General features: G+C 40.0%; 1 protein-coding gene and 1 long non-coding RNA gene across 3 annotated transcripts; one reads left to right on the forward strand and one right to left on the reverse strand.

Moving 5' to 3' along the window:
- Nucleotides 1-1,820: 1,820 nt before the first annotated feature.
- Nucleotides 1,821-25,929, forward strand: LOC132540766 (uncharacterized). Of its 2 annotated transcripts, none has more exons than XR_009551911.1 (3): nt 1,821-2,973; nt 11,509-11,647; nt 25,391-25,929. It is a non-coding gene; the product is annotated as an uncharacterized LOC132540766 (long non-coding RNA). The 2 variants fall into 2 exon arrangements; XR_009551910.1 differs by lacking the exon at nt 25,391-25,929 and adding an exon at nt 13,893-14,359.
- Nucleotides 25,930-67,256: 41,327 nt separating this feature from the next.
- On the reverse strand, nt 67,257-68,189 carry LOC103129051 (olfactory receptor 1L8-like). The gene has a single exon (XM_007540010.1). The coding sequence runs from the start codon at nt 68,187-68,189 to the stop codon at nt 67,257-67,259; it is 933 nt and encodes a 310-aa protein (XP_007540072.1).
- Between the last annotated feature and the right edge of the window lie 3,900 nt (nt 68,190-72,089).

Here is a 72,089-nt window from a genome sequence, read left to right on the forward strand (position 1 = left end):
TGGGGTGGGGACAAGCGGGCCCGCGAAACTAGCAGGACTGAACTAATTTTCTTGGCAGGGGGAGAGCTAGAACAACCCAATGTAAAGCATACAACAAATAGGGAATGTCCCACTTTACCCAGAAACTCCAAAATCTGTCACAGACCTGGTATCTGGACACAATACCACAGGTCCTAGTCCCCATCTAGGATCTATCTGAACTTGTCTCAGAACCAGGACAATTGGACCAATTACTTCTCTGGAGGACATGAAAGCTGAGTTTGAGTTGGGTAACCCCTTGTCTCAGCAAAGATAAGGTAAAGGAAGGTGAAGGGTTGGTGTCTCAGGGGGCAGGCAATGTAGATGACAGCAGAAAAGGCAGTGATAGCATAGTTTCACATGGTAGCATAGGCAATGTCAATCCAGTTTTGATCAACAGAGGCAGCACAGCCATGTAAGGAATATGGGAGAGAGACATTGAAAATTACAAAAAGCAAGTCCCCAGGGATTCTAGGAGGAGTGGGTGGGGGTGGGGTGGGGCAGAAGCTCCAGAGAGAAGAGGAAGGACTCTGCACAAAGTAGTCCTATAGGAATTTAAAATGACTATAATTGAAGTGATTATTATAACCAAGTTAGCCGAGAGTTTACTTATGTCTTATAATGCAGTAGTGTTTCCTGTAATGGTGAGAGTGCTTGATAGACACATATCATGGGGAGATGAGAAACTGTATCTACATATCAACCATTAGCTCCTGATAAAATGATAAAAATGAAAATGATGCATAAATAAATAAAATAATTAACTATGGCATATTTGACTTTAGAAAATTTTGCACTATTTTAGAATATCCTTATTAATAAACAAGGAATAACATTTTTATTCAGATGACAATGCTCCATCTAGTACAACAGTGACAGGGTTAGATGTTTCCTGGTCTATAAGTTCATTCACCTCTCAAAACCAGTGGCATGCCAGTAGATACTGGGGTCAGAGACTAGGAGAACTTGACTGCATACTATTTATATCTGTTCTTATATTTTTCTCTGTTATGGAAGATATTACTATGCAGTCCTTCAAGTCAAATATTATCCTTTACAATTTAGTCATCAAGTATTAAGGAAACATCTTCTAAATCTCTTTAGAATTGGTAGCTTTCCATTAGAATTTGGAAGAGTCCTTTGACATCATGCTGGAAATAGTGTTGACTGTCTTGTTTTTTTTCTCACCTAGTATCCATTCTTCTTCTTCTGCTACTATTCCTACTTTGCCTGAGAATACTGTCCTCATTCATTTTAGTCTTGCTGGCTTCTATCCTATCCAAGGGTGACCTGTCCAGCAATAATTACCAACCAGACACCCTTTCCTTAGATATAGGTAGTCAAGGAGAAATGAAGTTCAAGCAGATTGAAATGATTGACTCTGATTCATCTCCAGTGGGGCTCTAAAAAGGCTATTAATTCCTGCTTCTCAGATTACTAGGGTATTCTCAATTCCTAACTTTCTCATGATCTTAGGTTTTCCTCTTATAATGGCATAATGGCAGTTGTTCTTTTGCTTAAACTGATGAGAGTTAGTATCTGTTGGTTGCAACCAATTCTTTTTTTTTTTTAGACTAAATATTTATTTATTTATTTATTTTATTTAAGAAAGGATAAATTAACAAAACCATAGGGTAGGAGGGTTACAACTCCATACAATTCCCACCACCCAGTCTCCATATCCCACCCCCTCCCCTGATAGTTTTCCCACTCTCTATCCCTCTGGGAGCATGGACCCAGGGTCATTGTGGGTTGTAGAAGGTGGAAGGTCTGGCTTCTGTAATTGCTTCCCCGCTGAACATGGGCGTTGACTGGTCGGTCCATACTCCCAGTCTGCCTCTCTCTTTCCCTAGTAGGGTGGGTCTCTGGGGAAGCGGAGCTCCAGGACATATTGGTGGGGTCTTCAGTCCAGGGAAGCCTGGCCAGCATCCTGATGGCATCTGGAACCTGGTGGCTGAAAAGAGAGTTAACATACAGAGCCAAACAAATTGTTGAGCAATCATGGACCCAAAGCTTGGAATAGTGGAGAGGAAGTGTTAGGGAGGTACTCACTGCAAACTCTAGTGTACTTCTGCTTTCAGGTATATATTTTGCAGTAGTTTATGGATACGTGTGAACATAAGCTCTCTCTCACAGAAACTGGTGTATATCTACGTTTTGGGACTTTGTTAGAAAGTGAACCACCTGAGATGGAATTAGAATATGCAACCAATTCTTGAAGGCTGTTGCCTTTTAGATGGCTCTGGAGGGAATTTTAATTAGGGGGTACATAATCATACTAGTATTTTATTTACTAACCTTAGGAAATATTGGGTTTCAAGATTGCTGTCACAGGGGTAATTTCACATCTCCCCCCAAATAGATGCTATCACACCTTTTCTACAACAGAGCACTGGGCCCTCAATCTCTTTGTGCCCTCTCTTCCACCTCCCCCATTTGAATCCCCAGATCTGCTGACATAGGTCACAATTTATTAATGTTTCTGTATTTTTCTTTGCTTTGTTTCTTTTTCTTTCTTTTTTTATTTTTTAATTTTATTTATAAAATGAGAACACTGACAAGACCATAGGATAAGAGGGGTACAATTCCCACCACCAGAACTCCATATCCCCTCCCCTCCCCTGACAGCTTTCCTATTTTTTTTTCATATTTTTATATTACAGAATTACATGTAGACAGGGGTTTGAATCCATACCACCCCAATTTCACCTATGACTGAGACCATCTGGCGTTTGGATTTCTTCTGATTTGCTTTACTTACTTTACTGTTTATTCCATATCTATGTCACAGCAAAACAAACAGAGACAAAAGTAAAAGACAAGAAAACAAAACAAAAAGCCCCTCTCATCTTCTCAGACTAGAGCTAAAAGGACCAAGGTTGGTGGAAAAGTGAAGAGGCTGTGACCATGGTCTAGCTGGGACCAGGTGAATGGCTGCAGGGTGGGGAGGATCAGGTTGAGTCATAAAGACCATCTCCTTTTGAATCCCAGTGCCTAAATTAGGCATATTTTTAGTGTGGTTATGCAAAGGGAAACATATCAACTTTATTAGAAAGTTTCCTCAGAGTAAAAGATCTTTTTTTTTTTTTTTTTTTTTTTTGCCTCCAGGGTTATTGCTGGGGGGGGCTCTGTGCCTAAACTGTGAATCCACTGCTCCTGGAGGCCATTTTTTCCATTTTATTGCCCTTGTTGTCATTCTTATTATTGTTGTCATTGCTATTGGATAAGACAGCGAGAAATCGATAGAGGAGAGGAGACAGAGTGGGAGAGAAAGACACTTGCAGACCTGCTTCATTGTCCATGAAGCGACCCCCCCACCCCCCCGCAAGTGGGGAGCCAGGAGCTCAAATTGGGATCTTTAAACCAGTCCTTGTGCTTTGCGCCATGTGCTCTTAACCTGTGGCACTACTGTCTGACCTCCAGAAAGATCTTAATGCTCATGATGGAGTGTTCACTTTGGGAATTTTGATTTAGTAAATGTGATGGTTAGTTTTCAGTGTTAACTTGGCTGGGCTACAGTATCCAGTTATTTAATCAAGTGTTAATCTAGGTGTGACTGTGAAGTTATTTTTTTGCAGTCATAACATCTACAATCAGTTGACTTTAAGTAGAGTATCTTGGATCATACGGGGGGGGGGGGCTCATCTCTACAAATTAAGGGTTTAAGAACAAAAGTTGAAGTTTCTACAAAGAAGTAATTCTCTATACTTGGTAAGGGTGTTCAGAGACTGGGAAACATGGAAAGTCAATCTCTGTGGGTCTCAGATTTGATACTGTGTTGCCTCTGTGGCCCCATAAGCTTAAAGCATCACTAAGAATACCACAAGAGTAGAGAGAGACTAACGGGATAGACGCACTCCTCAGGTCGAGCCCTGCCAGGCTCAACCACATCCTCACAATTTCCCAACAGGGGAAGACAGAGAGGGGGAGAGAGAGACAGACGCCTGCAGACCTGCTTCACCGCTTGTGAAGGGACCCCGTGCAGGTGGGGAGCCGGGAGCTCAAACTGGGATCCTTACGCTTGGTCCTTGTGCTTTGCGTCACGTGTGCTTAACCCACTGTGCTACTGCCCAGCTCCCAGTATTTATCTTTTAAAAAGATTTATTTAGGGACTTCCGGAGGCGGAGCTACGAGCAGCAGATCGCTTTCTCTCCTCTCCTCTCCTCTCCTCTCCCGGATCAACTAGGAATACCAGAGGAGACCACCCGGACCAAAACAGGACAGGACTAGAATGACCACAGGAACCCAGTAAATCACCCGTGAGTACAAACACGCGTGGCTGGTGACAGAGAGGAGAGAGGGGCCTAAGGAGAGATTAAGTGGCTGCTTAGTTCGACAGTTTGTCAGTGGAGACACCACCTCCAGTCTGCTCCACAACAAGGGGACAGCTGAAGGGAGGAGGAGGCTCCCCAGAGACTCACCAAGTACAACTCTGAGTCTCCATTGCTACTGCCCTCAGAGTCTGGAGCAGAAACAGGGAGGGACACCAGGGTACAGAGATCTGACCGGGAAACTCAGGAGAAGACCTATGCCTCTCGGTGGCATAGCTGAGGGGCTGTGAAAGTCTCTTTGCATAACCACTGGAGTATCTCTGCCACACCCTGCTTTATCTCTTGGTCAGGAGTCAGTGATTAAGCCAAGAAGCCTATTGATAGTTTAAAAGCCCTCAGGCTCCCATAGCATACAGGGGGAAAAAAAAAAGGCTTTTACACCACTGAACTCCAACTCAGGGATTGAAAAAACTGTTAACTTATATAAAATGGTTAAAACAACAAGAAAAAATATTGGAGACTCGAACCAGGACAAGAGTCCAGCTAAAAGTCCTCCAGAGGGTGAAGCACAAAACAACGAGTTCAACATCCAAACATTAGCTAAGGAAATAATAACAGGAGTGAGTAAAGAATTTGAAAAAATTGTAATCAGAAATGCAGGAACAACAAATGAGAATATGGAAGAAAATTCTAATAATCTCATGGTTATTAGAGAGCTGAAAGCTGAAATCGCTGAGCTAAGAAGGCAACTAACTGAACAAGCTAAAACAGTATCAGAGCAGGGCAACAAAATAGATGAACTCCAGAAAGCAGTAGAGGGCAGAGAGAATAGAATCAATGAGGCTGAAGACAGAATTAGCAAGATTGAGGATGAATTAGAGACAACTAAAAAAGAAGTAAGAGATCTCAAAAAGAGATTAAGAGATGCTGAAAACAACAACAGAGTCCTATGGGATGACTTCAAAAGAAACAATATACGCATTATTGGCTTACCAGAGGAAGAAAGAGAAGGGGAGGAAGAAAGCATTCTCCAGGCCATAATAGCTGAAAATTTCTCTAGTCTAGACAACACCAAAGACATAAAGATTCAAGAAGCCCAGAGGGTCCCAAACAGAATTAACCCAGACCTAAAGACACCAAGACATGTCATACTTAGATTGGAAAGGAATAAGGATAAAGAAAGGATCCTCAAGGCTGCAAGAGAAAAACAAAGAGTCACCTACAAAGGAAAACCCATAAGATTAGCAGCAGACTTCTCCATACAAACACTACAGGCCAGAAGAGAATGGCAAGATATCTATCGAGTGCTCAATGAGAAAGGCTTTCAGCCAAGAATACTATATCCTGCTAGATTGTCATTCAGACTAGATGGAAGCATCAAAACCTTCTCAGACAAGCAACAGTTGAAGGAAGCAACCATCACCAAGCCTGCCTTGAAAGAATTTCTGAAAGGTCTCCTATAAACAACCAGACCACCACAAATAGAACATATATCAAAACACTCTAAAACTCTACAAGAATGGCGTTAAAATATCTTCAATCTTTGATATCAATAAATGTCAATGGACTGAATTCACCTATTAAAAGACACAGAGTAGGAAGATGGATCAGAAAACACAACCCAACAATATGTTGTCTACAGGAAACTCACCTAACGCAACAAGACAAACACAGACTTAAAGTGAAAGGATGGAAAACTATCATTCAAGCCAATGGCCCACAAAAAAGGGCAGGAACAGCTATTCTCATATCTGACATTATAGACTTTAAAATAGATAAGATTAAAAAAGATAGGAATGGACACTACTTACTGCTCAGAGGATCAGTCAATCAAGAGGACTTAACAATTATTAATATCTATGCACCCAATGAGAAGCCATCTAAATACATCAAACTTCTACTGAAAGAGCTACAGCAATATATCAACAGTAACACAATCATAGTAGGGGACTTCAACACCCCTCTATCTCAACTTGACAGATCATCCAGGCAGAAAATCAATAAAGACATAAGGGAGCTAAATGAAGAGATAGATAAACTAGAACTATTGGACATTTTCAGAGTCATTCATCCCAAGAAACTGGAATACACATTTTACTCAAATCCACATGGATCATTCTCAAGGATAGACCATATGTTAGGCCACAAAGACAGCATCAGCCTATTCAAGAGCACTGAAATCATCCCAAGCATCTTCTCAGACCACAGTGGAATTAAACTAACACTTAACAATCAACAAAAGATTAGAAACAGTGCGAAAATGTGGAAGCTCAACAGTACACTTCTTAACAACTTCTGGGTCAAAGAGGAAATCAAGGAAGAAATCAAAATGTTTCGAGAGTTCAATGAAAATGAAGACACAAGCTATCAAAATATTTGGGACACAGCTAAAGCAGTCCTAAGAGGGAAGTTCATAGCTATACAAGCACACATTAGGAAACAAGAAAAGGCACAAATAAACAGCCTGATTGCACATCTTAAAGACCTAGAAGAAGAACAACAAAGGAATCCTAAAGCAACCAGAAGGACAGAAATTACTAAAGTTAGGGCAGAAATAAATAACATTGAGAATAGGAAAACCATACAAAAGATCAATGAAAGTAAATGTTGGTTCTTCGAAAGAGTAAACAAAATCGACAAACCTTTAGCCAGACTCACAAAACAAAAAAAGGAGAAGACCCAAATAAATCGGATAGTAAATAAAAGAGGAGAAATCACAACAGACACTGCAGAAATTCAACATATCATGCGAGGCTTCTATGAACAACTATATGCCACCAAGCTAGAGAACCTGCAAGAAATGAATGATTTCCTAGATACCTACCAACTTCCAAAACTAAGTAAAGAGGAAGTGGATAACATGAACAGGCCCATCACAGCTAATGAAATTGAAACAGTTATCAAAAATCTTCCCAAAAATAAAAGTCCTGGACCAGATGGTTTTACAAATGAATTCTACAAAACCTTCAAAGAAGAACTAATACCTCTACTTTTAAAAGTCTTCCAGAAGATTGAAGACACTGGAATACTCCCTGCCAGCTTCTATGAAGCCAACATCACCCTGATACCAAAAGCAGACAGGGACACAACCAAAAAAGAAAACTACAGACCAATATCTCTAATGAACATAGATGCGAAAATATTGAACAAAATTCTAGCCAACCGGATACAGCAGTATATCAAAAAAATTGTTCATCATGACCAAGTGGGGTTTATCCCAGGCATGCAAGGTTGGTTTAATATACGTAAATCAATCAATGTGATCCACCACATCAACAAAAGCAAGACCAAAAACCACATGGTCATATCAATAGATGCAGAGAAAGCCTTTGACAAAATACAACATCCCTTTATGATCAAAACACTACAAAAAATAGGAATAGATGGAAAATTCCTGAAGATAGTGGAGTCTATATATAGCAAACCTACAGCCAACATCATACTCAATGGTGAAAAACTGGAAGCATTTCCCCTCAGATCAGGTACTAGACAGGGCTGCCCACTATCACCATTACTATTCAACATAGTGTTGGAAGTTCTTGCCATAGCAATCAGGCAGGAGCAAGGAATTAAAGGCATACAGATTGGAAGAGAAGAAGTCAAACTCTCCTTATTTGCAGATGACATGATAGTATACATGGAAAAACCTAAGGAATCTAGCAAGAAGCTTTTGGAAATCATCAGGCAATACAGTAATGTGTCAGGCTATAAAATTAACATTCAAAAGTCAGTGGCATTCCTGTATGCAAACACTAAGTTAGAAGAAATTGAAATCCAGAAATCAGTTCCTTTTTCTATAGCAACAAAAACAATAAAATATCTAGGAATAAACCTAACCAAAGAAGTGAAAGACTTGTATACTGAAAATTATGAGTCACTACTCAAAGAAATTGAAAAAGACACAAAGAAGTGGAAAGATATTCCATGCTCATGGATTGGAAGAATTAACATCATCAAAATGAATATATTACCCAGAGCCATCTACAAATTTAATGCTATCCCCATCAAGATCCCAAGCACATTTTTTAGGAGAATAGAACAAATGCTACAAATGTTTATCTGGAACCAGAAAAGACCTAGAATTGCCAAAACAATCTTGAGAAAAAAGAACAGAACCGGAGGCATCACACTGCCAGATCTCAAACTATACTATAGGGCCATTGTCATCAAAACTGTTTGGTACTGGAACATGAACAGACACACTGACCAGTGGAATAGAATTGAGAGCCCAGAAATGAGGCCCCACACCTATGGACATCTAATCTTTGACAAAGGGGCCCAGACTATTACATGGGGAAAGCAGAGTCTCTTCAACAAATGGTGTTGGAAACAATGGGTTGAAACATGCAGAAGAATGAAGCTGAATCACTGTATTTCACCAAATACAAAAGTAAATTCCAAGTGGATCAAGGACTTGGATGTTAGACCAGAAACTATCAGATACTTAGAGGAAAATATTGGAAGAACTTTTTTCCGCATAAATTTTAAAGACATTTTCAATGAAACGAATCCAATTACAAGGAAGACTAAGGCAAGTATAAACCTATGGGACTACATCAAATTAAAAAGCTTCTTCACAGCAAAAGAAACCACTACCCAAATCAAGAGACCCCTCACAGAATGGGAGAAGATCTTTACATGCCATACATCAGATAAGAGTTTAATAACCAACATATATAAAGAGCTTACCAGACTCAACAACAAGACAACAAATAACCCCATCCAAAAATGGGGGGAGGAATTGGACAGAATATTCACCACAGAAGAGATCCAAAAGGCCAAGAAACACATGAAAAAATGCTCCAAGTCTCTGATTGTCAGAGAAATGCAAATCAAGACAACAATGAGATATCACTTCACTCCTGTGAGAATGTCACACATCAGAAAAGGTAACAGCAGCAAATGCTGGAGAGGGTGTGGGGTCAAAGGAACCCTCCTGCACTGCTGGTGGGAATGTCAATTGGTCCAACCTCTGTGGAGAACAGTCTGGAGAACTCTCAGAAGGCTAGAAATGGACCTACCCTATGACCCTGCAATTCCCCTCCTGGGGATATATCCTAAGGAACCCAACACATCCATCCAAAAAGATCTGTGTACACATATGTTCTTGGCAGCACAATTTGTAATAGCCAAAACCTGGAAGCAACCCAGGTGTCCAACAACAGATGAGTGGCTGAGCAAGTTGTGGTATATATACACAATGGAATACTACTCAGCTGTAAAAAATGGTGACTTCACCGTTTTCAGCCGATCTTGGATGGACCTTGAAAAAATCATGTTGAGTGAAATAAGTCAGAAACAGAAGGATGAATATGGGATGATCTCACTCTCAGGCCGTAGTTGAAAAACAAGATTAGAAAAGAAAACACAAGTCGAACCTGAAATGGAATTGGAGTATTACACCAAAGTAAAAGACTCTGGGGTGGGTGGGTGGGTGGGGAGAATACAGGTCCATGAAAAATGATGAATGAAATAGTGGGGGTTGTATTACTAAATGGGAATCTGGGGAATGTTATGCATGTAAAAAAAAAAAAGAAGTAGAAACGCAAAGCAGAAATTGACTGAGTTTGGAGTATGGCACCAAAGTAAGAAAGCAGAAGTATACTAGAGTTTGCAGTGAGTACCTCCCTAATACTTCCTCTCCACTTTTCCAAGCTTTGGGTCCATGATTGCTCAACAATTTGTTTGGCTTTGTATGTTAACTCTCTTTTCAGTCACCAGGTTCCAGGTGTCATCAGGATGCCATCCAGACTTCCCTGGATTGAAGACACCACCAATGTGTCCTGGAGCTCAGCTTCCCCAGAGACCCATCCTACTAGGGAAAGAGAGAGGCAGACTGGGAGTGTGGACCGACCAGTCAACGCCCATGTTCATCGAGGAAGCAATTACAGAAGCCAGACCTTCTACCTTCTGCAACCCTCAATGACCCTGGGTCCATGCTCCCAGAGGGATAGAGAATGGGAAAGCTATCGGGGGAGGGGGTGGGATATGGAGATTGGGCGGTGGGAATTGTGTGGAGTTGTACCCCTCCTACCCTATGGTTTTGTTAATTAATAAAAAAAAAAAAAAAAGAAAAAAAAAAAAGAATACCACAACACTAAGAACATCACAGTGACACCACTGTTGATAGGGCAGTAGCTCAACATAATTGACAGCAAAGAACAGCAGTGAAATTATAGAATGACAGAATAGCAGAGATATGAAGACTGTGTTATACACTATAGTTCACTCTAGTAATATTAAATAAGAAATAGTGAAATCTTTTCTTTTGTTACAACTTGGATGGATCTTGAAGTAATCATGCTAAGTGAAATAAACTGAAGTAGAAAGACTTTAAAAAGAAAGGGAAAATACAGGAAAAAAACAACTTTACTAACCATGGTCTACTGTAGCAGTTTCAAGGCCTGAAAAAGAGGTAGGTGGGAGATGGTTGGAAAGGGAGTATAAGTAGTGGAGGGTGTAGTGTGTTAGCACATATTATGTGGACATGTGAAATAGCACTCCTGTGACAACGGTCTTATAAATCACCATTCTCCCCAATAAGTTTAAGAAAACACCAGAAATGTGATATATACAAACACACACACACACATATACAAATTTTCTATATAGATATGCTTATCCTATAACAATGTGCTTTAAACTAAACTAGCATTCTATGAAATTTAAAAGATGCATTTATGATTTTGGGTAGAATAGCTAGAATAGCCTGAGGATGATTTCAATGCTCTTTGATCTGTCGACACTATCTTTGTGGCTATGTACTATGTATGATCTATCCTTGAGAATGTCCTATGTAGACTCAAAAAGAGTATGTATCCAGTTTCTTGAGGTGAAGGGCTCTGAAAATATACAATAGGTCTAGTTTATCTTTTCATTTAATTCTCTTATTTATTAATTCTCTGTCTAGATGATCTGTATGTTTGAGAGAGTGTGGTTTTGAAGTCTATTTCTGCTGCTGTGTTACTATCGATGTATTTTTGTAGTATTTTGTATTTTGATGTATTCATTGTGGGATATAATTCCTCTTTTCTAGTCACTCACCTCTCCCAGCTCCCTGCCATGTTGTCTCTTGCATTATGGTCTGATGGAAGGAGCACATGAATTCAGCCAGTCACTGTCACAGGATGGGAATTGTTCAATTAATAATAATAATAGTAATACTAATAACAATTTTGGTCCTCACTGAGGTCTCAACACTCTTGGATGACTTTTTCAGATAGAGACAAAGACCAAAAGTCAGAGAGAGAGAGAGAGAGAGAGACTGAAAGAGACCACAGCGCTGAAACTTCCTCCAATGTGGTGAGCATCAGACTTGAACTTGGGTCATGCCCTTGGCAAAGCACCATCCTATCCAGGTGAGCTATTTTGCCTGTTCTGTTCATTCACTTATATCTGCTCAATTATCTAAATCAAATGTGGACAAAACACCTGAAGTTGTGCAATATTTTCAGTGCTGTAACTTTTTTTAAATCTTGTGTTTTCTACTTATGCATGGTATCTGTGTCATTAAAAAAATATTTTTAAGAGCTCACTGTGTTATGCACTTTATCTGCTTATCTCATGAACTCTTATGAGTTGGTCTTCCTGTTTCACAAGGGAGGAAATCAAAATGTAGGGAAAGTAGGTGACTTGTCCAGTGTAGTATAGCTACAAAGTGGTGAGAGACTATAGTGAAATTCCAGGTGTGTTCAGTTTCCACCATGCATGACCATGTGCTGCATCAAGACCTTCAGAAACTCCATTGCCATAAAGGCTGGGAGAATCGAGAGTGAAAGTGCAATGACATGGTCAGTCCTAAGGAAGCGAACACACCTCCAGATGAGTCTGTTAATAAGCCTCAGATGGAGACCTCAGCACTGTATTTTGCTGCCTCTTGGTCATCTTTTCCTCTTTTGATGCGTGACTTTCTTTCCATGACTCACTCTTTCCAGGCATGTTAACTGATCTATGACTTAGCCTCTGCACGCCACACTGGTGTTCACTGAACACTACTTTCTTGAAGTCTGAAAAGTTGTGCCCATTGATCATAGGAAAAAAAAAAGGGCAAATATAGACAGATCATTGTAGAAATGATGGTTAACCCATATCTGCAGTGGTGGTGGTGGGGATTGGGATACAGAACTCTGGTGGTAGGAACGGTGTGGAGTTGTACCCCTGTTATAATTTTGTAAATCTATATAAAGTCACTAATAACATTTTAAAAATTGAAAAAAAAGAAAATTTGTGCCTATTTATCTCCTATTTGTTCATGTTCCTCCCTTCTTCCTTCCCTTCTAGCCATACTCAATGAAGCACTAGCTCTGAGCTCCACTCGTCCCCCTCCACTGGGGTATTCAAGTGTACTTAAGTGCAAGTTGTCTTTGTTATCAGTTCAAAACATTTACTTATTTAGCCTTTAATAACAGGGATAATGGATCATAGTGCAGTTGTTCAAACATGGGCACACTTGCTCATTTCTCTGTGGTAGATGTCTGCAGAACACTTCTATATGTAACATAGGTCCTTTTCTACCATCATGCACCGGGACTCCAAAGCTCCCCAACCTCCTGTTCCCTTCCTTCCCCAGAATCTTCTGCTTTAGTGCAATACATCAACCCTAGTTGATGTTTTACTTTGTGTTTTCCCTTTGTGCTCTTGTTTCTTAAGTCCCACCTATCAATGGGATCACTTGATATTTCGTCTCTTTTTGGCTTTTATCTCAGCACAATCCCTGCAAGTTCTAGACCACCACAGTTCACCATGCATGAAAGCTTGATTCTCAGTTTTTTTCCTACAGGGGAGGGACTCAAGATGTATCCTAGTTTCTGCTTCCTTCCCACCACTCCATGGGGTAGATAAGGAAGTGTGGAAGGTTAATTTTTTTTTTTTTATAGTGGTGGGACAGGGAGATAGTAAAGTTGTGATGCAGAAAACTTTCATGCCTGAGGCTCTGAGGTCTGAGGTTCAATCTCTGGCACTACTACAAGCCAGATCTGAGCATTGCTCTGATTACAAGAGAAAAGTGGTAAATACACATAACATAGGGCCAGAGAGATAGCTCAGAGAGTAGGGTGCCTCCCTCGCCATGTGTGCAGCTGAAGATTGAGCCCCAGCCATGCAGTGAGAGATGTTCTGATACCAGATGAAGCTCCAGTGTTGTGATAGCAATTCCTCTTTCTGTATCTCTTCTTCTCTCTGAAGAAAAAAGTAACCAACAGTGGTGATAATTGTGTATGCATGAAGCCTCTCTCTCTGTCTCTCTCTCTCTCTCTCTCTCTCACACACACACACACACCCCTATAAAGCTGACCACTCTAACATTTTAAAGTGTACTACTGAGTCACATTTAGTTCATTTGCAATATTGCAAAACCATTACTGAGTATCTCATTCTAGAACACTTTTATTATTCCAAAAGAAAAACCTGTATCCATCAGACGGCCATTCACCCTCCCTAAGCCTCCCAGCCCCTGACAATCACACTTCAACTTTTGCCTAACTGTGTCTAGAATGCTAGTTGCACACCTGGCATTGGACTAATTTCACAGCACACAGTATTTTACTAATTATTGTAAATTATTGCAAAAGCAGGGAAATTGGTTGTGCTCCTTGCATTTCACAGATGAGATGAGTGAAATTCATACAGAAGAAATTTCTATGAGGTTGGAATGCTTGCAAATGACAAAACTGTACCAGAACCCCCAGCCAAATGCTGTATAAAACTCATATTGACCAATGACCAAGATTCAAGAGACCTTTCCTGTGATAAACATGAACTGAGTCTGGGCGACTCCTCAGCCCATATCTTTTCCATTCAGAAGGTCAGTGGTAAAAAAAAAAATGCAGTTAGCACATACTCAAATGAATTATGGCTTTGGAATTTTCCAGGACCTGTGATGCTGGGTGGAGAGAAGTAACTACATGTTGAGTCCAGAAAATGTGTCCCAAGACACTGTCAGCTACCTTTATAAATCTTGAGGAAACATATAAGGTTACAGATCAAGAAGAAATGGAAGGAGAGGGAGGGGGGAGACAGCATAATGGTTATGTAAAGAGACTCTCATGCCTGAGGCTCCAAAGTCCCATAAATCGGAGCTAAGCACCATAAGCCACTACCCAGTTCCATTTCAGATGGTGTGCTTTGTAACAAAGTTACAAATCCTAGATATAGATTTGAGTGTAGGGGACTGGGAAAATGGGCCCTAGGAACATACCTAAAACAGATTTCCTAACTTCTTCTTTTTAAAAGGGATTTTATTTATTTATTGATGAGAAACATAGGAGGAGAGAGAAAGAACCAGGCATCACCCTGGTACATATGCTGCCAGGGATTGAACTGAGGACCTCATGCTTGAGAGTCTGATGCCTTATCCACTGTGCCACCTCCCAGACCGATTTCCTAACTTCTTACCACCCTAAAATCCCTATTCTCGCCTGCTCTATTCCTACTTTCTAGTTCCTGTTTATTAAACATTTTGTCCTGCTTCATATCTTAACTGCCTTTCAGTCACCAAGTTGCAGATGCTACTATGATTCCATCCTCAACTCCCTGGGAAGACAACCTCACCAACATGTCCTAGAACATCATCTCTCCAGATGTTTTTCTCCACAAAGGAAAGAGAAACAGGAGGAGGGGGGTGTATGGATTGCCAGGCCAATATCCATGTCCAGCAGAGAAACAATTAGAGAAGCCAGAACTCCCACCTTCGGCACCTCCAAAAGAATTTTGATCCCTACTCGCTGGGAAAGATAAATGTTAGGGGGAGATAAGTAGAGAGGTCTGAACCCCATGTAATTCCATCAGGACCCAGAGAGAGAAGAGGAATAAAGTAAAAAGTGTAGGTGTGACTTCGAAAGGAAGAGAAGACAGGCCCATAGAAAAAAAGGATATATGTATATATGATATATATATATAAAAGGATATATATAAAAGGATATATATATAAAAGGATATATATATATATATAATTAAAGAAATAATAGTCTACCCATATCTGTGATCTTGGGAGAGTCACTGCAGTTTCCAATGGAGGGAATGGGGATACAGAACTTTGGTGGTCAGAAAGGTGTAGAATTGTTCCCCCGTTATTTTGAAATTTTGTAAAACAATATTAAATCATTACTAAAAAATTCAAAAAATGTATCTACTGAAAAAAAAAAAAGGAGTGACTTTGAACATAACTCAAGTTGAGTGGTCTCCTGAAGGCAAGATCTCTAAAAGTATTGCCTGGTTCTTGTTCATGGTCTCTTAGTAGCTATTTATTTATTATTAATTACTTAATTAATTCCCTTTTGTTGCCCTTTTTGTCTTATTGTTGTAGTTATTATTGTTGTTGGATAGGACAGAGAGAAATGGAGAGAGGGGGGAAGACAGAGAGGTGGAAAGAAAGATAGACACCTGCAGACCTGCTTCACCCCTAGTGAAGCGACTCCCCTGCAGGTGGGGATCTGAAAGGCTCCTTCCGCCGGTGCATGAGCTTTGCGCCACGTGCGCTTAATCCGCTGCACTACCACCGGACTCCCAGTAGCTTTTTTTCTAAAGCATTTAAAAAATTTTACTTTATTACACATGAGAGAGAGTTCCACATGAGACAGAGGAAAAGGGAAGAAAGAGGGAAGCCAGAGTACCACTCTGGTACATGCTCTTTTAAGAGTTTGTATTCCTAGTCTCCAGGACCATGCTGATTGGCTTCACATATGGTTTCCGAAATGAAAGAAGCAATTATGGGGACCCAGTGTATGATGGTGGAGAATGGCTTCAGTTGATAGGAATGTCCAGTGGACAGCTATCACAGGGAGATCAGAAACTGTACTCATGGGACATCAATTATCTTGTAAAGTACTATTTCCCCCCAATAAGGAGATTAAAGCTTGGACTAGCTTGGTCTGTATTACACCAAAGCAAAGGGCTCTGGGGAAAGAGAACAAAAAGAGAGGTGAGTGGAAGGGGACTTTGAGGCTGTAATACATGATGATGGAGAAGGATCTAGGTTGGGGGTGAATGTGTTTTGCAGGCACTTATAGTGGAGGGATGAGAAATTGTACCCATGTGTCAACAACTGTACCATAAACCTAGCCTCCAAGTAAAAACAAAAGTGAGGGGAAGGGCTGAGAAAATAAGTAAATAAATAAATAATAAAATAAAATAAAATAAAAGGGGTGGTGGTTGGCGTGGTGGTGCACTGGGCTAAGCACACATAGTACAAAACAAAGTGCAAGGACCCGGGCAAGGATCTAGGTTCAACGCCTGGCTCCACACCTGAGGGGGGTTGGTTCCACGTCTGCAGGTGCCTATCATTTTTCTTCTTCTCTCTACCCTCAGTTTCTCTCTGTCCTATAAGGAAAAAAAAGGCCGCCAGAAATGGTGGATTTGTAGTGGCACTGAGCCCCAGAGACTGGAGGAAGAAAAAGAGACTGGGGGAGGGGGACTAAAAATGCATACAGACTAGATGAAAAAAGTCATTAAAATGATAAACTGTAAAAATAAAAACCTAGATGTAAATAAGTGATCATTAAAAATTTTAAAAAGAAGCCATTACAGTCTCCTTGCCCACATAAAGGGTGATTTATGAGATTTAACAGGAAAAGTATCATAACATAATCATTCAACATTTTCCTGATTTTTGTTCTGTTAAAGCAAAAAAAAAAAAGCTTCCTCTTGTGTCAGGGCACCTCTGGCATGGTGCTGGGTTGCACACATGACAAGGCATGTACCCTACCTATGGGGCTATCTTTCTGGCCCCCAACTTGCAGTATTAACGTTCGGTGATTTGGGTCTAAACTCTTATCCAATTAGGGACTAGAGAGAGATCAAATTGAGGAGGGATCCCCTGCAAAAAAGGAAATTAATTGCCTTTGCAGAAAGGAGGTTTTTTTTTTTTTTAATTTTCATTTATAAATAGGAAACATTGACAAAACCATAGGATAAGAGTACAAATCCACACAATTCCCACCACCAGATCTCTGTATCCCATTCCATCCCCTGATAGCTTTCCTATTCTTTAAAAATTTTTTTAAATTTATTTTCCCTTTTGTTGCATTTGTTGTCTTTTTATTGTTGTTGTAGTTATTATTGTTGTTATTGATATTGTCGTTGTTGGATAGGAAAGAGAGAAATGAAAAGAGGAGGGGAAGACAGAGGGGGAGAGAGAAAGATAGCCACTTGAAGACCTGCTTCACCACTTGTGAAGTGACTCCCCTGCAGGTGGGGAGCAGGGGGCTCCAACCGGGATCTTTCTTCTGCGGGTCCTTGCACTTCGCGGTGCGTGCTGCGCTACCACCGGATTCCCAGCTTTCCTATTCTTTATCCCTCTGTGAGTATGGACCCAAGGTCATCGTGGGATGCAGAAGGTGGAAGGCTTTTGTTATTGCTTACCCGCTGAACATGGGTGTCAAACCATACTCCCAGCCTGTCTTTCTCTTTCCCTAGTGGGGAAACGGAGCTCCAGGACACATTGGTGGAGTTGTCTGTCCAGGGAAGTCTGGTTGGCATCGTGTTAGCATCTGGAACCCTATCCAGAGAATCCTAGGTCACAAACTGATCAGCTTGCTGGAGCACAAGCCAGCTGCTGCTTCCAAGTCACCGTCTTGTCTTGGCTCCGCCCTCGTCTTTCTTTTTCTATCTCCTTCCTTGGCATCCCACTTCTCAATTTCTGTCTCTGTTTGATAAATAAAATATTAAAAGATGAAAAAATAAAAAAAGAGATAGCGCTTCATTTTTAAAAGACACTTATTCTTTTTTAAATTTTAAAAATTATTTTATTTTTATTTATTTATTATCGGATAGGGACAGAGAGAAATTGAGAGGGGAGGGGGAGATAGAGAGGGAGGGAGAGAGACAGAGAAACACTTACAGCCTTACTTTACCACTTGTGAAACTTCTGCCCCGTAGGTGGGGACTGGGTGCTTGAACCTGAGTCCTTGCACAGTGTAATATAAGCATTCAGTCAGGTGCACCACCTCCTCCCTCTCCTTGTCTAACTACCCTCTCCTCTCAATTCTTCCTTGCCTCTGTAGAAATGGGGTGGGGGGGAAGGCCACTGGGAGTGGTAGACTCATTGTTCAGACACTGAGCCCCAGTGGCAAAAACAAAAATAAATTCTCCCATGATTTTAAAAAACACCACGGAGGCTATACTGTTAATTGGAAAAAAGGAAATGCATGCTTTTATTCATAGCAAAGATGTTAGGTACTACAGAGTAATAAGACAGAATATTTAATAAATTACATAAGATTACATATACAATTAAATTTTCATATGGAAAAATGCAACATTCAGAAGAGAAAACACAAGTAGAACCTGAACTGGAATTGGCGTATTGCACCAAAGTAAAAGACTCTGGGGTGGAGAATACAGGTCCAAAAAGGATGAGAGGACCTAGTGGGGGTTGTATTGTTATATGGAAAACTGGGAAATGTTATGTATGTACAAACTATTATATTTATTGTCGAATGTAAATCATTAATTCCCCAATAAAGAAAAAAAATACAACTTTCCCCCTATCTGCACCATAAAAAAATAACTGATGTAGATTGCAAATATAAGAAGGAACAGTAAGTCAACACAACTTTGAATAAGGAAAGCTATCTTAAACAAAATATCTAAAGTAGTAACAATAACAACAACAACAAAAAACTGATGAATTGTGCTGCATGAAAAGAAAGGGCATCTATCTATCTAATGACATCATTAAGAAAATAAAAGGCATGACAATCTTTTTTAATTATTTTATTTTAATTTATTTATAAAACAGAAAGTAGAAAATATCAACAAAACCACAGGATAAGAGGGGTAAAATTCCACATATTTTCCACCACCAGAGTTCTATATCCCATCCCCTGCACTGGAAGCTTTCCTATTCTTTATCTCTCTGGGAGTATGGACTCAGGGTCATTATAAGGTACAGATCAAGACGGAAGGCCTGGTTTCTGTAATTGCTTCTCCATTGGACATGGGCATTGGTAGGTCGATCCATACTCCCAGCCTGTTTCTATCTTTCCCTAGTAGGGCAGGGCTCTGGAGAGATGGGATTCCAGGCTACATTGGTGGGGTCATCTGCCCGAGGGAGTCAGGTTGGGGTCACTGTAGCATATTCAACATGGTATCTGAAAAAGAATTAAGATATCAAGCAGAACAAATTGTTTAGTAGTCAGAAACCTAAAGGCAAGAATATAGCAGATGAGATTTGGGGTCTCCATTTTGGAAAAAGTTAGTAGGTCTATTTTAGGTATAATACCAGTCTCCTTTGTGGTCTGTCTTCTCAACCATCAACCAAGAACTTCTCTCTGAAATCATTTTTGTATAGCACTAAAGTAACCAAGATCACGCATTGAGTGAGGTTAAGCTTATGCCACCAACACAGTGGAGATAATTCTTTTTTTTAATTTTTAAAATTTATTTATTTTCCCTTTTGTTGCCCTTGTTTTCATTGTTGTTGTAGTTATTATTGTTATCGTTGTTAGATAGGACAGAGAGAAATGGAGAGAGGAGGGGAAGACAGAGAGGGGGAGAGAAAGATAGACACCTGCAGACTTGCTTCACCGCCTGTAAAGCGACTCCCCTGCAGGTAGGGAGCTGGGGGTTCAAACCGGGATCCTTACACTGGATCCTTGTGCTTTGCGCCATGTGTGCTTAACCAGCTACGCTACCGCCCAACTCCCGGAGATAATTCTTAATCCCACTTGGATTTAAGGATAAAGGAAAATGTTCAGAGAACATTACAGAATACCAGACCTTGAAGGATGGCAACAAGGCATGAACTAAATGGAAACAAAGGGCAAAGATGTTAGGCTTTAACTGAAAACACAAAGGTGTGAAAACTGTTAAGTGACTGGGGAATGCAGCATGATTCAGGATTTGGTTCAGAGCATGGACGGTGACTATACAGTTTATATGCTACAATCCACCCCATTTCATGTCTTTTGCCAGTCTATCACAGAACATTCTTACTGTTGGGATTAATCTTTGAGTCCTCCTCAAATTAACACTCCATGCAGTTATATTAATCAAATGTGGTGACATAATAGATGAAACCCATTTTGTTATTCTGGAAGTAGGGAGACTGAAAAATCACAAAGGTGAGAGAATTAGTCAGGATCTAGACTGGGAAAATGCTTTTGATGAGGACCTCTGTAACTATAACCTCTTGAATTCAGGAGGTTTTGAATGTGAAATATCAGAAAAGTTTTAATGCTCTTGGAACTGGTTCTATAGGGTTTGATTTATTCTACGACCACACTAATGAGGCCCCAGAGAAAATCCAATTGAGAATCTTCTATCTTCCCTGCTCTGGTACTAATTAGTCACCCAGGGAAGTTGCGTGTGCCTTGGCATCTCAGATTAAAAGCTTGGCTTTTTGTGAGTAGTGGTATCTGTATCTATATCTGTATCTATATTCATTCTCTCTCTCTCTCTCTCTCTCTATATATATATATATATATATATATATAATTTTAAGGGAGATATATTTATTTTAAGGGGTTGGGTCTTGTGATTGTGCAGACTAGGCATATCTAGAGCCTGTAAGGCAGTTGAGTTCCAGTTCTAATCCAAAGACTGTTCTTTCTCTTGGCTGAGGGGGATTTCTGGTCTTCTTTCTATTAAGATCTTCCATTGATTTTAGGTGAGGCCCACCTACATTATGGAGATGATTTGATTTATTTGAAGTCCACTTGTTTTTTTTTCCACTTCTCTTTTTTTAATTTTTATTTATAAAATGGAATATTAACAAGACCATAGATAAGAAGGGTGCAGTTCCACACAATTCCCACCCCCAGAAATCTGTATCCAACCCCCTCCTTTGATAACCTCCCTATTCTTTATCCCTCTGGGAGTATGGACCCAGGATCATTGTGGGGTGCAGAAGGTGGAAGGTCTGGTTTCTGTAATTGCTTAACAGAGCTTTAAAAAATTGTAAGATTTCAGGGGTATAATTTCACAACCATACATAGTATACAACAAAGGTCTGTACCTTCTCTCACCATAGTTATTCTTTTTTTAATTTAACTTTTATTTGTAAAAAAAAAAAAACATAGACAAAACCATAGGATGAGAGGGGTATAACTCCACACAATTCCCACCACCAGAACTCTGTATCCCGTCTCCTTCCCTGATAAATTTCCTATTCTTTAACTCTGTGGGAGTATGGACCCAAGGTTATTGAAGGTCTGGTTTCTGTAATTGCTTCCCTGCTGAACATGGGTGTTGACAGGTCGATCCATACTCCCAGCCTGTCTTTCTCTTTCCCTAGTGGGGAAGAACTCTGGGGAAGCGGAGCTCCAGGACACATTGGTGGGGTTGTCTGTCCAGGGAAGTCTGGTTGGCATCATGCTAGCATCTGGAACCTGGTGGTTGAAAAGAGAGTTAACTAGGGAATTGGGCAGTAGCGCAGCGGGTTAAGTGCACGTGGCTCCAAGTGCAAGGACTGGTGTAAGGATCCCAGTTCAAGCCCCCAGCTCCCCACCTATGAGTAAATTCACAGGCGGTGAAGCAGATCTGCAGGTGTCTGTCTTTCTCTCCCCCTCTCTCCATTTCTTTCTGTCCTATCCAACAACAACGACATCAGTAACTACAACAATAAAGTAACAAGGACAACAAAAGGGAATAAATAAATAAAATTTAAAAATTTAAAAAAGAAAAGAGAGTTAACATACAAAGCCAAACAAATTGTTGAACAATCATGGACCTAAAGGCTGGAATAGTGCAGATGAAGAGTTGGGGGGTACTCCATTTTGTACATAGCTAGTAGGCATATTTTAGTTATATTCCAAAGGACCTGTGGCTATACTAGTGTTTTTTTTTTTTAATTTTTTTTTTTTGCCTGAGCCTGAAATCTGATATGTAGGTGGATCTTAATTATTGCCTGGGGAGGTGATGTCATGGCTGGCAGAAGGACCAGAAAGTTGGATCAGGGAAGAGAGTCGTTCCATAATATGGGAAAGTCATATAAATATCGATTTGATGTGATCGGGGACCCATATTCAGCTTAGAAGCCTATGTGACCTCTGCATCCCTGTAGATCTGAGCTCACATTCTGTGGTCATGAGTAGGAACATTCCAGGCTGCCCCAATCTCAGGACCCATCTTCCTCAGGTGTAGCATAGAGTATGTTGTCCAGCCGCCCTTCTGAGGATGGAACATTCTTTACCATTGTTGATCCAAGTTGAGGGCAAGGTCCTATGGGGATCCACAAAGGGGTCTATTGTGTTGTTCCTGATAGAGATGACCAGTAACAATGGAGAGAGGGATTTATTCGAGGTCTAGGCCCATCGTGTCTGTTTGGGAATCTCAGGACTCCCTGACTAGGGCCCCAGATGATGGGGTGGCCTGATAGTGACTAAAGAGTCATCATTAAAGTATGCCAGTCTCTTGCCCTTATTCAGCTTTTGAAGTCCTTGCTTTGATGATGTTAGCTTTGGAGTGTGTGAGAGAACTGTAATAGGAAGTAGGTGAGGAGGGTATCAAACTCAGTACAGACTATTGTGTATTTTTGCTTTCAGGTATATATTTTGCCCTAATTTATGGATACATGAGAATATATGCTCTATCTTACAGGACCTTCTCACCATAGTTCTTACAAAGTCCAAGAGAGAGAGTTTGATTATAGGGTGGTGATGCACCTTGTTGGATGTATATGTTACAATGTGCAAGGACCTGGTTTTGAGCCGCTGGTCCCCACTTGCAGGGGGAAAGCTTTACAAGTGGTGAAGCAGTGTTACGGATGTCTCTCTTTTTCTCTCCCTCTCTAACTCCTCCTTCTCTCTTGGTTTATGGCTGTCTCTATTCAAATAAATAAAATAAAAAAATTAAAAAAGAAAACTTATTAATCAATGTACATATATAAAAAAGTGCTTGGCTGCCATTGTTTTTGTAAGTTCATTTGTCTTAGTCATCTCTATTCCATGTATGAGGAAAATCAATTGATCTTTCACCTGTTCACTTATGTCACTCAGTATAAACACCTCCGATTACACCCACTTTGCTCCAAATGATAAAATCTCTCTCCTTTGTTTGCAGAGAAGTGTTTCATTAAATGCATACACTATAACATTTTTACCCAGTAATTTGTCACTGATTGAAATCAGTCATTGGTCACTGATTTAAGTACCTTTTTAAAAAGAAAATAGGATAGTGTTCTCTTTGAGCAGTTTGTCTTGTTAAACTTATTTAACTAATGAGTTAATTAACTAATTAATACTTTTGGATCGAGACAGAAAGAAATTGAGAGAGAAGAGAGATATAGAGAGGGAGAGAGACACCTGCTTCAGGAGATTGTGATGCTTACATTTTTCTTCTTTTTCCTCGGGAAAGCTTTTGGTATTCATGGTTTTTTTGTTATATTTATTTATTGGATAGAGACAAGCCATAAATCGAGAGGGAAAAGGGGTGATAGAAAGGGACAGAGACAGAGAGACATCCGCAGTACTGCTTTACAAAACTTTCCCCTGAAGGTAGGGACCAGGGGCTCAAACCCAGGTCCTTGTGCACTGTAATATATACTCCCCAGGAACACCACCACCTGGCCCCTTATTTGTGTATTTTCATAGTTCCACACAGGTTTTTGGATAAGTTGTTCAATTTTCATGAAGTATGTCACTGGATTGCATTGAATCTGTAGATTGCCTTTGGCAGGATTGCCATTTTAATATTTACTCTTCAAATTCGTAAACAAGGAATATTCTTCCATTTCTTTGTATCATCCTCTATTTCTTTTCACAATATCTAATAGTTTTCATTGTAGAGATTCTTCATTTCCTTTGTTAGATTTATTCTTAGGTATTTTTCATCATTTGAGTTTCAATTGAAACTGGGATTGCTTCTTTCAGTTCTATTTCTTCTGTGCCGCTGGAGGAGAAAGATGGGGAAGCACATGGTGTGGTGATTTGCCTGCTCGTGAATAAAGATTGAACTGTGTTCTCAGCTCAGCCGTGTGTCTAAGGTCGTCTCTGTTACCTATCCGAGAAGCCAGTCCCGGATAAAAACGACAGCAAAATATATACCTGAAAGCAGAAGTACACTAGAGTTTGCAGTGAGTACCCCCCTAATACTTCCTCTCCACTATTCCAACCTTTGGGTCCATAATTGCTCAACAATTTGTGAGGCAAACATGATAACCACTACACTATGGAAATGATTGCTCAACAATTTGTTTGGCTTTATATGTTAACTCTCTTTTCAGCCACCAGGTTCCAGATGCCATCAGGATGCCGGCCAGGCTTCCCTGGACTGAAGACCCCACCAATGTGTCCTGGAGCTCCACTTCCCCAGAGACCTACCCTACTAGGGAAAGAGAGAGGCAGGTTGGGAGTATGGATTGACCAGTCAACGTCCATGTTCAGCGGGGAAGCAATTACAGAAGCCAGACCTTCTACCTTCTGCAACCCACAATGACCCTGGGTCCATGCTCCCAGAGGGATAGAGAATGGGAAGGCTATCAAGGGAGGGGATGGGATATGGAGATTGGGTGGTGGGAATTGTGTGGAGTTGTACCCCCTCCTACCCTATGGTTTTGTTAATTTATCCTTTCTTAAATAAAAAATAAATTTTTAAAAAAAGCACAGAGGTTCCTCTCTCGAACAACAAGCTCTGTATGCTGCTGTGTAGAGCCAAAATGGCATCACTGGCTGCCAGAATTCTCAACTTCTATGTGTCCAGTTTCAACCCCCTGCTCCTTCTCACTCCTACCACGTGTGAGCTCCCACCTGAGACTATATTGTTTCTGTGGATGTTTCAGCTGTAGTTTGATGAGATTTTCTAAATTCAATAGCTTTTAGTCTTTGTTGTTTTGGGGGAGTATGTGTCTCTGTGTCTACTGTTACTCCTTGGCCATGCCTCCTGAAGGTGGTAGATATCTTTCTCTGACTTAAACTTATTTATATTTATTTAATTTAAAATCTCTAGCGTTATTGCTGCTGGCTTGTTGTCTTCACAATGAATCCACTGCTCCCAGAGGCCTTTCTTTCTTTCTTTCTTTCTTTCTTTCTTTCTTTCTTTCTTTCTTTCTTTCTTTCTTTCTTTTTGACAGAGACAGAAACATTGAGAGGAAAGAAGAAAGGAAGTAGAAAAGAAGAAAGACATCTGCAGCACTGCTTCACTGCTCTTGGGTTTTTTTTTTCTTGTAGGTGGGACTGGGGACTTGAACCTATGTCATCACACACTGGATTGTGTGCTCTACAAATTGAATCATCAACAGGCTCATTATTTAAGTCTTATTTTTATTCTTATTTTTGAAGGCTTGAAGTAACATAGACAATGAAAGACAGGATATGGTAAACATAAAGCTAGATAAGAACAAAAGGGTGGAGACACAAAATTGAGCCAGGAATGACTCTAAGAATACTAATTGTAGTGACCCTTGTTATGGGTGGAACTTAGGTTTGACTCCAAGTTTTCTGGGCAGTCACAGAGCTCAATTAATCAAAGACAAAAATAAGCCAGCTGCTTAGGTGAAATATTAACACCCGTGGTTCTAAGAACAGAAATGCTGCATGAACTTTCTTTTAACCAGCTTCTACATAGGGCTTTGACAGTTGCATGTATGTAAGAAAGCTCTGTGCTACTATACTGTCTAACCACATCATAGTTGTCCCAGTTATTGTCCTTTAGTCACTTTTAAAGATCACAGGCATAACAAAGACTTATGCCTAGAAAAAAAAATACCACCCAGCTCGACCAAGTAGATTAGAAGCATCCAATAGCACAGCTATATACAAGATACTGGGTACTGTACAGCAAACCCTAACAAAAGGACTTTTCAAAGTTAACCCAATTAACAAATAATGTGATGATAACATTAACTATCCATTGTCTTTTTGAACCCTAAGACAGCAGGAACCTCACATCTCCACTATAGAGCCCCTACTTCCCCCAGTCCTGGAACCCTTGGATAGGGCCCACTTTCCCGTATGCCTCTCCCAATCCAAACCAAATAATATTGCATCCTCCAATCACAACCTAACCAACGCAACGATTGCCACCTCAACATGCTTCACCTCAGACTGTGTCCAGAGACTTCACGTGTGGAATGACAACCCTTCAGCTTCATTACTTGGGTTCCAGATGCCACCAGGATGCTGGCCAGGCTTCCCTGGATTGAAGACCCCACCAATGTGTCCTGGAGCTCAGCTTTCCCAGAGACACACCTTACTAGGGAAAGAGAGAGGCAGACTGGGAGTATGGACCGACCAGTCAACGCCCATGTTCAGCGGGGAAGCAATTACAGAAGCCAGACCTTCTACCTTCTGCAACCCTCAATGACCCTGGGTCCATGCTCCCAGAGGGCTAGAGAATGGGAAAGCTATCATGGGAGGGGGTGGGTTATGGAGATTGGGTGGTGGGAATTGTGTGGAGTTGTACCCCTCCTACCTTATGTTTTTGTTCATTAATCCTTTCTTAAATAAAAAATTAAAAAAAATACCACCCAGGCATATACTTTGAGGTAAGTATGAGGTAGCACTTTCCAAATATGCTGAAGAACCAAAATGAGATCTTCACCTTATAATTTTGGAACAATCTCACAAGTGTTGGGAACTGGTAAATATCATTAATCTGTATTAGGGAGTATGATTGCGTGCTTGTTACTGACTGTTCATAATTCTGTATCTATAGTGAGGAAACCTGAGAAAAGATTTCTATAATGACTCATTGTTCCCCCTGACACATTTCCTCTACCCAAATGAGTGGATGCCTGATTAATGTCACATGTTTATATGAGACCTGGTCAAAGGACCTCCAAAGGTAAAAAGGCCTTATGTCAGAAACTTGGACATGATACCAACACCCCCAGAAGGGTTAGGAAGGCACAGCTAAAATACGAAGATTAATTAATCTATAATTTTGCAGACACTAAAAAGTCTGATTTGTGAGAAATCCTCCTCTGGTGGTTTGCCAAACATTATATAACTTTATCACCCAGTTGAAATTCTGCTTTTCTGATATAACCCTTTTGCCATGAAGGAGATCTGAGAGTTGCCACACTAGGTGGAGCCCCTCCTGGATTTCTTTCACTAGCAATAGAGTCTGAGACTTATTTACTCTGGTTTTGTGTTGGGACCGTACCTCAACACTCAGGTACTCCACACTAATGCCTTTTAAATGTTAACCTGTAGATAAGTGTTGGTTCATGATGAAGCTTTCATTGGTTTGCAGTGAAAGTAACAAACAAAACCCCAACAACTGCATGCTTACATTGGCTGTATTTCTACTACTTTTTTCCTATTTATTTTCCTATTTAAGTGTGTTTCTTATTTTATTTTACTTTTTTTAATTGCCACCAGGGCTATCACTGGGGCTTAGTGCTGGCACTTCTTCTTCTAGCGTTTGCCCTTCTTCCGTACTATGAATGCACTGGTCCCAGTGGAGATTTTTTTTTTCTTTTCTTTCCTTTCTCTTTTATTAGATAGGACAGACAAAAATTGAGAGGGGAGAGGTAGGTAGAGAAGGAGAGGGAAAGACAGACACCTGTAAACCTGCTGTACCTCTCATGAGGATCCTCTCCTGCAGGTGGGGTGCAAAGGGTCAAACCAGGGTCCTTGTGCATGGTAACATGTGTGTTCAACTGTCTGCACCACTGCCTGGCACCTAAAGTGTGTTTCTTATAACAGACATTTACTTGGATGTTTAAAAACCAACTTGACAATGTGTCCTTTAAATGTCTGGGGAAGAGGTAGTTAGTACAATTACATTTAATTGCTGATAGTTTTTGGTTTTAAATCTACTGTTCCATTTTAATTTTTGTTTTCTATTTGCTCCATACGTTCTTGTTCTGTGTTTTTCTCTCTTGCTTCCTTTGGGTGGATTGATTTTCTTTTGTTAACATTTTATTTCTTCTATTGATTTTTCGGTTTATGACGATGTTAAATATCACAATGATAATTTTCACTTATCATAGGCTTTCCAGTTTCACAAGCTAGGAATATCTTTCTCAAGGATCTGAATGCCATCCCCTATAAATGTAGTCACCAAAGAAGATAGTTCTTGCATGTTCCTTTATTTGATCCTAGTTGCAAAATTACCATCTGCCATGAAGATATAAAAGTTCATGTTTTCTTTTTTTTTATTATTTATTTAAGAAAGGAGACATTAACAAAACCGTAGGATAAGAAGGTTCATGTTTTCTTTGGATAAAGTTAGTAACAAACACAGATGGCCCATGACTCCCCAACTAGCTCATCCTGATGCTTAAACTCCTAGTACCTTTTGTTTTAGTTGAGACTGAGTTGAGTTCAGACTGAGTCCTGTCCTGACCTCAAATACTTTGTTCAAATACTTGAAGGTTTTCATTGCTTGTTTAACTTTATCTGGTGCAATGTTTGTTTTGATAAATGTCACACACATTCTTTCAAGTTTAACAATTAGGTTACACACACAACATAAAATTGATCACTTTATCCATTTTAATACACATACATGTACATGCACACACATACACACTTTCAAATAGATATAGCAATTAGGTTAAGAAGATCATTATTAAATAAAAAAGCAAAAGTCTTAAAATTACTCAAATTCTCTTCACACAGAAGGGTTGAGTGACTTTTCTTATAGTCATTATGGTCTAGTAGAAAAAACAAACTGTGGTCCAGGAGGTGGTGTAATGGATGAAGCACTGAATTCTCAATCATGGGGTCCTGAGTTCAATCCTGGCAGCACATGTACCAGAGTGATGTCTGGTTCTTTCTCTGTCTTCTATCTTTCTCATTAATTAATAAATATAATCTTAAAAAAAGACTAAGTGCATAAAATGCTACAGCTATCATAGATACACCATACATTGTGTGACATCTTTGTTAAGAGCAGACATTGTGAAGTCAGTTTTTTTCCCACTTGTCTGGGGGTATGGAGTAGGGCTAATTATATACCATTTTGACTGTTGGTATCCTTTTTGCAATAAGGGGGTAGTAAGGACCAACCACCTCACTCTGCTCTCCTCTTCCGCTTACTTCATCCCTGACTTCTTGCCCAAGTATTTTTCTTTGTCAAGTGTTCCTGGAACTTTTTGAAAGCAATCGTTCTGCATTTCTTTGGAAAATTCCTTTACTTTCATATTTTACATTATTTGCCTAGCCTTCACCTACGTTTGTGAGATTCTGTAGTAGAAACACTCAGCTGTACATTGTTGATTTGAAAGTAGTGAAAAAAGTAATAGGCCTACTGAACTCTTACTGTCTATTAGGCAGTGAGTTGAATATTTATTTATGTGTTTTATGTGTATTACTAGACACAACTCTTTGCTATGACTCAGCAGCATTCCCTTCTATAGGTAAGAAAACTGAATTTAGTTATTGTCTGGTGAGATGATGTCATGGCTGGAAAAAGGACCAGAAAGCTGGATCAGGCAAGAGAGTAGCTCCCTAATATGGGAAAGGGGTATAAATATTGTTGATGGTAAACCCCACTGATTTGATCTGATCTGGGGCCCATATTCAGCTTAGAAGCCTATGTGACCTTTGCATCTCCGTAGATCTGAGCTCACATTCTGTGGTCATGAGTAGGAACATTCCAGGCTGCCCCAATCTCAGGACCCATCTTCCTCAGGTGTAGCATAGAGTATGTTGTCCAGCTTCCCTTCTGAGGATGGAACATTCTTTACCATTGTTGATCCAAGTTGAGGGCAAGGTCCTATGGGGGCCCCAAAAGGGGTCTATTGTGTTGTTCCTGATAGAGATGACTGGTAACAGTGGGGAGAGGGATTTATTCGAGGTCTAGGCCCATCATGTCTGTTTGGGAATCTCAGGACTCCCTGACTAGGGCCCCAGCTGATGGGGTGGCCTGATAGTGACTAAAGAATCATCATTAAAGTATGCCAGTCTCTTGCCCTTATTCAACTTTTGAAGTCCTTGCTTTGATGAGGTTAGCTTTGGAGTGAGTGAGGGAAGTATAGGAAATAGGTGAGGAGGGTATCTAAGTCTAAGTAGACACTATTTCATTATGAACTTCATACTGAATCACTGTATACTAACCTGTATATCAGATTTCAGGCTCAGGGAAAAGAAAAACTAGTATAGCCACAGGTCCTTTGGAATATAACTAATAGGCCTACTAGCTATCTACAAAACGGAGACCCCAACTCTTTACCTGCTGCACTACTCCAGCCTTTAGGTTCATGATTAGTCAACAATTTGTTTGGCTTTATATGTTAACTCTCTTTTCAGCTACCAGGTTCCAGATGCTAGCATGATGCCAACCAGACTTCTCTGGACAGACAACCCCACGAATATGTCCTTGAGCTCTGATTCCCAGAGCCCCGCCCCACTAGGGAAAGAGAGAGGCAGACTGGGAGTATGGACGAACCTGTCAATGCCCATGTTCAGTGGGGAAGCAATTATAGAAGCCAGATCTTCCACCTTCTGCATCCCACAATGACCTTAGGTCCATACTCCCAGAGGGTTAATGAATAGGAAAGCTATCAAGAGAGGGGATGGGATACAAAGTTCTGGTGGTGGGAATTGTGTGGAGTTGTACCCCTCTTATCCTATGGTTTTGTCAGTGTTTCCTTTTTATAAATAAATGATAAAAAAAAGAAACAAAACCAAATTTAAAGAAATTGAGCACTTTTCTCAAGATCAAGCAGCTTGTCAGGACCAAAGCCTGGATTCAACACAAAACATCTCCTCACCCTCTAGTAAATCTTTGTCAGTTTATACCAGAAATGAATGTGCAGTTTTTTTGTTTTTGTTTTTTGCCTGAGGAATTAAAACTTCTTTCTTTTGGGGCAGAGAGAGCATGAGTGCAAAGCATAACTTCACCATCTATGAAATCCCAATCTTGTCTTTATTACTCTCATGTAGAGCACAAGATCAAATCCAAGGTCTTATGCATGCAAGATAAAGCTCTATTACTGAGACACCTTAAATGGAACAGTGATTTAAACCTATCAACAAATGTAATTATAGTAACTACCTCTTCTCCAGACATTTAAAGGACATTGTCAAGTTGGTTTTTAAACGTCCAAGTAAATGTCTATTATAAGAAACACACTTTAGGTGCCAGGCAGTGGTACAGACAGTTGAACACACATGTTACCATGCACAAGGACCCTGGTTTGACCCTTTGTACCTCACCTGCAGGGGAGGATCCTCATGAGAGGTACAGCAGGTTTACAGGTGTCTGTCTTTCCCTCTCCTTCTCTATCTACTTCTCCCCTCTCAATTTTTCTGTGAGAATTTTCTACCTTAGCATTTTCTGGTGATTGACAGTCTTTCAAAATCAGTGTTGCATGTAGTCTACTTACCATAATTATTAGAGATGGAACTGCTTTCAAGTCTGTGTTGATCTGGGGATGTGTTTCTATGGAGCAGTCACAAAATGAAGGAAAAAAAGCTCAGGATACAGAGACATAATATGTGGGTTTGACTCCTAATTTCATTATTTGTTCACAGTGTTTTTGGCAAAATCCTTTCATACCATGGAGTATCACTTTTTTAATACCTAAGAGAAAATAAGACCTGCTTGCAAGAGAAAAGTGATAAACATTTCCAGAGGGATAAAGAATAGGATGTTTCCAGGACTAGGGGAAACATAGGCTCTATAGTGGAAATGTCTTAGGGTTCAAGAAGACAATGGATAGTTATTGTTATCATCACATTATTTGGTAATTGGGTTAACTTTGAAAAGTCCCTTTGTTAGAGTTTGCTGTATAATCTTGTATATAGCTGTGCTACTGGTTGCTTCTGTTCTACCTGGTCTAGACTTTTGAGAGAGTCAACGTATCAAAGACTCAGCCTATGTATTAAAAAGACTCAGTCTGTGTTTTAAAAAGTTCGAGACATATGATCAATTTTCCCCCTCTCATATTAATTAAATAGTGGTTTATATGACTACACTTTAATAGGAGTGTACATAAACACCATTCCCACCACCAAAAGACAACCTTAGGGTGGGGCCCACTTTCCTGCGTGCTTCTCTCAATTCATATAAAATAATATTGCATCCGCCGATCGCAACCTAATCAATGCAATGAGTGCCACCCCAGCATTCTTCACTTCAGACTGTGTCCAGAGACTTCAGGTGTGGAACAACAACCCTTCAGCTTCATCACTCGGGTGAGACCTTTCCTTTCATAGTATTCTCTAATTCCATTCCAGGTGGTCCACTCCCCAATAAGATCCCCAAACCTAGATATAGACCCCATGAGATAGAGCATATGTTCACATGTGCCCATAAACCAGGGAAAAATATATACCTGAAAGCAGAAGTACACAAGAGTCTGCAGTGAGTACCCCCAACACTTCATCTTCACTATTCTAGCCTTTAGGTCCATGATTGTTCAGCAATTTGTTTGGCTTTGTATGTTAACTCTCTTCAGCCACCAGGTTCTGGATGCCAGCATGATGTCGACCAGTCTTCCCTGGACTGAAGACCCCACCAATGTGTCCTGGAGCCCCACTTCCCCAGAGCCCCACCCTACTAGGGAAAGAGAGAGACAGACTGGGAGTATAGATCGACCAGTCAATGCCCATGTTCAGCAGGGAAGCAATTACAGAAGCTAGAACTTCCACCTTCTGTAACCCACAACGACCTTGGGTCCATACTAGGGATAGAGAATGGGAAAGCTATTGGGGAGGGGATGGGATATGGAGACCAGGTGGTGGGAATTGTGTGGAGTTATACCCCTCCTATCCTATGGTTTTCTTAATGTCTCCTTTCTTAAACAAACAAACAAAAAACAATAGGATGCTTCCAATGAAGGCGATGGGCTATAAAACTCTGGTGGTAGGAATTGTAACCCTCTTATCCTACATTCTTGTCAACCATTATTAGATCAATTTGAAAAACCTAAAAAACAAAAATCTTAACTATGAAAAGAAAGTGATAAACGTTCTGAGAGCATTTTGCAAATTGCAAACACAGTGTCTGTCAGAGGGCTGTCTGATAAAGAAAGACGAGCTATCTATACATGTGGGGGTTTACTTCTGGCCTCTTGATTCTATCCACAGTTCTGTGTGACTAAATTTGTTCCAGTACCAGGAAGTTTTGATTATAATAGCCCCGTAGTATAAATTGAGGTCAGGAAGCACGGTGCCTTCATGTTCTTCTTTCCTGAGGACTGCTTTGGCAATTCTGGGTATTTTCCAGTTCCAGATAAACTTTTGCAGGTTTTCTTCTATTCCTTTGAAAAAAAAAATTGGTGTAACCTTAATAGGGATGACATTAAATCCCTAAATGGCATTGGGTAGGACTTTTTGGTCCTTTTTCTGAGCTATTTCTTTTCTTTTTTTCATTCCTTTTCCTTTTTTTTTTTTTTTTTTTTTGATAGAGACAAAGAGAAATTGAGAGGGGGAGACAGAGAAGGAGAAAGAGAGATGCCTATAGCACTGTTTCACCACTCATGAAGCTTCCTCCTACAGATAGGGACTGGTGGCTTAAACCTGGGTCCTTGCTCATGGTAATGTGTCCTTGACCCTCCTAAAATATCTCTTCTGACGGACACAGTTCAATCCAGTCACTTTCTTGCTACATTAAACCTTTTCATTACCAATAGACCAAAAGCTGTATTCCCCTCTTGGCTTCCCTATGATGGATTTCCTGCTGGACTCTGTACCTCATCTCTTGCCTCCCTCTCTGTCCTCCTGCATTTACTATAGTCACAAGTCATTTTTTGGTTTATGTCTTAAAGACTTGCCCGATCTGTCTGAAATGCTTGTTATCCCTGTCTGTTAGGTCAGGTAACAAGTCCATACTCTTCAGATTAAACAGCATCTCCTTTAGAAGCCTGGCATGTTCTTCCAGATGCTAGATTGATTTTCCCCTCTAGCACACACAATACAGAACTCATTTTGTAAGCTTTCAAGTATGAGGTCTACGTCTGGGTTTTTTTTTTTAATTATTATTACATCATCCCCCCTGGAATGGTGCCTAGAACACAAAAGTCCCTTGATAAATATTTGTGGAATGAAATGATGCCTGGAGGACCAGTTTGGATTCTTAACAGATGTAAGGAAGAAATGCAGTGGATCTCAAGTGTCTGCCTAAAGAGAAAGTAGCCCATTAAATTTGCTGTGTCTACCTTCTCTGCTGGAAGCTCTATATTGTTAGAGCTTCAAAATAAACTGCTAGGGGCTCTCAGCTGGAGAAACTTTTAAAATCATGTAGTCCAACCTCATTTAAAATAAAGGGGCAGTAGAGGTCCCTTGGTGGGAGGAAGGGTTTTACTTATGTTGACATTTTACTGTAGAAGCAAGGCCTTCTGGCTTCTTCCTGAAGGGAGTGAATTCTTTGCCTGCTGTGGAGCACATACTACTTGGAGGCTCAAGCATAGGCTCTAACCCACTTCCTAGGTATGGGGACAGTTTTCTAGATCCCTTCCTTATGTTGATAAAGACCAAGAAAATGGTTAAGTTTCTTAGTCTCTCTGTGCCATGGTTTCTAAATGCATAGAGAGAGGATGATGGGAGTAGCTTTGTCATCATCCTTGGGAAGGCCTAATGGATTAAAGGATGTAAGTGGGCAGCAACCTTAACCCCAAATGTTAGGCACGTATAGTATGAGATAGAGAAAAAATATTTTGGTAACTTAAGTAACCAGTCATGGCTAAATTTTGGAAGTCTGCCCCATCTGCACTTAGATTAATCAAACATGTGAAAACCAGAGGCTGAGTCATGGTGACCACCCATTTCTTTTTGTACACACAGATAGTGCTCGATTATGTTGGGTTAATTTCCACAAAAACACACGGATAAACTTTTCCAGATTTATTCATGTCTTACCAAGACACTCAGAATGGATTTTGCCATGATTTGACTCATGGACTTTTTAAAATTAGTGATTTAATATTGATTTGCAAAAATTATAAGACAACAGGAGGTATAATTCCACACAGTTTCTACTACCAGAGTTCTGTGTCCCCATTCCCTCCATTGGAAATTGCAGTAGTTCTCCCAAAGTCACAGATATGGGTTCATTATTATCTTTTTTTTTTTTTTTTTTTGCCTCCAGGGTTATTGCTGGGGCTCGGTGCCTACACTATGAATCCACTGCTCCTGGAGGCCATGTTTCCCATTTTGTTGTCCTTGTTATGGTTGTTATTGTTGTCATTGCTGTTGTTGTTGTAGGATAGGGCAGAGAGAAATTGAGAGAGGAGGGGAAGACAGAGAGGGGAGAGAAAGATAGATACCTGCAGATCTGCTTCACCGCCCATAAAATGACCCCTTGCAGGTGGGGAGCCAGGGCTCAAACCAGAATCCTGAAGTCTGGTCCTTGGCTTCGGGCCATGTGTGCTTAACCCACTACACTATTGCCTGGCCCCCCCCACTATTATTTTTGTAACTATCTATATTTATATGTATTTTACCACTTTCCCCTGCCCTCCCTTTCTAAGTCATACCTGTACCTACTGTTACTTCTGAATGTCATTCCTTTTTTCCTCTTTTTTCTCTCTAGGCCTTGGGGTCTTGATGGAATTGGAGTTCATAGCCTTCTAGTCATCTTCCCCTAACACTTCTCCCCCTCTGGAAGGATGGAACAAAATTCTTTTGGGGTGCAGAAGGTGGGATTTCTGGCTTTTCTGTTGCTTCTCCTCTGGACATGGGCATTGACAGGTCCATCCATACCCCAGCCTGTTTCTATCTTTCCCAAGTAGGGTAGGGGATTCATGGACATTTTTGGCAAACTGTTCTCCCCAAGTAGCCTGGGAGGAAGGCATCAGGCTGGTAGGTGTGAATATTTTGTTCCCAACTATGTCCCATTTCCAGATGCTTTCTCTTCACTGAAGTCTCCAAATACAGACACCTTTTGTATGTCATGTCTACAAATGTATTCCAAATCAATGTCTCAGGGTAAGACTTCAACTTCCCAATATCCTTATACCCTCTTCTGTTCTCCACCTGGTGTCACCCTCCCCTCCCTCCTAGGGAGGGGAAGAGTACAATGAGGGGACACTGAATTTAGACAACAGGGTAGCAGGCTTTCCTGACTGTCTCAAACTCATTTCTCATCTTCCTGCTGCTGGTTTCCAGCCCCATCCCCGGATGATGTTACCCAGAATTACTGTCCTGAGATACATAATTGTGTAATGTTTTAACTTCACACCACCAGTTCTTCTTGGAACACATTGTGCTCTGAGAGAAAAGCATAGTATCTCTCCCTGCTCAATAAATTTTCTCTGTGATTTCTCCAATTTTAGAAAGCAAAGCATGACCCAAAGGGATAGAAAAATGTCAGATGCTTCCCACTTCATGTTGAGAATGTTTTCTGAGTGTACTGAGACACTCATAGAATGAGGATGAGGGGAGCATCATCTCTGGGAGGCCCCAGTGAGCTCAAGCCATATCATGTCACATATATGTGACTCAGCTACCCTATCTGTGACTAAGGATCAAGTAGCAGTGGTGGGTATTTTGGAAGAGGGGGAGGCCAGCAGAGCTGGATTGTTACCTTTTGGGGGCAACAGGGTAGATTAATATGGGAGAACAGTAATTTTCAGACAGTGGGAAGATGTTTGAAGTGTGAGTGTCTGTGTGTGAGTGCCTGTGTTAGTCAGTCCAGGGATACCTGATAAAGGTAGAGACTTAAAAAAATTTTTTTTTATTTAAGAAAGGATTAATTAACAAAACCATAGGGTAGGATGGGTACAATTCCACACAATACCCACCACCCAATCTCCATATCCCACCCCCTCCCCCGACAGCTTTCCCATTCTCTATCCCTCTGGGAGCATGGACCCAGGGTCATTGTGGGTTGCAGAAGGTAGAAGGTCTGGCTTCTGTAATTGCTTCCCCGCTGAACATGGGCGTTGACTGGTGGGTCCATACTCCCAGTCTGCCTCTCTCTTTCCCTAGTAGGGTGGGTCTCTGGGGAAGCTGAGCTCCAGGACACATTGGTGGGGTCTTCAATCCAGGGAAGCCTGGCCGGCATCCTGATGGCATCTGGAACTTGGTGATTGAAAAGAGAGTTAACATACGAAGCCAAACAAATTGTTGAGCAATCATGGGCCCAAAGCTTGGAATAGTGGAGAGGAAGTGTTAGGGAGGTACTCACTGCAAACTCTAGTGTACTGCTTTCAGGTATATATTTTGCAGTAGTTTATGGATACGTGTGAATATAAGCTCTCTCTCACAGAAACTGGTGTATATCTAGGTTTTGGGACTTTGTTAGAAAGTGAACTACCTGAGATGAAATTAGAGTGTACTATAAAAGGAAAGGTCTCACCCAAGTAATGAAGCTGAAGGGTTGTCATTCCTCACGTGAAGTCTCTGGACACAGTCTGAGGTGAAGCATGTTGAGGTGGCAATCGTTGCGTTGGTTAGGTTGTGATAGGCAGATGCAATATTATTTGATATGCATTGGGAGAGGCATACGGGAAAGTGGGCCCTATCCAAGGGTTCCAGGACTGGGGGAAGTAGGGGCTCTATAGTGGAGATGTGAGGTTCCTGCTGTCTTAGGGTTCAAAAAGACAATCGATAGTTAATGTTATCATCACATTATTTGGTAATTGGGTTAACTTTGAAAAGTCCTTTTGTTAGGGTTTGCTGTACAGTACCCAGTATCTTGTATATAGCTGTGCTATTGGGTGCTTCTGATCTACTTGGTCTAGGCTTTTGAGAGAGTCCGCATATCAAATACACAGCCTATATATTAAAAAGATTCAGTTTGTGTTTTGAAAAACTTTGAGACATACAATTGATTTTCCCCCTCTCATATTAATTAACTACTGATTTATATGTCTACATTTTGCTAGGATGAACATAAACACCATTCCCACCACCAAAAGACTGTGACCCATCCCTCCCACTCACTCCAACCCCCACTGGCCCAGGAAGCTGCATGTCTACCCCTCACCACTGGGTTTTTACTTTGGTGCCCTACTTATAATTTGATCAGGTCCTGCTTTTAGTTTCCCTTTCAGATCTTCTTACTCAACTTCTGTTGATGAGTGGGATCATCCCATACTCATCTTTATCTTTCTGACTTAGTTCACTTAACATAATTCCTTCTAGCTCTGTCCAAGATGGGTCAGAGAAGGTGGGTTCATTGTTCTTGATAGCTGCATAGTATTCCATTGTGTATATATACCACAGCTTTCTCAGCCACTCATCTGGTGTTGGGCACCTGGGTTGCTTCCAGGTTTTAGCTATTATGAATTGTGCTGCTATGAACATAGGAGTACACACCTCCTTTTGGTTGGGTGTTATGGAGTCCTTGGGGTATAACTCCAGGAGAGGAATTACTGGATCATATGGAAGGTCCATGTCTAGCCTTCTGAGAGTTTTCCAGACTACTCTCCACAGAGGCTGGACCAATTTACATTCCCACCAGCAATGTAAAAGGGTTCCTCTGTCCCCACATCCTCTCCAGCATTTGTTGCTGCTGTCCTTTTTGATGTATGCCATTCTTACAGGAGTGAGGTGGTATCTTAGTGTTGTCTTAATTTGCATTTCTCTGACAATCCGTGACCTAGAGCAGTTTTTCATATGCTTGTTAGACTTTTGGATCTCCTCTGAGGTGAATGTTTTGTTCATATCCTCTGCCCATTTTTGGATGGGGTCATTTGCTTTTTTTGGTGCTAAGTTTGCTGAGCTCTTTATATATTTTGGTGATTAGTTTCTTGTCTGATGTCTGGCATGTGAAGATCTTCTCCCATTCTGTGAGGGGTCTCTCTGTTTAATAGTTTCTTTGGATATGCAGAAGCTTTTCAATTTGATGTAGTCCCATTGGTTTGTTTCTGCTGTAGTCTTCCTTGCAATTGGGTTTGATTCATCTAAGGTGTCCTTGAGGTGTATGTGGGAAAGTGTTTTACCAATGTTTTCCTCTAAGTATTTGATTGTTTCTGGTCTGACATCTAGGTCTTTGATCCATTTAGAGTTTATTTTTGTTTCTGGTGAGATAAAGTGGTTCAATTTCATTCTTCTGCATGTTACAACCCAGTTTTCCCAGCACCATTTATTGAAGAGAGCCTCCTTTTTCCATTTAATCCTTTGGGAGCCCTTATCAAAGATTAGATGTCCATAGGTGTTGGGATTTATTTCTGGGCTTTCAATTCTGTTCCACTGGTCTGTGTGCCTATTTTTGTTCCAGTACCATGCTGTTTTGATGATGATGGCTTTATAATATAGTTTACGGTCTGGGAGTGTGATGCCTCCATTTCTGTTTCTTTTCCTCAAGATGATTTTGGCAATTCTAGGTGTTTTCAGGTTCCAGATAAATGATTGTAGTGTTGGTTCTATTCTCTTAAAGAAGCTTGGTGGAACTTTGATGGGTATTGCATTAAATTTGTATATGGCTCTGGGGAGAATATTCATTTTGATGATATTTATTCTTCCAATCCATGAGCATGGGATATCTTTCCATTTCTTGGTATCAGTATGTCTTCTTCTTCAGATTTAGTGTTTGCATAAAGAAATGCCACTGATTTTTGTACATTGATTTTGTAGCCTGATACCTTGCTATATTGCCTAATAACTTCCAGTAATTTTCTGCTGGATTCTTTAGGTTTTTCTATGTATACTATCATATCATCTGCAAATAGTGAGAGCTTGACTTCTTCCCTTCCAATCTGTATTCCTTTGAATCCTTTCTCTTGCCTGATTGCTATGGCAAGAACTTCCAATACTATGTTGAAGAGTAACGGTGACAGTGGACAGCCCTGTCTAGTCCCCGATCTGAGGGGGAATGCTTTCAGCTTCTGTCCATTGAGTATGATGTTGGCTGTAGGTTTGCTATATATAGACTCCACTATCTTGAGGAATTTCCCATCTATTCCCATTTTTTGTAGAGTTTTGAGCATGAATGGGTGTTTAATTTTGTCAAAGGCTTTCTCTGCATCTGTTGAGATAATCATGTGGTTTTTGGCTTTGCTTTTATTGATGTGGTGAATGACATTGATTGACTTACGGATGTTGAACCAACCTTGTATTCCTGGGGTGAATCCCACTTGGTCATGATGAACAATCTTTTTGATATGTTGCGGTTGGCCAAGATCTTGTTTAATATTTTGGCATCTATGTTCATCAGAGATATTGGTCTGTAATTTTCCTTTTTTGTTCTGTACCTATCAGCTTTTGGTATCAGGGTGATGAAGGCGGAAGGGAGTATTCCTGTTTCTTCAATCTTATGGAAAAGCTTAAGAAGTATGGGTAATAACTGTTTCCTGAAAGTTTTGTAGAATTCGTTTGTGAAGCCATCTGGTCCAGGACTTTTGTTGTTGGGGAGATTCTTAATAACGGTTTCAATTTCTTTGTCTGTGATTGGTGCATTTAGATTTTGTAGTTCTTCTTGATTCAGTTTTGGAAGTGCATATGCTTCTAGGAATTGTTCCATTTCTTCCAGATTCTCTAGCTTGGTGGCATATAGTTCTTCATAGAGATTTCGCAGGATTCTCTGGATTTCTGTGGTGTCAGTTGTGATATCTCCTCCATTGTTTACGATTCTATTAATTTGAGTCTTCTCTCTTTTTTGTTTGTTGAGTCTGGCTAGGGGTTTGTCAATTTTGTTTAATCTTTCAAAGAACCAACATTTGGCTTCATTGATCTTTTGTATGGTTCTTTTATTTTTGATGTTGTTTATTTCTGCTCTAATTTTAGTGATTTCTGTCCTTCTGGTTGCTTTAGGGTTCCTTTGTTCCTCTTCCTCTAAGTCCTTGAGGTGTGCAGTAAGGTCATTCATTTGAGCTTCTTCTTGGTGTTTAATATGTGATTGTATGGCTATAAGTTTCCCTCTCAGTACTGCTTTAGCTGTGTCCCAAATATTTTGATAGGTTGTGTTTTCATTTTCATTTGTTTCCAGGAACATTTGAATTTCCTGCTTGAGTGAGTCTCTGACCCAGTCGTTCTTAAGGAGTATGTTGTTTAGTTTCCAAATTCTGTGACTTTTAATAATTTTATGTTTGTTGTTAAATGTTAGTTTTACTCCACTGTGGTCTGAGAAGATACTTGGGATGATTTTAATGCTCTTGAATTTATTGATGCTGTCTTTGTGGCCTAACATGTGGTCTATCCTTGAGTATGTGTTATGTGGATTTGAAAAGAAGGTGTATTCCAGGTTTTTGGGGTGAAGGACTCTGAAAATGTCCAAGAGGTCTAGTCTGTCAATCTCTTCATTCAATTCTCTTGTATCTTTATTGTTTCTCTGCTTTGTTGATCTGTCTAAGTCAAGAGTGGGGTATTGAAGTCTCCCACTATTATTGTATTACTATTTATGTATTTTTGAAATTCTTTCAGTAGGTGCTTGACGTATTTAGATGGTCCCTCATTGGGTGCATAGATGTTAATAATTGTTAAGTCTTCTTGGCTGATTGATCCTCTAATCATTATGTAATGTCCTTGCCTATCTTTTATTACTTTATTTAATTTAAAATCTATCGTGTCTTAGATGAGAATGGCTGTTCCTGCCCTTTTTGGTGGTCCATTAGCCTGTATCATAATTTTCCATCCTTTCACTTTAAGTCTGTGTTTATCTTGTTGTGACAGATGGGATGCTTGCAAGCAGCGTATGGTTGGGTTATGTTTTCTGATCCATCCCCCCACCCTGTGCCTTTTGATGGGTGAGTTTAAGCCATTGACGTTTATTGATATTATAGATTTAATGTATTGTAGTGCCATTGTTCAAAAAAATTTGTTTGCTCTGATATATTGCAAGTATTATAGTGATGTTCTTGTTTATAAGAGGTCTTTTAGTACCTCTTTCAGGGCCGGCTTGGTGATGGTTGCCTCCTTTAACTGTTGTTTGTCTAAGAAGGTTTTGATCCCTCCATCTAGTTTGAATGAAAGTCTAGCAGAATATATTATCCTTGGTTGAAACCCTTTTTCATTCAGGGCTTGATAGATATCTTGCCATTCCCTTCTGGCTTTTAGAGTTTGAATGGAGAAGTCTGCAGATAATCTTATGGGTTTTCCCTTGTATGTGACTTTTTGTTTCTCTCTTGCAGCCTTTAGGATCCTTCATAATCCTTACTTCTTCTCATTGTGACTATGATATGTCTTGGTGTCTTCAGGTCTGGGTTGATTCTGTTTGGTACTCTCTGGGCCTCTTGAATCTTGATGTCCTTTCTGTTATTCAGGTCTGGGAAGTTTTCTTCTATTATTTCCTCTAGAATGTTTGCTTCCCCTTCCTTTCTTTCTTCCTCTGGCAGGCCAATTATACGAATGTTACTTCTTTTGAGATCATCCCATATGTCTCTGTTGTTGTTTTCAGTGTCTCTCAATCTCTTTTTAAGCTCTTTCACCTCTTTCTTCATTTTCTCTAACTCATCCTCTGTCTGACTACTTCTGTTTTCTGCTTCTGTTAGTCTGCTTTCCCTTGCCTTAGCTTCTTTCTTCATTACAGCTATTTCAGCTTTCAGTTCTCTAATTACCTCAAGATAATCAGTATTTTCCTTGGGGGTCTCAACTGTTGTTTTCCCTAATACTGCCATTCCTTTCCTCCAATGTTGTTTTCATTTCTGTGATTAATAAGTTTATTATTGCCTGCATACTTTTCTTATCTGTGGTTACTTCTGGCTGATTTGTAGTTTCTTCTGGGCTCTTGTCTTCATTCATTGGAGTAGCAGTCTTATTTGTTTTTGATCTACCCATTTTTTTGATTTATGTGTTTCTTTTTTTTATGCTCTGTTGTTCCTCAGTTGTTGTGCCTTGAGTACAAGTAACACTGTACTAAATACCTTTATGACAATTGCACTCACCAACCTCAGGAATTACAGTAGCAACTGAAGCAAGTATTGAAGCAGTTTAATCATTACCAGTTAGCCAAACAATTTCTCCAGTCCGTGAAAAAATAGCAACCAAATCCCAGTGAAGAAGAAAGAGAAAAGAAAGAAAGGATAGCAAGAATAGACAGTTATGCAAATCTACTATTCACTGTATATTCTAGTGGTAACAAGAGGGGAAAGGGAACTAGAGCAGAGATACACACATAGAGAGTCCACTTTGAGTCAGATTTCTTCCCCAAAACAATTCACAAATTCAGAAAGGCAAAGAAGAAGGAAGAAGTGTATGACAAGATAAAAAAAAAAAGAGGCAAGAGAGAGAAAAGGGAAAAGATAAGAAAAAGAGCTGTAATTAAAGAGCAGTGAAAGGAAATTCCCAAATGTGTATCAGTGAATTCCAAAAAGCACACTGTTTGGTGGTGTGGGGTCTGGGGGCTGTGACTTTGGAAGCTGTAGGATTAAGGAAGAAAGGATGACAAGAATGAGAAAATGGAAAAAAAAAGAAAGAGAGAGGGATGACAAGAATGAGAAAATGGAAAAAAAAGAAAGAGAGAGAGAGAAAAAAGAAAAAGAACAGTCATAAAAGGGCAGTGAAAGGAAAGGTTTTTTTTATGTATTTATTTTTAATTATTTAATTAGCTATGTGGGGTGAGGTGGGGGGGTTTGGCTACTTAGAAAGAAAAAAGGCCAGAGGTTTCAGAAGGATATAGACTTAGAATTAATGATACTCCCTGGTGGGACAGGAATTTGGTAAAGAATAGGAGCTCCTAGCAGGGGATCCTGCTAGGATCTGGTCCCCAGGGACTGGTTATGGGGGGGGGGGGGCGTGGAAGGAGGTATGCTTAGAAATTAAAAGGAAGAAAAAAAATTTTTTTCCCCTTTTTTCCTACTCTAATTCTTAACTCAAATTAAGTTATAGTCACCTCCTTGGTGTCACTGCTAGGACCCCTTATTGGCTGGCCTACTAAAGGCAGAAAAATCCTACCGTTTCCAGGAGATGTGGTCAGAGCTCAGCCACTAGCAGCTTCTCAGTCCGCCATCTTCCGGGAACCCCCAGGTAGAGACTTTTTAGTTTTTTTTCTTTCCTTCTTTTTTTTTCTTTTTTGTCTCTCCTCTGTGCCCCCCTCCCTTATTTTGACACCAGTGTTGTTATCTCTTGGACTTGATGCTGGCACATGGAGAATCTACCACTCTCTGTAGCTGCCCCTCCTTTTTTTTTTTTAAAAGAGAGACAGAGAGAAATTGAGAGGGAAGGGAGGCATAGGGCAAGAGAAAAAAAGAGACATCTATACCACTGCTTCATCACTCATGATGCTTCCTCATGTAGGTGGGGACCTGGGGGTAGATTAGCCTTTTATGTTGGTGTATAAGGTGGTATCAGATTCTTTTGATTCAAGGACTGATGATAATATAAGGGTCTTCTGAGTGCTGTATTTTCACCATGGACTCTGGATAATGTTTTCTGTGGTTTATCTATTAGGGAGCTCTTAGAATTTTCTCACTGTCAGCTGTACTGATGCCCTAGCAGCTCCAGACTGTGACTGTTGTTGCTAGCTGGTGTGAAGCCCTCTGTTCTCCAGGGGCTTCACTGACTCTTGGGTCAGGGAAGGAGAATACAGACCTGGCCCAGAAGATGCTGGAAGCATACATAAGACTTTCTATATGTCTCAAAGGAGTGGGACCATGTTCAGGAGACAGACTAGGGTTTAAGTTGGTTCGTATTTTATATTCCTGAAAGACATACTCTTGGGAAACAAGTGTTCATATGGAATAGGATAGCCAAAGGCTTGGCTGGCTGGGCTTTCTCGGCTTCATGGTGCCCTGTCTTGCTTGTTCTTTCCTTGTCTTCCATCCTACTTCCTCTTTATTTTCTTTTTTTCTGCTTTATCCTTTTATAAAAAGAATGGTGTTGTTTAGAGAATTAGGTGTAATAAAGAAGAAAAAGTAAATTTAAAAATAGCTTATGGACAAGAGTAAATAAAAATGTGTAAGAAGAAGATGATGGCTGGTGTGAGGAGGAGACACTGAATGACTAGGAAGTTCTGACACCCTTGCTTGAAGCTCAATTAACTCGCTCATAGCTGAAATAAAGATGATGAGAAGGTCATTTACATGAGTATACTCAAGAGAAAAAGATGGTTTCATAGGAGATGTTTCAAAAATTTTTGACAGATCTTTTATTGATAAATTTTTCTTCTATAAGACTGGTGTAGTCACAAATGCACAGTTTGGTATCTATCCAAATATGTGCAAGGACCTACCACACTTGACCACCACCAAAGTGACATCTCCCATTACCACAGATCATTGGGTCTCAGCCTCCTTTTAACCTCTTCTGCCTTCAGATAAGCTGAGATAGGCTGTTTATTAGTGTTTCACCTTATATATTTTTCTATTTAAAAAAGGTATTTATTCATTAGTGAGAGAGGAGGAGGAGAGAGAGGAGGAAGAGTTGGAGTCAGAACATTCACTCTGGCTCATGACATGCTGGGGTTTGAACTAAAGACATTATGCTTGAGAGCCCAATGTTCCATCCACTGCACCACCTCCCCATCTACCACCCTACACTGTCTTTTAAAAATATTTAAAAAAATATTTATTTTATTTATTTATTACTTTTTGTTGCCCTTGTTGTTTTATTGTGGTAGTTATTATTGTTGTCACTGTTGTTGGATAAGACAGAGAGAAATGGAGAGAGCAGGGGAAGACAGAGAGGGGGAGAGAAAGATAGACACCTGCAGACCTACTTCACAACTTGTGAAGCAACTCCCCTGCAGGTGGGGAGCCAGGGGCTCTAACCATGATCCTTATGCTGGTCCATTAACATTTTGCGCCACTTGCACTTAACCCACTGTGCTACAGCCTGACTCCCAACCATACATTTTCTTATGGTTTGTTTCTTAGCTCTGACTTATGAATCTTTCTCTTACTGACTTATTTCATTTAGCATTATCCCTTCTATATCCATGTTGTAGCAAAAGACAAGATCTCATGTCTCTTTTTGCCAAGCGACATATATATGTATATACATACATCAAGGGGTCAATAAATCATGGCTTGTTGATCAAACCAGGTCCTCCATCTATTTTTACAATAAAGTTTTATTGGGACATGGCATGTTTATTTGCTTACATATCACTTATGACTGCTTTTGTATTACACTGGTAGAAACAGAGACTTCATGGTCTATAATGCATCTATTATCTGACTCTTTATAGACAATGCTTGCTGAACCTGCTTAATATATCACTTTTCCAAATACATTGTTTAATTTAGAGAACATAGATAGCATCATTAAAACACTCCATGTTTTAAATCTTGCCATTTGTGTACATATCAATATTTACATTCATTTATGCCTTATCAAATTCCAGTCCAACTATTATTTTTCTTTTATTAGGGGGTTAATGGCTTATAGTACAGATGTTGACACAAAGGTAAGGTGTCTGCAAAACACTCTCACCCCTACTTAGGTACTTTTTTCCATAATGAACCAGGGCCCCAAAGCTCCCCAATTCCCTAAAGTCCTTTGCTTTGGTGCAGTACACCAAACCATTCAGTTTTGTTTTATAATTTTAAATGTAGCGGTTCTTCTGTATAGTTATTTAATTTATAACCAGGTATGTAACTTAAAAAAAATTTTCCTTTCTTTTTAAAAATATTTAATTAACTTATTTATTAAAGACAGAGAGAAATTTAGAGGGGAAGGGGAGGTAGAGTGGGAAAGAAATAAAGAGAGACACCTGCAACCCTGCTTCACCACTCATGAAGCTTTCTCCATGCAAGTGGGGACTGGGGGCTTGAACCTGGGCTCTTGTGCACTGTAATGTATGTGCTTAACCAGGTGTACCACTGCCTGGCCCCAGGTATATGATTTATAATGCAACTTCAATGAAATATTCAAATTCTATTTGTAGCTTAATGGAAATACACTTGATTAACTTTGTGCATTAACTTTGTGTCTGGTAACTCAGCCGTATTTACATTGATACATTAGACCTAGATACCCTCCTTACCCACTTCCTATTTCACTTCCCTCAGTCCTTCTAAGACTACCTTTGTTAGATAAGGACTAAAAAAGCTGGAAAAGGGCAAGACACTGGCATATTTTTGGTCACTGGCTCTTTTGGTCACTACCAGGCTACCCTGTCATTTGGGGTTCTAGCCAGGGAATCCTGAGATTCCTACATAGACATGATGGAGCTAGACTTCTAACAGATCCCTTGCTCTACCATTGTTGGTCATCACCATCAGGAACAGCATTATGGACCCTCTTGTGGGCTTTTACAAGATATTTCCCTCAATGTGGAACAATAATGGCAGGGATTGTCCCACTCTCCGAAGGGAGGCTGGGTCAACGTACTTTGTCATTCGAGGAAGACTGGTCCTACAGTGAGTGCAGCCTAGAATGTATGGAATGTGAGCTCAGACCAATAGGAATGCAGAGTTTATACAGGCTCTTGTGCTGAATATGGGCCTCAGATCAGATCAGTGGGGTTGACAGTTAATGCTATTTATATACTTTTCCTATATTTAGGAGCTACTCTCTGCCCTGATCCAACTTTCTGGTCTTATTTCCAACTCTGACACCATCTTTCCAGAAAATACCTTTAGCTCATCTGCATGTTAGCTGCTGGGCTCAAGCAAAAATTAATAAAGCCATGGGCCCCTTGGAATATAACTCAAATATGTGGTCTGGGAGGTGGTGCAGTGGACTATAACTAAAATAGACTTTCTAGCTTTTTTCAAAATGGAGATCCCTAAATCACATCTGCTATATTATTACCTGTTGTTTTCTCCAGGCTGGCTTCACGGGCAGGAGACAGAGACGACCAGAAACTCATGGCTGAGCTGAGAATGAAGTTTAATCTTTATTCATGAGCAGGCAAGCAGTTCAATAAAATAATCACCACACAATGGGCTCCTCCATCTCTCTCCTCCGGCGGCAGCGTCAGGAACCCAGGAAGTATGTAGGATAGGGGTGGGAAGAAGGAAGAAGTGCGAAACTAGCAAGGGCTAAACCAAATCTCCCAGAGGCAGGGGGAGTGAGACCAAACCAATGTAACAGAATGACCATGTAAATAGACCACATCATCAAGCAATGTAACAGAAGGAATCCCAGAAGCAGAAGTAGAAGCATACCAACAATTCCCCCTTTTCTTTTAACTAATTGACCATAGTATCAGGAGTGTGGGGTGAACATAAACCTATATCGTACAGGCATTTTCAAAAAAGAAACTGGCACAAACATGGAGGAACAAGTAAGCGAGCAACAAGAACCAGTGTGATGTCAAGGGAAGGCCTGAGCGGGGTGTTTCTTTCCTCTGTGGGCAAGGCTTTATCAAACTAAAGGACATTTTCTTGCCTCTATGGGCTTCTCTTGTCTCGATGGGCATTTCCTGCCTCTGTGGGAATTAACTAGCAAGGAGGGAAGGGGTATGGCCTATAGAGTCCCAAGGCAGCTGGATGCAGTCAGTCTTTGAGAAATCCAGCAGCATAAAGGAAAGCTACTGTAGTGTTGTGTACCAGTAAGTCAGATAGAAGTGCCAGTTCAAAGCAGATGTCCACTGAAGAATTGCCAGGGAGTGAAATGTTGCATGAGGAAGGTCAGCCGCTGGAATTCTGCTCTTCTGTAGAGAACTTGACAGCTGCAATTCACTGACTTATGAAACAAAACTTGTAGCAGGTTAGAAGTTTACCACAATTGATAACTCGATGATTATAATTGGTTTAAGTATCTTTATAAATTTGGAAGGTCTTTCTCATTTCATTTTAAGGCTCCTAACCAATTTAAGCCCAATAAAATGTGGTAAGGCAAAGAACCACTGCTAGAGCCTCAGGCATGAGAATCATTAGCATAACCATTGTGCAATCTAACATTCCTAATTGAGAAGGTATTTGAGAGCTTCACATATCAACAACATCTTTTTTTTTTTTTACCCTTTGTTACACTCATACAAGATGGAGACACACCCTAGGTGTGTGCAGGTTTTTTAGACCAACTTAGTTAAAATATATTGATTTTTAACTAATTTTTACCTCAGACTTTAAATGTAAATTAATTTTACCTTTATGAGAATTATGTTGAAAACCTTTTTCATTTAACTTTGCCTGGTAAATGTAGCCTTAAAGTTACATTTCTAACCTTAAAGTTAATGTTTACCAAACTTCAAACACACACATAAACATGGTCTTCAATACACAAGGAGAAAAATTTTTGTTACTAAGACATGTCATTTTAAACATGAATCCAGATCTGCACTGTCCCAGCCATTTGGGGGTGTGCCATCTGGAGGTGGCCTCCCGTGCAGCTCCACTTCCAGGAATTGCAGGTTGCCATCACTGCACGGATCTCTGCGTATTCTAGCTCCTTGCCTTCAGAGCCAAGTTGGGGATCTTGGCCAGGGGGCCCAGTCCTGGCAGGGAGACCACGGTCTCTCGGTCTCTGGGTGGTCCAGGATCTGCCCAGACTTCATAGCAGGAGGGCGGGTGGGCTGGCTGTGCAGAGGCGTGGGCCGAGGTGCCCTGGGGTGGGGGCCAGGATGGACTGCAGCCCTGCCCGCTATGTCTGCTGCCCTGCTCCCGGTGGCTGAGCAGTGTGGAGGGAGCCCGAGGCAAACGTCCCATGTCCCACGGAGGCGAGTAGGCTCCAGTGGGCCGGCGGTGGGTGGAAACCAAAGTGTGGCCCAGAGCGAAATGTTCCAGAAACAGAGAAAATGTCTCATGAAGAAGGGGCAGAGGCCTTTGGAAACCTCTTCACAAGCAGAAAAGCACCCCATAGTGGGTAGGTAGCCAAACACCTTCACTTATCTGTGGGATGGGAAGGTCAGTCCCCATGTTGGGCACCAGGTGTCACTTGCAGCGGTGGCAGGACACAGAAAAAGGAGGTTTGGAGTAGAAAGGGAACACAATCCTTTATTTGCGCTGGCATCTCAGAGTTGGGTGAGAGAGCAACAGTTTGGGCCACGTGGAGGTAGTAAAAATGGCAGCCTTGCGCAGCAACCTTCCCTGTGTCTAATCACTGAAGTGAAAGGCTGGCAAGAAAGTGAGGTGTGGAAGAAGAAGGGCTTTTATGGGAATAGCTCTCGTGAGAAGGAGAAGGGGGAGGAGTAACCAAAGCACTCCAACTATAGCTGGGAATTGACAATGCCCTGAGGGCACAACATGGCGGAACAGGCTCTCCAAGAATGTCCCAACTCTCATGGGAACTAGCAATAGCCTGAGGGGGCAACATGGCAGATGTGACTGCATCTGCACAATTTCCTAGCACTTACCTTTATGTTCATGATTATTAAACAATTTGTTCTGCTTTGTATCTTAATGGATTTCAGTCACCAAGTTGCAGATGTTACCATGATGCCTAAGTGAATTCCCTGGGCAGATGACATCACAAATGTGTCCTGGAACACCACCTCTCCAGAGCTCTGCCCCATTAGGGAAAGACAGAAACTGGCTGGGAGTATGGTTTGACCTGCCAATGTCCATGTCTACCAGAGAAACAATTACAGAAGGCAGACCTTTCACATTCTGCACCCCATAATGATCCTGGGTCCATGCTCCCAGAAGGGTAAAAAATAGGAAAGCTTTCAAGGGAGGTGATGAGATATGGAACTCTGGTGGTGGGAATTATGTGGAATTGTACCTCTCTTATCCCATGGTCTTGTCGATATTTTTTATCTTATAAATAAAATAAAATAAAAATTAGAGAAAAAAAGAGAAATGTGCAGAAGAATGAAACTGAACCACTATATTTCATCACACACAAAAAATTAAACTCCAAAGGATAAAAGGACTTGGATGTTAGATAAGAATATATCAAACATTTAAGGAAAAATATTGGTAGAACATTTTTACATCTAAAAAATATTGGTAGAACATTTTTACATCTAAGTTTTATGGACATTTCAGTGATACAAGTGAAATTGTGAGGAAGACAAAAACAAAAGCAATGATCCTGGATCCATTTTTCCAGAGAGATAAAGAATAGGAAAGCATTCAAGAGAGGGGATAGGATATGGAGCTCTAGTGGTGGGAATTGTACAAAATTGTACCCCTCTTATCCAAGGGACTTGTCAATCATGACTAAATCAATAAAAAAGTAAATGAACTTTATTACACATTTAAAAAAGTTTTATTATTATTATTTATATTTATTTATTTTCCTTTTTGTTGCCCTTGTTGTTTTTCATTGTTGTTGTAGTTATTATTGTTGTTGTTATTGATGTTGTCATTGTTAGATAGGTCAGAGAAATGGAGAGAGGAGGGGAAGACAGAGAGGGGGAGAGAAAGATAGACACCTGCAGACTTGCTTCACTGCTCGTGAAGCCAATTCCCCTGCAGGTGGGGAGCAGGGGCTCGAACCGGGATCCTTATGCCAGTTCTTGCACTTTGCGCCGCTTGCGCTTAACCCACTGCGCTGCCGCCTGACTCCCTTTATTACACATTTTTTGCCAACACATCTTCATCTCTGAACCAACTCTTTTTCATAAAGGAAGAGAGAGATAGTGACAGAGAGATATCAACAGAGGGAAAGACACTATAGCACTGAAACTTCCTCCAGTGCAGTGGGGACCATACTGAAACCTGGGACATGTGCATAGCAAGGCAGATGGACTATCTTGCTGATCCATTAGCTTCCTGGCTTTCTTCTTTCCTTCCATTTTTCTTTCCTTCCTGGGAGGGGGAAGAGTGCTGTTCAACTCTTGTTGTTGTGGTGCCAGGAATCTAACATAAGGTTTCTGGCATGCAAGCTATATGCACTAAATAGTGTACTAATGTATGAGTTTGTGTGTGTGGTCATTGGGGACTCACTATTCTGGGGCAACTTTCTTTTCGAGGAGACAGAGGGATAGAGACAGAAAAACAGAGGAGGATAGGAAAATATACCACTACTGATGAGATGGGGGCTGGACTTGAACCTGGCAAAGCAGTCACCTTCCCAGGTGAACTATTTAATCAGTCCTCTAGTTAACATTTGTCTCTCCACTTTAGTTATAATCAGATCAATTTCCTAAGCTTTCTAGCAAAAATGTCAGTTTGTCATATATTTCCCATAGATGGTGTCATTACTAAACTTAATTGCTTATAAACTCTAGGTTTCAACTGGTCTGGGAGCATAATTATACACTATTAACCAAGGAACAAAGTTTATATTAATTCAGGAATCATTATGGAACACAGGTGGAGCACATCCCATCTATGTCACATGAAGGTGATCCAAAGTGATCCTAAATATGTTTAAACTTTGCCAATTGTATAATACCTGGAAGTTATATCTTGACATAAATTTGACTAACAATAGTGGTACCACAAATGAACCACCTCTTCCCTGGGCATGTAGCATGTGTGTTCACTGCAGTTTAAATATGTCTGAGGCTATTGTTATCAACAGGAATATGATTTATTCTTAGGTCAGGGTATGTTATTCCTTCTGGAGTTACTGACAAACAAGATGATTAATCAGATTAGTAAAAGTGTAGTCCTTCAAAATTCTGCTTTATCATATTTCTGGGCCAAATGCCAACTTAAACCAGTTTCCAGTAAGAGGACTCCCTCTAGTGGCCAATTAGACCATAATATTGAGTCTTCAGGAACTGATTTTTTTTTTTTTATTTTTATAAAAAGGAAACCTTGACAAAACCATAGGATAAGAGGGGTGCAACTCCACACAATTCCTACCACCAGAACTCCGCATCTCATCCCCTTCCCTGATAGCTTTCTTACTCTTTAACCCTGTGGGAGTGTGGACCCAGGGTCATTATGGGATGCATAAAGTGGAAGGTCTGGCTTCTATAATTGCTTCCCTGCTGAACATCAACGTTGACAGGTCTCTTTCCCTAGTGGGGTGGGGCTCTGGGGAAGCAGGGCTCCAGGACACATTGGTGGGGTTGTCTGTCCAGGGAAGTCTGGTCGGCATCATGCTAGCATCTGGAACCTGGTGGCTGAAAAGAGAGTTAACATATAAAGCCAAACAAGTTGTTGACTAATCATGAACTTAAAGGCTGGAATAGTGCAGAGTAAGGTTGGTGGGGGTCTCCGTTTTGTAGATAGCTAGTAGGCCTATTTTAGTTTTGTTCCAAAGGGCCTGTGACTACATTAGTTTTTTTTTTTTTTTTTTTCCCCTGAGCCTGAAATCTGATATGCAGGTAGATTCAAGTTATTGTCTGGGGAAATGGTATCATGGCTGGAAAGAGGACCAGAAATCTGTATCAGGGAAGAGAGTAGCTCCCAAATGTGAGAAAAGTGTATGAATATTACTGACTGTAAATCCTATTGATTTGATCTGATCTGGGGCCCAGATTCAGCTTAAGAGCGTATGTGACCTCTGCATCCCTGTAGATCTGAGCTCACATTCAGTGGGCAGGAGCAGGAACGTACCAAGCTGCTCCAATTTCAAGAACCATCTTCTTCAGGTGTCTGCAGTGAGGCAGTATAAAGTTCATAATGAAATAGTGTCTACTTAGACTTAGATACCCTCCTCACCTACTTCCTATTACACTTCCCTCACTTACTCCAAAGCTAACCTTATCAAAGTAAGGACTGCAAAAGCTGAATAAGGGCAAGAGGCTGGCATACTTTCACAATGATTCTTTAGTCACTATCAGGCCACCCCATCAGCTAGGGCCCTAATCAGGTGGTCCTGAGATTCCCCAACAGACATGACAGGCCTAGTCCTCAAATAAATCCCCCTCTCCACTGTTACCGGTCATCTCTATCAGGAACAACACAATTGACCCCTTTGTGGGCCCCAATAGGACCTTGCCCTCAACGTGGACTAACAATGGTAGAGAATGTTCCATCCTCCGAAGGGAGGAAGGAATCGAATTTTTTACTGGACTCAACCAACAAATGGAAGCATATTTTTAGCCTAAGTCCCTCTGGGCAGTGTGGTCACAAGTGTTGTTGCAATGAGTATTTGTGCCATGATACAGATTTACATATACTACGTACAACAAAAAGATGTTAACAGTTGTACTCTTTATTTTTTAAATTTATTTTTTTATTTATAAAATGGAAATAGGATAAGTGGGATACAATTCCACACAGTTCCCACCACCAGAACTCCATATTTCCTCCCCTCCCTTGAAAGCTTCCCTATTCTTTATCCATCTGGGAGCACGGACACAGGGTCATTATGGGGTGCAGAATGTGGAAAGTTTGACTTCTGTAACTGCTTCTCTGCTGAACATGGGCATTGATAGGTCGACTTATACTCCCAGCCTGTCTCTTTTTTCCCTAGTGGAGCAGGGCCTTTGGGAGGCGGGGCTCCAGGACACATTGGTGGGGTCTTCTGCCCAGGGAAGTCAGATTGGCATCATAGTAGCATCTGGAACCTGGTGGCTGAAAAATAATTAAGATATAAAACAGAACAAATTGCTGACTAATCATGAGCCTAAAGGCAAGAATATTGCAGATGAGATTTGGGGGTCTCCATTTTGAAAAAAGTTAGTATGTCTATTTTAAGTATATTCTAAGGGGACTGTGACCCTGCTAGTTTTTGCTTGAGCCTTACAGCTAACTTGCAGGTAGACCCAAGGTATTTTCTGGGGAAATGGTGTCATAGTTGGAAAAAGGACTAGAAAGCTGGATCAGGGGAAAGAGTAGCTCCCAGTATATAAATATGGTTGACTGTAAACCCCTTGATTTGATCTAGTTGTACTCTTTTAAAAAAGACTGTCAGGTTAGCATGTTGATTTACCAGGTGCAGGTCAGTTCAAATACCCCTAAGTTTCCCCATAATAAAAAACCTTGAGTGGATTTCTGTGATTTTTCTAGAGCCCCCATTTGTACTGGATATTAGAGTAGCCTCTGAACTTTTTACCACAAAAACACTATGATGTTTGAAAAATATTCTCAACACTTTTTTTTTTTTTTTTTAGAGACAACCTGTCCATGTATGCTTTGTGAATGGGCATATTACATAGGGATTTTCAAATGTTTAAAGACTAGTTATTAGTGTAATCTTTTAAAAAAATGTTTTGACTATTGTTTTTCCTCTAGGGTTATTGCTGGGGTGGAGGCTATTTTTCCCCTTTTTGTTGCCCTTATTGTTTATCATTGTTGTTGGACAGGACAGAGAGAAATCAAGAGAGGAGGTGAAGACAGAGAGGGGGAGAGAAAGATAGACATTTGCAGACCTGCTTCACCACTTGTGAAGCAACCCCCCTGCAAGTGGGGAGCCAGGGGATCGAACTGGGATCCTTATACTAGTCTTTACCCTTCGCACCATGTGCGCTTAACCTGCTGCGCTACCGCCCGCCCCCATTAATGTATTCTTGATGATGATAAAATAGCTGCAACATACTTAAATCAACAAAGTATTCAGAAATAATTTCTTCAGATTTAGCATATTCTTCCACTCATTGTGAACGGACCCATTACATTAGAAGTGGCTTGCCTTAAAAAGTCTCTAGGCCTCTTAGCTCCAGTCTGAACCCACTGAATGCATGTGCACTGCCTCCCCCACCATGAGGGTTGCAGTTCTGGTCAGTGGTAGAAAAGACAGCTGATGTGATTCAGTGAAGTGCATTGCTCAAAAGCACCAGATTGTTGCTCTAGCAAATCTAAGACCAGCCAAAAAACAAGCAAACAAACAAAATCCCAAGGATGTATTAAGTGAGTTGTATCTGTGAAAATATAAACTATAGGTGACTGAAGTATGAGAAAATATAAACTATAGGTGACTGAAGTATGAGACTTTAATCTGGCAAGCACAGGGTAGGTTGTACCCAAACCCCAGCAACCCACATTTATTTCTCTAACTTGTCAACAATGTGAAACAGGAAACTGAAAGCTGTGAAGTGGAAGTGAGGGAATTGTGGAGGCAGTTCTCTCCAGTGGGGACTGAGGTAATTTGCTACATATCTGGTGGGCACCATGTTAGTATTCAATTTCCTGGAGAAGCCAGTTCTCACTGGAGCTCTAGAGAGGAAGCTTCTGAGGTTTGGTTGCACTATTGGGCAAAATCTGAGCATAAACCTACACCCCAGGTACCCATGGGCACAGGAGACCCCAACAAGCCAAGAGGCAAAATGTCCTCCTAAGCCTTCATAGTGCAGACGTGCGGGGAAGACCACAAGAAGAAGCAACCCCTCACTGATTCCTTACTGAAGCTTCACCTCTCCAGAGCCCAACCTAGGCAAAGAGAGACTTTGTTATGTGACCTTTCCAAGTAGAGACTGAATGGGACTTACTGTTGGCAGGGTTGCACTTAATGGGATAAGGCACCCCTGAGATTCACTGTTGAGATGTTGGAGCTAATGCCAGAGCTTCTTCATGCTCTGTACCGTCTCAGGGGTGTTAGTCAATTTGCCCAATGGGCTATCAAGGGTGAATAAGCTTTTATGTAGGTGGATATTTTTACGTGTCATCTACCTGGGGGTAGAACAAAGATGTGGTTTTATATGTTCCAGAATCTGAGGAGGCATGTAGATGACATACTTTTCTTTCTCTTTCTCCTACTTCCTTTCCAGGTTCTTTCGTACGGTAACGTGCATGTTTAACCCAGTGTGCCCTACCCTTGACCAGAATATTTTTTTCCCTCTGTGTGAGATTGGATTAACATTAGTTTATGTATATTTAGAGCAGAGAAACATGCAAAAATTATTTTTTGTGATCCACCACATCAACAAAAGCAAGACAAAAACCACACCCTTTATGATCAAAACACTACAATGAGAATAGATGGAAAATTCCTGAAGATAGTGGAGTCTATATATAGCAAACCTACAGCCAACATCATACTCAATGGTGGAAAACTGGAAGTATTTCCACTCAGATAAAGTACTAGACAGGGCTGCCCACTATCACCATTACTATTCAACATAGTGTTGGAAGTTCTTGCCATAACAATCAGGCAGGAGCAAGGAATTAAAGGGATACAGATTGGAAGAGAAGAAGTCAAACTGTCCTTATTTGCAGATGATAGTATGCATGGAAAAACCTAAGGAATCCAACAAGAAGCTTTTGGAAATCATCAGGCAATACAGTAAGGTGTCAGGCTATAAAATTAACATTCAAAAGTCAGTGGCATTCCTCTATGCCAACACTAAGTTAGAAGAAATTGAAATCCAGAAATCAATTCCTTTTACTATAGCAACAAAAACAATAAAATATCTAGGAGTAAATCTAACCAAAGAAGTGAAAGACTTGTATACTGAAAATTATGAGTCACTACTCAAAGAAATTGAAAAAGACACAAAGAAGTGGAAAGATATTCAATGTTCATGGGTTGGAAGAATTAACATCATCAAAATGAATATATTACCCAGAGCCATATACAAATTTAAAGCTATCAGGGGAGGGGGTGGGATATGGAGATTGGGTGGTGGGAATTGTGTGGAATTGTATCCCTCCTACCCTATGGTTTTGTTAATTAATACTTTGTTAAATAAAATAAAAAAAAACAAATTTAATGCTATTCCCATCAAGATCCCAAGCACATTTTTTTAGGAGAATAGAACAAATGCTACAAATGTTTATCTGGAACCAGAAAAGACCTAGAATTGCCAAAACAATCTTGAGAAACAAGAACAGAACCGGAGGAATCACACTCCCAGATCTCAAACTATATTATAGGGCCGCTGTCATCAAAACTGCTTGGTACTGGAACATGAATAGACACACTGACCAGTGGAATAGAATTGAGAGCACAGAAATGAGGCCCCACACCTATGGACATCTAATCTTTGACAAAGGTGCCCAGTCTATTAAATGGGGAAAGCAGAGTCTCTTCAACAAATGGTGTTGGAAACAATGGGTTGAAACATGCAGAAGAATGAAACTGAATCACTGTATTTCACCAAATACAAAAGTAAATTCCAAGTGGACCAAGGACTTTGGATGTTAGACCACAAACTATCAGATACTTAGAGGAAAATATTGGCAGAACTCTTTTCTGCATAAATTTTAAAGACATTTTCAATGAAACGAATCCAATTACAAAGAAGACTAAGGCAAGTATAAACCTATGGGACTATATCAAATTAAAAAACTTCTTCACAGCAAAAGAAACCACTACCCAAACCAAGAGACCCCTCACAGAATGGGAGAAGATCTTTACATGCCATACATCAGACAAGAGTTTAATAACCAACATATATAAAGAGCTTTCCAGACTCAACAGCAAGACAACAAATAACCCCATCCAAAAATGGGGGGAGGACATGGACAGAATATTCACCACAGAAGAGATCCAAAAGACCGAGAAACACATGAAAAAATGCTCCAAGTCTTTGATTGTCAGAGAAATGCAAATAAAGACAACAATGAGATATCACTTCACTCCTGTGAGAATGTCATACATCAGAAAAGGTAACAGCAGCAAATGCTGGAGAGGGTGTGAGGTCTAAGGAACCCTCCTACACTGCTGGTGGGAATGTCAATTGGTCCAACCTCTGTGGAGAACAGTCTGGAGAACTCTCAGAAGGCTAGAAATGGACCTACCCTACGACCCTGCAATTCCTCTCCTGGGGATATATCCTAAGGAACCCAACACATCCATCCAAAAAGATCTGTGTACACATATGTTCTTGGCAGCACAATTTGCAATAGCCAAAACCTGGAAGCAACCCAGGAGTCCAACAACAGATGAGTGGCTGAGCAAGTTGTGGTATATATACACAATGGAATACTACTCAGCTGTAAAAAATGGTGACTTCCCAGGTTCCAGATGTCATCAGGATGCCGGCCAGGCTTCCCTGGACTGGAGACCCCACCAATGTGTCCTGGAGCTCCACTTCCCCAGAGACCCACCCTACTATGGAAAGAGAGAGGCAGACTGGGAGTATGGACCGACCAGTCAACGTCCATGTTCAGCGGGGAAGCAATTACAGAAGCCAAACCTTCTACCTTCTGCAACCCACACTGACCCTGGGCCCGTGCTCCCAGAGGGCTAGAGAATGGGAAAGCTATCAGGGGAGGGGGTGGGATATGGAGAATGGGTGGTGGGAATTGTGTGGAATTGTACCCCTCCTACCCTATGGTTTTGTTAATTAATACTTTCTTAAATTAAAAAAAAAAGAAAAAAAAAGGTGACTTCACCGTTTTCGACCGATCTTGGATGGACCTTGAAAAAAATCATGTTGAATGAAATAAGTCAGAAACAGAAGGATGAATATGCGATGATCTCACTCTCAGGCAGAAGTTGAAAAACAAGATCAGAAAAGAAAACACAAGTAGAACCTGAAATGTAATTGGCATATCGCACCAAAGTAGAAGACTCTGGGGTGGGTGGGTGGGGAGAATACAGGTCCATGAAGGATGATAAATGACATAGTGGGGGTTGTATTGTTAAATGGGAAACTGGGGAATATTATGCATGTAAAAACTATTGTATTTACTGTTCAATGTAAAACATTAATTCCCCAATAAAGAAATAAATTAATAAAAATAAATAAAATTATTTTTATATTTAGCAAGGGCATTTTAGAAAAATGATGCATGTATTCCAGAATATAAGCAAAATGCAGTGTTTTTTTAAAATTAAAAAAAGCTTTTAAAGTTTTTAAACATTTTCTATTATGGATTTACAAAATTACAAAACAACAGTGGTAAAATTCCACACCATTCCCACCATCAGATTTGTGTTCCCATTGGAAACTGCATTGATTCTTCTAAGATCATAAGTATGGATTACTCATTTCTATAACTGTCTATATCAATCAATCTATCTATATATATATATATATATATCCATCTATCATCCATCCACCTGTCTGTCTGTCTATCTATCTATCTATCTATCTATCTATCTATCTATTTTTCTATAGTCTTGCCTTCTCTTCCATTTTAAGTCACTGCTATACCTATTACTACTCCAAATGTCTTTCCTTTTTTCCTCTTCCCTCTCTGAGTCCTGATTGAACTGGATTTCAGAACCCTCTAGTTATTTTCTCTCCTGAACATATTCCCTCTGGGAGTATGGACCAAAATTCTTTTTGGGGTGCAGAAGGTAAAAGGTCTGGCTTCTGTAATTGTTTCTCCACAGCAGTGTTTTAAGGAAGGGAGAAAGTTGTTAGCATGATGAATTTGCCACCTGTAGTTACTATTAACATGCTGTGTAATCTCTGCAAACATGTTTCACCATTTGAAGAAGAAGATATCACAGTGATGCCAGAGAGAAATTTTTCTTTTGAATTTTAACATCACAATATTACATACGGTGGGGGGCTGGGCGGTAGCTCAGTGGGTTAATTAAGCTCATATGGTGCAAAGTGCAAGGACCCACGTCAGGATTCCGGTTCTAGCCCCAGGCTCCCCACCTGCAGGGGGGTTGCTTCACAGGCGGTGAAGCAGGTCTGCACGTGTCTATCTTTCTCTCCCCCTCTCTGTCTTCCCCTCCTCTCTCCATTTCTCTCTGTCCTATCCAACAACAACGACATTAGTAATAACTAACAATAAAAGAACAAGGGCAACAAAAGGGAATAAAAAAAATTCCTCTTCAGAGAAAGGCCAGATACATAGAGACATACCTTACATAATATCTAAAAATCTGACTTGGAGTTATATGCATTACTATCTATAAAAGGAAAAAGGGTGCCGGTATCGCAGCGGGTTAAGCGCACATAGCACTAAGCTCACTGATGTAGGAATCCTGGTTCGAGTCCCCAGCTCCCCACCTGTTGGGGGCTTGCTTCAGGTCTACAGGTGTCTACCTTCCTCTCCCCATCTCTGTCTTCCCCTCCTCTCTTCATTTCTCTCTGTCCTATCCAACAATGATGACATCAATAACAACAACAATAATGACTACAATAAAAATTATATTACGGGAGTTGGGCTGTAGCGCAGCGGGTTAAGCACACGTGGTGCAAAGCCCAAGGACCAGCTTAAGGATCCCAGTTGGAGATCCCGGCTCCCCACCCACAGGGGAGTCGCTTCACAGGCGGTGAAGCAGGTCTGCAGGTGTCTGTCTTTCTCACCCCCTCTCTGTCTTCCCCTCCTTTCTCCATTTCTCTCTGTCCTATCCAACAATGACGACATCAATAACAATAATAATTACAACAGTTAAAAACAACAACAACAAGGGCAACAAAAGGGAATAAATAAATATTTAAAAATATATTACATATGGTAAACATCATACTCAATCATATTACACAAACACTATTATTACCCTCAGCTTGGTTTCTTTTCTTTTCCTTTCCCCCCTTCCTTCTTCTCCTTTTACCAGAACACTGCTAAACTCATATCTATAGTGGTTCTAGGATTGAGCCTGCATAACCGTTATGCTATCTCCCCGACCTATCACAATTTCTTATTCTCCCACAATAGCAGTTTGGACACCACATGCATCATCATCTGACATCTTCCTCCCATTATTCATTGAGACCGCAGTAACCTCTCAATCTTTCCCACTTCCCCTCTCTACTTATTTCACATGATCTTGAAATTCATGAGAGTAAGAGAAGTCAGAGGGGGGCTGGGCAATGGTGCACCAGGTTAAGCACACATAGTACAAAGCGCAAGGATCCAGGTTAAAGCCCCGGGCTCTCCACCTGGCTCTCCACTGCTTCCAAGCAGTGAAGCAGGTCTGCAGGTGTCTCCAGTGGATTTGTAGCACTGGCACTAAACCCCAGAAATAACCCTGGAGGCAAAAATATATATATATATCAAGAGTACCAATCTGGTATACACAGTACATGCTATAAAAGTTGAAGACCTGCATTTTTCCATTGAGATATTTCTTGAGTGCCTTATTTTAACTTTAAAATTATTTAAAAAAATGAGTTTCCTGCTGTTATTGGAAAACCAACTATACTGACTTCATCATCTCTTATCATGCCCTGGGGGGGATTCCTTGATTCAGTGATCAAAAGTGTTAAGTGGGAAACAAATGATGCTCTCACCTGATTCAATAAGGTCACAAAAATCCACAGTACTTGAAGAGATATTCCTTTTCTCTGTCCTCATCTTTCTGACTAAACAGTATTGGCCTTGAGGAAGAGAGGCCACAGGAATATGCAGAACCTTTACGTTATTTTCTCTTACTTTGCTTTGTGCTCCTCAAGATTACATTTCAGGAGAGCTGATTATTTCTGTAGATGCTCATGGCATTGCCAGCAGCTGAAACGTTATCAGCGCCCCTTTATATTAACTTATTACTAAAGTTCTGCTCAGCTCTGGCTTATGATGGTGTTACACTGAACCAGAGTCATTTGGAATATAAAACAAATCAATAAATTTAGCAAGATCAAAATCATATCAACTATTTTTTTGGATCGAAGTCAAATAAAATTGGAAGTCAGTCACAAACAGAAAGCTGTGGAAACACAAAACACATGGAAACCAATATGTTACTCAATAATTACTGAGTCATTAAGGAAATAATAAAAAAACAACTGTTGGGAACAAATGAAAATGGAGATATGAGAACCCACAGACTGTAGTAAAAGCAGAACTAAGGAGAGTTCTTAACAGTGTAGGCACCCATCAGGGAACTCTCAAATAAACAATATAGCCTCATAACCAAGGGAACTAGAAAAAGAACAAATGGAACCAAAAGTCAGCATAAGAAGCAGTGCAGGATAAGTAAAGCAGAAATAAATAAAACAATGCAAAAAACAATAAAATTAAGAGCTGCTTCTTTGAAAATATGAATAATATTGAAAAAAACTTATTTGGGTTCTTCAAGAAAAGTGAAGAGAAAGTCCTAGTACACAGGAACAAAAACAAAGGATAAGTAATTGTAGCAGATATAAAAAGCAGAAATAAAAGGGATAACTTGAGACTACTATGAATAAATTTATATAACAAGGGCCGGGTTGTGGCGCACCTGGATGAGCACACATGGTACAGTGTGCAAGGACCCAGGTTTGAGCCCCCAGTCCCACCTGCAAAGGGAAAGCTTCAAGAGTGAAGCAGGGCTGCAGGTGTCTCTCTGTCTCTCCCCCTCCCTGCCACCCCCTTCCCTCTCCATTTCTGGCTGTCTCTATCTAATAAATAAAAATTTAAAAAAAAAAGAAGAAAAAAATTAGTAACAAAATTGGAGAACCAAGAAGAGATAGACATTCCCCTCGAAGGGAGAATAATTCAATTCACCAGTAGTGAAGCAGTGCTCTCTCTCATTTTTTCTTTCTTTCTTTTTCTTTTTCTTTTTTTTTTTTGCCTTCAGGGTTATCGATGGGGCTCAGTGCCTGCACTGTGAATCCACTGCTCCTCGAGGCTATTTTTCACTTTTGTTGCCCTTGTTTATCATTGTTGTTGCTATTATTATTGTTGTTATTGCTGTCGTTCGATAGGACAGAGAGAAATTGAGAGAGGAGGGGAAGGCAGAGAGAGAGAGAGAGAAAGAGAGACACCTGCAGATCTGCTTCACTGCCTGTGAAGTGACCCCTCTGCAGGTGGGGAACTGGGGGCTTGAACCCAGATCCTTATGCCGGTCTTGCCCTTCCTGCCATGTGCGCTTAACCCGCTAAGCTACCGCCCGGCCCTGGTCTCTCTCTTTTTTTTCTTTCCCTCTCTTCCACCCTCTTCGCTCTAGATTTCTCTGTCTTTATCTAAAAACACATAAATAGGGAGTCGGGCGGTAGCGCAGTGGGTTAAGCACAGGTGGTACAGAGCTCAAGGACCTGTGTAAGGAGTCCGGTTGGAGCCCCCGGGGCCCCACCTGCAGAGGGGTCACTTCACAAGTGGTGAAGCAGGTCTGTAGGTGTCTTTCTCTCCCCATCTCTGTCTTCCCCTCCTCTCTCCATTTCTCTCTGCCCTATACAACAACGACAACATCAATAACTACAAAAATAAAACAAGGGCAACAAAAGGGAATAAATTAATAAATATTAAAAAAAATCTTTTAAAAAATTAATAAAATAACATATTGAAAAGTTGTGGGCAAATTCTTAGAATGGGGACACAAAACTCTGGTTGTGGGAATGGTGAGGAATTATCTCATAATTTTGTAAATCAATATTAAATCATGAAAAAAATAAAATTAAAAAAAGTAAAAATAAGTGGTCTAGGAGGTGGTGCAGTGGATAAAGCATTGGATTCTCAAGTATAAGGACCTGAGTTCAATCCCTGGCAGCACATGTGAACCAGAGTGATGTCTGGTTCTTTCTCTTCTATCTCCTTCTATCTTCATGAATAAATAAATAAAATCTTAAAATAAAAGTTAAAAATAAAAGAGGCACAAATTAGAAAATAGATAAAACCATTGTTATTTGCAAATGGTATGATAGTATGCAAAAACTCTAAATATTTCAGTAAAAACAATAAACCAATATAGAAAAGTGGCATGCTAAACATACAAAAACATGCTGTTGAATTTCTATGTGTAAACAGTGAACTAAAAGAGAAAGAGAGAAAGAAAACAGGGAGTTGGGCCATAGCACAGTGGGTTAAGCACACATGGTGTGAATCCCAAGGACTGGCTTAAGGATCCCAGTTTGAGTCCCCGGCTCCCCACCTGTAGGGGAGTCCCTTTACAGGTGGTGAAGCAGGTCTGCAGGTGTCTATCTTTCTCTCCTCCTCTCTGTCTTCCCCTCCTCTCTCCATTTCTCTCTGTCCTATCCAACAATGATGACATCATTTGCAACAATAAAAAACAACAACAAGGGCAACGAAAAGGGAACAAATAAATAAATATAAAAAAGAAATAAAGAAAACAATACCTGTCAGAAATGGAAATAAAGAGAACAATGAAATACCACTCACTCCTGTAAGAATGTCATATATCAGAGAGGATGGTAACAATAAATGTTGCATGTAAAGGAACCCTGCTGTGCTGCTGGTGGGCATGTAAACTGGTCCAACCTCTATGGAGAACAGTCTGGAGAATTCTCAGAAAGCTGGATATGGACCTACCCTATGACCTAGCAATTATTCCCCTGGGAATATATCCTAAGGAATCAAGCACACTCATCTGAAGAGATTGGTGTGTAACTGTGCTTATAATAGCACGATTTGAAATAGTCAAAACTTGGAAGCAATCTAGATGTCCAACAATAGAGTGGCTAAGAAAACTGTGGAATATATACACAATGGAATACTACTCAGTTATTAAAAATGATGAAATTACCTTCCTCACCTATTCTTGAACAGAGTTTGAAGAAATCATGTTAAGTGAGATAAGCCAGAAAGAGAAGGATGAATATAGGATGATCTCACTCATGGATAGAAGTTGAGAAATAAGAACAGAAAGAGAAAACACAAAACAGAACTTGGGCTGGATTTAGTATATTGCATCAAAGCAAAGGACCCTGAGGGAGATTTTAGGTCCTGGTGCATGATAGTGGAAGAGGACTTAGGCTTTTATTTTTTTACAGAAAAAAGTGTTTTGCAGAAAATTGAGAATATATATATATTCTCAATTTATTGTTTTATTGTTGTAGTTATTATTGTTGTTATTGATGTAATCGTTGTAGGGTAGGACAGAGAGAAATGGAGAGAGAACGAGAAGACAGAGGGGAAGAGAAAGAAACCTGCAGACCTGCTTCACCTGCGAAGCGAACAACCTGCAGGTGGGGAGCCTTGGACTAGAACCGGAATCCTGATGGGGGTCCTTGCACTTTGTGCCACTTGTGCTTAACCCACTGTGCTACTGCCTGACTTGCAAAAATTGAAAAATTTTACCCTGTATAAACAACTGTATTTACTGTATTAAACCATTAATCCCTTCAATAAAAAAACAATCCTAATTACAACAACATCTGATCTCCTTTCTGTCACCTTTGCTACCATGATAAATGATAGAATTATATAAAACTCAGTGAAAATGGGCAAAAGTTCAATATAAATTATAGTAATGGGATTTAAATATTTTATTTATTATTTATGTTAATGAGGAGGACACAGAGACACAGATATGTATAGTGAGAGGCAACAGAGCACTACTCAACTCTGGCTTATGGTGGAACTGGGGATTGGAACTGAGATCACAGAGAAAGATCACACATGAAAGCCTTTTTGCATAACCATTATGCTATCTTCCCAGCCCCAATCTAATTTTCTTATGAGGGAGGATATTATAATTTTTACTAGTGAAAAATTATTAGTTGGGGTTTTACACACATACATTGTTGCCCTTTGACAAATTTAAATATTATGTATAAGTTCATATTAAAAAGTTCATTTTTCTTTCCATTACATTATTATCTCTTAGAATTAATAAGTTATAATGAGATTTTCTTTCTGAATATACAATGTCATCTATTTATCATATATATTAACACTCATGTATACATATGGCTTATTATGTTTTGAATATATTTGACATATAGCGTATAAATTTAATGAATGCATTATGTTAATTGGGTAATTATATATTGTGATGTGATTGCTGCAACTGCACTACTTAATATGTATCACATGGCATAATAGGTTGGTTATACATAAACATTTTATGTATAATGGATTTTTTTGAGGGGATTAATAGTTTACAGTAGACAGTAAAATACAGTAGTTGGTACATGTGTAACATTTCTCAGTTTTCTATATAACACTCTAACTCCTCACCTAGGTCATCATCATGCTGCAGGACCTGAACACTCCCCCACCCCAGAGTCCTTTACTTTGGTGCAATATGACTCAATGACTTCTTAGGGTGTTTTCAAACGTTACAGAGCACTTTGCTGTTGAAGATAGGGATAAAGAAGGTACAATGGGGGCCAGGTGGTGGCACACCTGGCTGAGTGCACATGTTGCAATGCTCAAGGACCTGGATTCAAGCCCCTGGTCCCCACTTGCAGGGGGAAAACTTTGTAAGTGGTTAAGCAGTGCTACAGGTGTCTCTCTGCCTCTTTTTCTCTCTGTCTCCTCCTTCCTCTCAACTTCTGGCTGTCTCTATCCAACAAATAAATTTGAAAAAAAAATATTTAAAAAAGAAGGTACAATGTTCATGTAAACTAGTGGGTCATATGCTCCTTACTTTGATTGAAATTTCAAATTTTATGGGATTTTCAATACTTATGCATCAGTTTCTTTCTTCTAAATTCAATATAATGACTTTAAAAGGCCAGGGAAATCAGTTAAAAACTTCACTAAAATAATATGAAAACCAGGGAATTAATAATCATTGACCAGATACTAACCAGATGCAGTAAATTTAGTGGAAAATAGATTTCAACAGTACTTAAAGGGAATGAAAATGACTTGGCATCTTGGGGAAGAAACAGGAAGACAGAAGAGGTTAAATGAGAATTGGAAGTCAAGATTTTTGGTAGACCTTTGAGTCTATTATTGAATCTTAATAAATTCTAGTGGTCAATCTTTGCATATATAAACAAGTGACTACATCCTGATGCCCATTTAAGGAAGTGAGTTATACCAGCTGATTTATAAAAGTTTATTGTATGAGCAGTCAGCACAAACAATATAGAGAAGCAGGGACATTCATGAGCTTATGGATAAAGTTTCGGCTAGTATTTGAGCCCCCTCATCAGCTTCACTACACCCCTCTTCATGTCTTTGTTTCTCAGACTATAAATAAAAGGGTTCAGCATAGAGGACAGAACTGTGTAGACAACTGTGGCCACATGGGCTTTAACAGTATAGCTGGATAAGGGCTGTAAATAAACATAGAAGATGCTTCCATAAAAGAGAGTTACCACAGTCAAGTGGGAGCTACAGGTGGAGAAGGCTTTGCGTAATCCAGCAGTTGAGGGGGTCTTGAGAACCACAATGAGGATTCGTATATAAGATAAAACAATGCACAGAAATGGGGTCACCAGAGCAATAGGTGCTTCTATCATAATGACAATTTCATTGATAAATGTGGAGGAACAGGATAATTTCAGCAGAGGGTTAATGTCACAGAGAAAGTGGTGAATAACATTCGCATCACAAAAGTTGAGAAGTGTCAGAAGAAGCGTGTGTAGGAGTGAGTGGAGGAGAGAAAATGAACAGCAGAAAGCCACCAGCAGGACACAGCGGCGGTGGCTCATGATAGTCACATAGTGGAAGGGGTCACAGATGGCCACATAGCGATCAAAGGCCATCACTGCCAAGAGACAGCTGTCAGTGTTGCCCAAAGCATAAGTGAAATACATCTGTGTGAGACACCCAGCATAGGAGATAGTCTTCTTTTCTGATAGGAAATTGACCAGCATTTTGGGGACAATGGTTGTGCTGAAGCAAATGTCAGTGAAGGACAGGAAGCTCAGGAAGAAGTACATGGGGGTTTGGAGGTGAGAGTCAGATCGGATGACCAGGATGTTGAGCAGGTTTCCTGTTATGGTGACCAGGTACATGGTGAGGAAGAGGATGAAGAGTGGTTTCTGGTCGTCTGGTTGGGAGGAAAGTCCCAGGAGTATGAATTCAGAGACACTGTAGGTTTGGTTGACTTTTTTCATGGTCAGAGAGTAGACTAAAATATAAGAATCTCCCATAAATATAATGCTTATTCATAGCAATAACCACAAATCAACAATTCTTGTGCTTCTTTTACCTTGACTATCCACCCAATATTATCAGTGTGATTACTTGGGCAATTTATCAGCTGTGGTCAGTGATGCTGTCCTCTCTTTTCAACTCTATGATTTCAACAAGCTATGTGGACAGCCCAAACTTTGGAGGATGAATTTTAAGTGATGAAGAGAGTTACATTTATCTGATTAAACTTAATTGTAAATCTTTAAAATCTTTTGAAGTCTATGAAATGCAGTTTTCTGTGTGTGGTGACACACACTGTGAGTAAAGCAAAGATCTAGTCTTGTGGATCTTTGCAAGAAGTGGAGGATTTATCTGTCTGTCTACCTCTCTGTTTATCACCTACTTATTCTTCTCTTTATTTATTTATATTTTTCTCCAGAGTTATTACTGAGACTTGGTGCTGGCACTACAAATCTACCACTCCCAGTGACCGTTTTCCCCTCTTCCTTCTTTTTTTCTATTTTACTTGATAGGACAGTGAGAAATTGAGAAGGGTGGGGGAGACAGAGATAGAGAAAGAAAGATAGACACCTGCAGATCTGCTTCAGCACTTATGAAGTGTCCCTGCTGCAAGTGGGGAGCAGGGTCTGTCACCCAGGTCTTTGTGCATAGTTCTATGTGTGCTTAGCTGCATTTTCCACACCGCCAAGTCACCTTATTCTTCTCTTTATCATCATCATCATCATCATCATCATCATATTCACCTTTATCAAATATTCTATGTTTTATAAAAAATAAAGCCACATAAGGAATCAGAATGATAAGGTAGAGAATTTTTTTAAAAGAGAGGGTGATCTATTTATTTTTCAGTCTTCAGTTGAAACATTCAATTATTTCAAGGTAAGTTTTATACATTAACTTCTTTACCAAAAATAAAAAGATACTTGATAAAATAATCAAGGAGGAAATCAGGGGAATAGTGAACCAAAGGGGAAAATGTTTACAGATGTGCTTATTTTATCTCTAGAGACACTTGGTAGTTCATATGCTTTAGTGAATCTAAACTTTTAATGTCATTTTGGAAAAATCCTTTATTTTAAACTTAACTTTTACTCAGTTTCCTTATAATTCCCTAAACCTGACCAAACACCCACATCATGAATACCTAGCTAATAAACAAACAATGTCCTTCCATGCCAGAATTTGTTTTTCATGTGCAATTTCTTAAATAATACTTGTGTGTATATACATTTCCTTTGCTTATGTGTTCTCTTTCAAAACTACAACAATGTTCCTTATTTCTTCTCTTTACACACAACTTATGCTGTGATTTTTCCTTTTGAATTCTTTTATAATATGCTATGTTTTTTTCATTTTAATTTTTGTATTGCTAATAGGATTATTGCTACTAGGATTATTGCTGGGGTTCTGTGCCTGCATGATGAATCTACAGCTCCCAATGGCCAACTTTTTTTTTCTTTTGGTAGAGATTTTTTTTGGTAAGAGAAATTTAGAGAGAAGTGGGAGATAATGAAGGAAAAAGAAAGAGACACTTGCAGCATTTCTTCAGTGATGGTGAAGTTCCCTCTCTTGCAGGTGGGGACTAGGGTCTTGAACCTGGATCATTACTCATAAGGATAGGGCATATTACTTTAATTATTCCTTTGATAGGAAATGTGGAGATATAAATCTTTTGTCAAAATTACACATAAAAGTAAGTCACAGAAACAGAATTCAAATGAGTATATATTCTGAATCTCCAGATTGAAACACTCTGCTCTTACATTTATTAAAGTTATAAAACAATCATGCGTAGGATCTAGCATTTGTTATTTGATTTTTATGCATATATATACATATATACATGTACTTACACATCACAACTTAACATTTTCATACCTCTATCCCATATTATGAAATAACCATTTTTGCAATCTCAACTTCGCTTTTCTCTGTTGAATAGACTGTAGAATTTGAAAATAATAAAATGCATGATGAGTGACAGATAACACAGGGAAAATTTAATCTTAGATGATTGGGTGACACATATGAATATATATGGGACAAGGTGCAGTGGACTTGGAGTTAGAAGGTGAAGTTGATGTCAGATGTTCATCACTAGCTGAATAAGTGACTTTAGGTATAATAAAGAGCTGATGAAATTCCATGTATAAGTGCGGTTGACAAAATAATATTAGCAAAAATTATTTGTGAAGGTAATAGGGAGTGTCAATAAAGTAGATTTTTGTCTCCCTCAGCTCAATCCTAGGCATTTATCAAAAGAACATTAAAACACTAATTTGAAGGCACAGATGAACCACCCCATAGTCACAGCTGCACTATTCACAATAGTCCAAATATGGAAGCAAACTAAATGCCCATCAACAAATTACTGGATAAAGAAGTTATGAAGTTATGGGATACACACTCAATGGAGTAATACTCAGGAACTAAAAAGAATGATATTATGTCCTTTGGATGGAACTAGAGGTGATTATGCTTAGTGAAGTAAGCAAGGAAGAAAGTCAACTACCAGATAGTTTCACTCATAATGTGGAATATAGAGAACTGAAATACATCAACTTGAAAAAAATAATCAACCTATCTTAAAGATCTTGGGAGAAATATGGTGGTTATTGTTTGTTTTGGGAGCAGGTGGTAAAAAACTTTGGTGGTGAAAGTGGTGTGGAGCTATCCCCCTATCGCCTAGTAATCTTTTAAATCACTATTAAATCACTAATACAAATGTAAAAGAGCCAGTGATCAAATACATTTATCAAAATGAAAAATGTTAGACTAAGTTTTATGATATTCTGTGTCCAAGTTGCATATGGATTCCAAGAATATGAAATAAGTACCTGATTAAGGATGATGGTTAGGTGGGCAGCCAGTGCACTGATGTTTACTTTCCTGATTCAGGTATCTTCTAACTTTCCCTGATAAGAAAGCAGTGTGTTCTCTGAACTGCTTCACCAAATTAGGTGAGCTCATCTACCAATCATAGCTTACCTTTAGCTGAACTTCTAGCCATTGATAAGCAAGAAAAGTTAAGAGGAAGGAGGAAAGAGTATGGGCAGATTACTTGAGATTCTAGAGGAATAAAGCACTGTCCAGATTTTGCTTCATATCTACGTAATTTTCTCAAACTTTCTTTCTCAGTATCGTTATGCCTTCCTCTCTTTCCCATTGTAGAAGCAGAGTTTCCAGTCTCAATATGGCAGAATATCCCTTGTTTGCAGAAAACCTCTTAGCTCCACATGAGTCAATAGTTGAATTCTTCTCTCTTGACCTTTTCTTTTCTTTTTTTTCTTTCCTTCCCTTTTCTTTTTATTTCCTTTCTCTCTCTCTCTCTCTCTCAATACTTTACTATCTAACAGTATATATCACTGCTAGGTATATACTGAATGGGCATGAAAGTACATTTCAAAGGACATATGACACCTGTTTTTTATAGCTGCATTATTTACAATAAAGTAGTTGGGTCCCTTCTGGGAGTTACAGTGTTCTCATTCCAAGCTGAATTCTAAGAGAGTTTGCTCTGCAGCCTCTCATTGAACATCAGAATTGAATGAAGTTGTCCACAGGGGACAGGGAACTTTTGAAATTGCCTTCAAATATTGAGGCTTTTTTCAATCTTTCAAAGTTATCATAAATATTCAGGGAATTCTTCACTTTTATCAATTATGTATGTGGGAGATAATTGTTGAACATGGAATGTTGCAGTTCAGTTTCTCTAAGAGATGAAGATTAGTATGTAAACTGGTAATTGCTCTGTTCTTAATATCTCTGGAAGAGTTGGGGATGAAAAGAGATGGACTGATGAGTAACTTGTGTTGGGAAATTGTGAGGAGCCTCACAAAGCACCCTGCATTTTCCTGCCT

Source organism: Erinaceus europaeus, chromosome 10 (assembly GCF_950295315.1).
Source record: "Erinaceus europaeus chromosome 10, mEriEur2.1, whole genome shotgun sequence".
Classification (NCBI taxonomy): Eukaryota; Metazoa; Chordata; class Mammalia; order Eulipotyphla; family Erinaceidae; genus Erinaceus; species Erinaceus europaeus.

What these genes read in the sequence shown, in the direction of transcription:
- LOC103129051 (XM_007540010.1), bottom strand. Translation starts at nt 68,189, where the DNA reads ATGAAAAAAGTCAACCAAACCTACAGTGTCTCTGAATTCATACTCCTG.